Source organism: Lepus europaeus, chromosome 14, assembly GCF_033115175.1.
Source record: "Lepus europaeus isolate LE1 chromosome 14, mLepTim1.pri, whole genome shotgun sequence".
Taxonomy (NCBI): Eukaryota; Metazoa; Chordata; class Mammalia; order Lagomorpha; family Leporidae; genus Lepus; species Lepus europaeus.
In genome coordinates, this window is record NC_084840.1 from 10,892,363 (window position 1) to 10,964,451 (window position 72,089).

Below are 72,089 nucleotides of genomic sequence, written 5' to 3' on the forward strand. Positions count from 1 at the left end.
GCCTGCAATGTTGCTGACCCTACTTGACCATCCCCTCAGCTGCAGTGGTCACTTTGGAAGTTGGGCTGAGTGAAGGGCTTTTCAGCTTAGAGCCAATAAGATCTGTGGCTCTGACCTGGGCATCCTTCGACTCCAGGGCAGGTCCATTTCCAGTGATCCAACTCTTGGCAGAGCTGCCAGGGCTCTTCACAAGCTGACTTCTGCTGAAGCCCAGGCTTACCACATTGCAAGCCACTGCAGTGGACTGGCCTGTTGGGTCTCCTTGAGGGCAGATCACTGTACAGATCAGCCATTAATAGGCCTGCCACCCATTGCTTCTGATGCCTAGCTTTCTTTTCCTCCTGGTTTGTGTTAAAGCAGACCAGAGGATGCAAGTCAAGGGAGTGCCCGTTTCCCATCTCTAATCTTCGGTGGCCTGAACTACAAGTCTATAGTCACAGGCATGTTCTGTAGTAGTTTTTCTAAGGTAGACAATGCCCATGAGGAAAATTATATTCTCACTTTAAAACTTTCTTTCCCTTTGGTCTTAAAGGGAGGTTTTTTCTACTTACTGTATACTTCGCTGATGGCAAAGTGAATCTAGCTATGAGATTATTATTTAAGTTCTTATTTTGGCTATGCTATTACAGAAAAATGTTAGCCATCTCTTTTATAAGGTCTAAAGATTAAATTGTGCATCCTACAGATTCCTTCATAATAGAATTAGTTTCCTACCTTGAAGAGAATAGAGAAATGAAAGAACAAGTTGGGCTTAGAACAGAGAAATGAGGGAGCAAGTCCTAGATCGCTTGCTGACAATAGCAATATCACATGAATACTTAGCAAACCGTTTCAACCATTAGATAACAACTTAAGAAAACATTTACCAGAAGGTCCAATGCCTTCTATAAATTTTAAGAATCATGTATTTGAAAACACCTCTTAAATATCTAACATGGTGTAGTTTGTTTAGCCAGTAAACTTAAGCACAACCATCTAAAATGTTTTTAGTTTCTTTCTACCAACAAGTCTAAAACATATGATACACAGATTCAGGTCCCACAAATTAAAATGTATCTTTGATTGATTTTAGCAGCTTAAATTTATGGACAATCTTATCTATAAGCCATTTAAAATAAAACTCTTAATAAAATTTCCCCATGTGGACATACAATATGTACACACATATAACATAGCATAATAGACCAATATAGCAATTTTAATAATAGTTTTTAAAATCTTTAACTCTTTTTGTAGATTGCCAATTGATTTGAATTGCTTTTTATTTTTAGTAATCTCAGTTAACCATACTTTCTCTCAGTTGGTACTGTTAATACATTATTGGCTTCATCTGTTTACAGAGCCATCCCAAAGTACTGAATACAATAAAAGTGGCTGGAAAAAGTCCATAGGAACCTATAGGAGGACAGCTAAATACAGAACCAACAACGCTTTAGTTTTATGAGCAGCAGATCATATATAACTATGGATGACAAAAGACTTTAAGTCGCCATGTTTAAAATTATAAACTCATCAACCAACAAGAGGCACTTGCTTACTTCACAGTATTTTTGAAAGCACCTGTAGGATTTTACAAGTATTTAACCCTTTAAGCCTCTGGGGCTTTCTCATTAAGATAACTATCATGTCTAGTAACACAAGATCATTAGACTTTTTAATTCTCAAACATTTGTATTAATAGCATTTTCCATTATAGAAACTTAAAGTCTGGTACCACATCACATCTTGACAGTCCTTCTAATATACTCCAAATAGACTGATTAGTTGGTGTCTCTATAAGATGAGAGACATAGGTCCTTCGATTTTTTCAGTTGGGCCCAAACTGGAAAAACCAAAGTCCAGGATTTACTGGAAATTTTAGAGACCAGATTGTTTGAAACTTTGATTTTTTGAATGCCTGCCAAGAATGCCAAGAAGGCTCAAAATCCAAAATATCTGGTTGAAATAAGATTTCTTAAAATCATGACATAACATAGACCAAATTTGATCATTGTTACAAGGTGATTATTCAAATTTTTGAAAAAAGCACATATTTAAATAACCCATAGCTCTTAATAAAAATTCAGCTGTTTTTGAACAATTAGAATTTAACAGACATCAAGAGAACATAATAGATTACTTTAACACATTGCTTTAACAGAGCATCAGAGTTTAATTCTATGTCAAAGAGAAATTGAGCTTCCTGTGATCTTTTGCTGTGAGGTTTCCTTCCTTTACCTTCTTTCATATTGGTGACCATGTTTCTGTGTTTCTGTGTGTAACACATCTTTAAGCATCTTTTGCAGGGCAGGATGAGTGGCAACAAATTCTTTCAGTTTCTGTTTGCTATGAAAAGTCTTAATTTCACCTTCATTCACAAATGAGAGCTTTGCAGGATATAGTATTCTGGGCTGGCAGTTTTTGTCTCTTAGTACCTGGGCTATGTCTCTCCATTCCCTTCTAGCTTGTAGAGTTTCTGATGAGAAGTCTGCTGTGAGTCTAATTGGAGATCCTCTAAGAGTGATCTGACGTTTCTCTCTTGCACCTTTTAGGATCTTTTCTTTATGTTTCACTGTGGTGAGTTTGATTACAACATGTCGTGGTGAGGATCTCTTTTGGTCATGTTTATTAGGGGTTCTATAAGCTTCCTGTACTAAGATGCCTCTGTCCTTCTCCAAACCTGGGAAATTTTCTGCTAGTATCTCACTGAAAATGCCTTCTAATCCTTTCTCCCTCTCCATGCCTTCAGGAACTCCTAGAACCCGAATGTTGGGTTTTTTAATAGTATCCTGTAGATTCCCGACAATATTTTTTAGATTTCTAATTTCTTCTTCTTTTCTTTGGTTTGCCTGTTTCCTTTCCTGTTCTCTGTCTTCTAAGTCTGATATTCTCTCTTCTGCTTCGGCCATTCTGTTTTTAAGGCTCTCTAATGTACTATGCTTTTTTGTTTTGTTTTGTTTGTTTGTTTGTTTTTTACAGGCAGAGTGAACAGTGAGAGATAGAGACAGAGAGAAAGGTCTTCCTTTGCCACTGGTTCACCCTCCAATGGCCGCCGCGGCCAGTGTGCTGCGGCCGGCGCACCGCGCTGATCCGAAGCCAGGAGCCAGGTGCTTCCTCCTGGTCTCCCATGTGGGTGCAGGGCCCAAGCACTTGGGCCATCCTCCACTGCACTCCTGGGCCACAGCAGAGAGCTGGACTGGAAGAGGGGCAACCAGGACAGAATCCGGTGCCCCTACTGGGACTAGAACCCGGTGTGCCGGCGCCGCAAGGCAGAGGATTAGCCTATTGAGCCACGGTGCCAGCACCTACTATGCCTTTATTTTTTTTATAATGACAGCCTTTACAGGATGATGTGATATTTCAGTGTAGTTGTGATTTGCATTTCGGTGATGATTACTGATGGTGAGCATCTTTTCATTACCTGGTCATCACTACTGTATCTCCTTTGGAGAATATCTGTTCAACTTCTTTCACTATTTTGTCTTAGCAGATTGCATCTTTATTTTTGTCCTTTCCTTATGTATCCTAAACTTATTTATAATTTTATTCTGTTGTGTTGATATTATTCTTTTTTTTTTAACTTTTATTTAATGAATATAAATTTCCAAAGTACAGCTCATGGGTTACAATGGCTTCCCCCTCCCAAAACTTCCCTCCCACCCACAACCCTCCCCTTTCCCGCTCCCTCTCCCCTTCCAATCACATCATGATTCATTTTCAATTCTCTTTATATACAAAAGATCAGTTTAGTATAAATTAGGTAACGATTTCAACAGTTTGCCCCCATATAGCGACACAAAGTGAAAAAAAAAAACTGTTGGAGTACTAGTTATAGCATTAAATAAGAGTGTACAGCACATTAAAGGCAGAGATCCTACATAATATTTTTTTAAAAATTAATTAATTTTCTATGCCATTTCCAATTTAACACCAGGTTTTTTTTTTTTTTCATTTCCAATTATCTTTATATACAGGAGATTGATTCAGTATATAATTCGTAAAGATCTCATAAGTTTGTACCCACACAGAAACACAAAGTGTAAAAATACTGTTTCAGTACTAGTTATAGCATCACTGCACATTAGACAACACATTAAGGACAGATCCCACATGGGATGTAAGTACACAGTGACTCCTGTTGCTGACTTAACAATTTGACACTCCTGTTCATGGCGTCAGTAATCTCCCTAGGCTCTAGTCATGAGTTGCCAGGGCTATGGAAGCCTTTAGAGTTCGCTGACTTTGATCTTATTCCGATAGGGTCACAGTCAAAGTGGAAGTTCTCTCCTCCCTTCAGAGAAAGGTACCTCCTTCTTTGATGGCCCCGTTCTTTCCACTGGGATCTCACTCACAGAGATCTTCCATTTAGGTCTTCTTCTTTTTTTCTTTTCCATGGTATTTTGGCTTTCCATGCCTACAATGCTCTCTATTGTGTTGAAAGACAGAGGATGTGGGGAAATGTTTTGGCTGAAGCAAGAACCAGGAACTCGATCCAAATCCCCTCCATGGATGGTAGGAACCCAATTATTTGAGCCATCACTGCTTCTTCCCAAAGTCTGCATTAGCAGGAAGCTAGAGTCTGGAACTGGAGCTGAGATTTTAAGCCAGGGCATAATTTTAAAGAAATAGGATGGATTCCAAAGTCCTTAGTAGCTGAACTTGGTAAAACTTGGTGAATTATTTGTTGTAGAGGCTGAGGGATATTTTTGTGGAAGATGGAGGATGTGAATCTTGCTTAGCCTAAGCTGGTACCTGCCACATAAATAGATAATTCTGGCAGAGAAATAGGTTGGCAGCACAGATCCTGAGAAGCTCTCAGACTTGCTGAGGCTGCCCTTCGCTGAGACGTCCGACTAAAGATTTGAAGGACACAGCTGAGCGCATGACTCACAGGTTTGGCCGAGAAGCCTGGGCAGAAGTGAAAACTGTCATCTGTATATTAGCAGTTTATTGACCCATCTGAAACCATACAAGTCTGAGATGGTTTTATTTTTATCCAATTATTGCCTTTGAGGAGGAAAAGGAAGTAGCTCCTCAGCTGTCAGCTGAGAGCTGACCCTGCGCTAGCCGCTCAGCCACGAACACAGCCTGCTGAACACAGCCGACTTGCAGAACACCAATGGCAGGCAAGGTCGTTCTTTGACAATGACAGAGGGGAACTGGAAGGAAGACTCCTTCGTCTGAGCACAGGTACATAGAACACTGTCCATCCTGCAAAAGTGACCCAACATCCCCCTCTCCAGGCTAACATGCGTGCCTGCTTCTCTTACTGATGGCGACTTTTGCTAGCTCTGTATATTCTGCCTCCTACTTAAAACGTTAAGACCCGCAGTCACAGAACAGATCACACGGTATGACTATGTGCAAACCAGACTCAAGCCATGCTGCTCCTGATGTGAGAAGCACTGTGATGCTACATCCTACAGCCTCCTGCTCTTGATGTATCATTGCTGGCATGTCCTGCTATCCTGTGCTGTTTCACTGATAGACTTCAGTTGCAGTTCCCTTCCTGTGGGCCCAGAACAAATTCCGTGGTGAACCACAAGGCAGAGCTAAGGATGCTTTGTGAGCACTCCTCCCATCCGTTTCACCATCAAGCCCCTTCTATTGTTTGCTTTCTCAGCTCTGAGAGGGAGAGGAGGTATATCAGACATCAGTGTGTTCATTTGTGCATACCACGATTCTGAGAACACAGCTCCTTTTCTGACTGAAGAATGGGTAAAGAAAATGTATATCTTCTTCATGCGGGGAGAGGACGCAATAAATACAACAGTGCCACACCCTACATTCTCCATCCAGTTCACTAACCAGCTGTGGCTGTGAAAATTAAATACATTAAATTCAGTTTCTTAGTCTCATTGGTTGTATTTCAAATGTCTTTTAGCCATGTGTACAGATAGTTGATGCATGTAATATCTGCATTATCACAGAAAAATTCTAGGCATAGACTGCCCTAGGGAAGGGGACATGGGCTGGGTTGATGGAACAGGATGGCAAATAGGTTCATTAATGTAGTAATTTTCTATTGCTGTGCAACAAATCAGCACATACTGATGAAATCCAGACAGCACATATTTGTTACTGCACAGTTGACGTGGCTCAAGAGTGTGGGCGCAGGTTAGCTGGACCCTCTCCTCCGCACCCCAGAGGTTGCACTTGAGGTGCTAATCTGTGTTCTCACCTAGTATTTGAGATCCTCTTCCAAGGCCATCCTCACAGTGATGTCAGCTGGGAAATACTGTCAGCCTGCAGAGTCCATGGGTGCTTCCTAAACCAGGGCTCACAGGGCAGTGAACAACATGGTGATGGCAACTTCCAGGGAGCCAGGAGTGCCTCAGCGTTCTCGCCTGGGACTGCATGCTGCTTACCAAAGGCTCACCTGACCAGGTCAGGATGGATAAGGATAGTCTCCCGTATAGCCAATATTCTAGGAGCGATATCTCATTTCTACTGGTTACATCCATCCTAGCGGAATGACTCAGAGAGTTTACACTAGGAGGTAAGGATATTCAGAACCAGTTTAGAATTCACAATTAACTTCTTCATTCTTGGGAAGTATCTTGGCCCAGAAATATTTCTTTTCTTAATGGAGAATGGGACTGGGAAGGGGAGAGGGAGGAGTAGGAGGAGAAGGAGTGTGGGTGTGAGGGTGGGTATGGTGGGAAGAATCATTATATTCCTAAAGCTGTACTTATGAAATTTGTATTCCTTAAATAAAAGCTTTCTTTGGGGGAAGAAAAAAGAACATAGGTTTGAAAGTCCGTAAGAGAAAGAACATAATTAGTAGAAGAAGAATCTAGAAGAAAGGGAAAAAAATAGAATAAAAAATGACAGTGTAAATAAAACTTATCTTGGAGTTCTGAAGCCAGGACATAAAAGTAAATGAAGAAACACAAATAGATGCATTTGGAAAATCAGAGAACAGGGTACTGAGGGAGAACATGGTTTTAGTTTTCTAAATAAAATGCAAAGAAGCAATCTTACTCATCGGAAGCAAGGGTTACAGACATTAAGTAAGAAACTTTATTACTCTGGCGATGGTTGGTAAAATGTACTGACATCATAAGATGGTCAGTTTCAGGTTAAAGGAAACACGGATGAAGCTGAGACACAGCTGGAGCTAGAGATCAAGTTGTTGTTGGCGATTGTCTCCCAATTGTTGGCGATTGTCTCCCAATTGTTGATCACGTCGCCTGTCACATCTCTGTATCAATGGGACACTAGTTCCAGAACTCCACCCCCAAAGAAGGATATCAAAATTCTGGAAGTTCAAGGCCCTTATATTAAATAATGTAGTATTTGCACATAAGCTACCTTCATCTTCCTGTACACTTTACGTCATCTTTACATTACTTTTAATACCTAATGCAATGTACATGCCATGTGAGTAGTTATTATACTAGCTTGTTAAGGAATTACTGATAAGAAATAAAGTTGTGTGTCAATACATATGCAATGTTTTTCCAATTTTTTGTCATTCACAGGTCCTTGAATACCTGGATGCAGAACCAGCCCATGAATATGCAGGCAGGCTGAAGTGGAGCCTGCTAGTAGCATTGAAAACTGCTTATTGTTTGCTTGTTGGTAGATTATAGACAGAAAGATTACAGAAAACAGGTATGTGACCCTCTATACAGGAACAATGTAAATCAGGGGGCAAAAATGCACAAGGTCAGGACTGGTCACCATAAGAACATTCAGAGAACACTTGGGTACAATTTGGGGGTGAAGGCAGAATTACAGATTTAGCAATGAGGACATTATTTATTTTTGTTATGGTAGTTTTTGTTAGGGAAATTAATGTAATGACTTATTTATTGTTGATTTGTTGTATATGTGATTCATACCTAGTTTTTAATTTTTTTAAAAAAGATTTACTTATTTATTTGAAAGTCAGCATTAGAGAGAGAGAGAGAGAGAGAGAGAGAGAGAGAGATCTTGCATCTGTTGGCTCAATCCCCAGATGGCCAAAACAGCCAGGGCTGAGCCAGGCCAAAGCCAGGAGCTTCATCCAGGTCTACTATGTGGGTGGGTTGGGGGCAGATACTTGTACTGTTTTCTAATGCTTTTTACAAGCCATTAGCAGGGTGCTGAATTGAAAGTGGAGCAGCTGAGACACTAGCCCAAGCCGGTATGAGATGTTACTGGCAGTGACCCTAGTTTTTAACTTTTAACTAAATGGCAATCATGTTTGTTCCCTAATAACACTATAAAAACTGAAGAATTCCTAAAAGGTCATTAAATCTTTCCCAAGGAACTGAAATAACAAGTAAACACAAAACATAACTGTGCATCCTTGCTAAATAAATAGTGAAGAGTGTGGAAGACAAGTAGCATTTTGTGGGCATGGGTTGCTGGCCTGTGCTTCCAGCTGCTTTTTCTGAGGTCAAACTGAAGGAGCCTTGCACAAAGCCATCTGATGCTGTGCGCAAGTTAGTGTGCCTCTAAAATCAAAACCTGCTGCCTTTCTTTGTGTGGTCAGCGTCTGTCAACCCTTAGTAACTTGTATTTTGGTGGGACTATCATTGCTGTTTCAAGGGAAACTCATCAAAACAATGTGTTCAGAAAGACACTGAAGTTAAAAACTAACACAAATTATAACCACAATTGCTGGTATCACATTGAGAAAGCATATTAATTCTTTGCATTAAAAGGCACTTCCACAGAAATACCTGATAACAAGCAAAACGACTACACATCTTCTTGACTGTGTGAGCAACACAGATGATAGCTATTTTGTGTCTCACTGAATTGTGTCAGAGGGCAACAGCAACAAAGAAATGAAATGGAAGAAAATTTAAAGAATTTGATTTCTGGAATTAATTAAGCACGTGTTTCTGACCTCAAAGGAAACACTACTCATATTCAAGAGTGCATTGGCTTAATTTTGCATGCTTTTTATCTTTCCTAAATCTAGACACATGTAACTTACTTTTGCAGAATGAGGACATATTTTACTTGCAGTTATAGTGAACCTCTATGCCTTTATACTATGCCTTTATACTGATGTCACTAAGTTTTGAATCAAATGTTTTTCTAGTGTCCACATTTTTATAGATTCATAATAAGTTTTTTTCAAAGCAATATCCAACTGACAGATTTACATTGTACTTAATGGAACATGAAGTGTTGACTTTTAAACATAAAAATATATGTATATAAGGTTATTTAGCAGTAACAAAAATTTCTAGGAATAGAATCAATGATTGCAACAAATTTGGTGTAAGGCTCCACACAATTGCACCAAGGAATTTTACTCTGGGAAAACAACAACAACACTGTATTACTTTATTTTCTTGGAATGAAACTCTGTTATATAATAATTATATTTTTTTAAATGCACACAAATTAAATACTAAACTGTACAAATGTGTTGTTATTAAGTAAAAATTCTAATTGCAGCTGAAATGAATGCCCTGGAAATGTAGGGTGACCAGAAACAGAGAATGTCCACTCAGGAAAGTCACTGACATAAACCTTGGAGAGCAGCTAGGTGAGTGGCAACTGGCACAGCTATCAACGTGGAGGCAGCCCAAGGCCTTGGGGCTCAACCCTTGCCACAGAGTGCTTAAGATACTAGATTTGGAGACCTAGGATTTAAAGTGTCCCCTCCTGGGTTCTGGACCTGCTTTGGCCAAGTTATCATTTCTACTTCCCTATTTCTCCCTTTTGGAATATGAATGTTTATTCTGTGCTGGCCCACCACTGCATCTTACAAATGCATAATTTGCTTTCTGATTTCTACAGGCTTATGGCTGAGTTTGCCTAGTGTCTCAGATCAGACTTTGAACGTGGACTTTTGAGTGATGCTGAACAGTTGAGAGTTTGGGTCTTTGGGGGATGGAATGAGTGCATTTTGCTTTGTGAAATGGGCTGGGGTGGAATGGTATGGATTGGACATGGCTTGTCCTGTGTTGGGACCTAACTGTGGCAATGGTAGGTAGGGTCTTGTAGAAGAACTTAGGTTGATTTGATGCAAGCCCTGGAAGGCTTTAAGGTGTTTCTCATGGGACCTGGTGTGTTCACATGCAAGCCTGAGCCTTGCCCCAAAGCCTCTCTCTGGCGTCCTGTTTGGTGGTGATTTCTTCCCACATGTACCCCCACCTCTGCAATCTGCTGTGATGGACTCGGGGTGAGTAGGGGTCTTTGCCACAGTCTGTCCTGTGCTGTTCAGACTTTTAGTCTCTGAAACTGTGAGCTAAATAAACTTATTTGCTCTAAAATGTTAGGCTGCCTTGGGCATTTTATTACAGTAGTGGAAAGCTGACTTCATATAATGCTTTGTCCCAAATCTGTAATCCAAATCAAAAGATCGTGTGTTGTCACCTGCTGCCAGTTTGAGTGCTCCTGGCACCCCGCAATGGGAACCTGAAGATTATCCCTCTGTGTTCATTGTGAGAAACATGCATGTTGCTCTCATTCACATCTCCACTTTCCTCCCTCTCAATCCCTAATGATTGTCCCATATCCATTTATTTTTTGCCGTTCAGAGTTTAAATATTTTACCCAAATCTGTATTTTTTGAGAGTCAGGTTTTAAGGTATTTTGAGTTTTTAGGAACACACTCTCTCTACAATTTCTTCCAGCTTTTTCTTTTTCCCCCAATCTCCTAATTCTCTCTTATACTCTAAATATCTGAAGTTTAAGTAAAAATAGTATTATTTACTATAGCCTCCTCTTCTCTGCACTTACAAGTTATTCTAAAGTTTGTAAAAAAATGATGATGTTAATAACAAAGTGATTCTGAAGAAGATTGAAATACAGTGACTTGATTGAAAGAGAAAATGTATTCTATTTTCACTGAACATAAGGGAGCACTTCTTAAAGCTCACAGAAAATGTGTATTATGAGAAAACTAGGCACAATTAAAATCTTTTGTACCAAAATACAAAATCCCATTCCCCATAAACTTTCTGAAGTTCCATCATATTTGGTTCTGTGGAACAAAGAAATCTTATCCTGAACAAAGCAGTTTTTGCGCAAGGCCACTTTTACCCATCTGTACAACCCAAGAGAGCCAATCCTGAGGCTAAACTTTACACAAGACTGTGACTTTAGTCGGTGTAATGCCCCATTTAGACTAACAGAAACAGAATAAAATAGACACTGAGCGAATATTTATAAGCTAAAATTAAACTCTGCCGAAGTGCATTGCCACAACGATTTGAGAGGTTTCAGAGCATAGTGGTTTGTGCTCCAGGGTAGATTGCCAAGCTTCTCCAAATGAACATCCACACCCAAGGAGGAACTCATATTTTCACATACTGGGCAACTGGCTTTCTGAGGCAATATTGCAAAAATGTTCACCCAAATTGCATTATCAGTGTGTCCGTACATTCCTACAAATTGCTCTCATGCTTTAGGGCAAAAGACAGCAAATATCTTGCCCTGGGAAGCAGACTCCTCTGTGTCCTTGGGAGCTTTCAAGGTTGGGCTCAACTCTCCATGGAAGTGTTCAGTAACCCTCTGCCATGTTCTGAAATTGTCCACCAGAGCCTATGTCTCTGTGGGAAGACCATCTGAGGGTCTGGGTATTGTCTGTGGAACTATGGTTTCTGCCAAGAGCCTATGTCTCTGTGGGTAGGACGTCTGAGATTCTGGGTACTGTCTGTGGGACTATGGTTTCTGACCTCATGGGCTCTGCAGCTGTACCTCCGGGCTTGAATTTTGGCTTTAGCACATATGTGACAATTTCTTCATTTCTCTGTGCCTCTTATCCCTTATCAGTAGACTGAGTAGAATAATCAGTTTACTTCATGGGATTATTATCATGATTTAATATGTTAATCCATATGATTTGCTTGCTAAAACTGCACCAATTTTTAAAAATTTTTTTATCAATTAACTATGATTATCGTTGTCATGTTTTACACTGTTATTGCATGAATCTTGAATCTTCTTATTACATTTGATCAATTGTTTGAATTTTGTACTTTGTCTCCTGGAATTATTCAATAGCTTTATTTCCTGTTGACTAAAATATCTTAAGTTCAATTATCAACTTTTTTTTCATGCAGATCAGTAAGTACAGATAAAATTTATACAGTTTCTTTGAAGAGATACTGTTTAATGTCTGAGGTTTCATTCATGACCATATACAACTCCTGGCTGCTCCAAGTAAGTTGTTGAGGTATGACATTACTGATAGTCTTTGTTTACTATTTTACTCTATTGAACTTTGTATAAAACCCAATATAGATTGCTTCCTGGAATTTATATTATTTATGCCAAGTTTTTCTTTGTTTCTCAAGAAAAATAAATTTTTGCAGTTCATGTGCTTATAGTTTTGTCCAATTAACAAGTTATTGGCAATGAAGTGATATAAGCATAGTAAGTATAAAATTTATATAATACAATTCAACTCTGCATTTGATATAGGCCTAGCAAGTAACCTTTTTATTAAAAAAGATATAGCTTGGTTCAATTTATGAATTTTCAGATTATAGTGCTTAAATATTATCATTAGTACTTTTTGAAAGTACACACAATAAGACTATAGTAATTGGGATACACTCTTCAGTTAAAAATAGCTAGGGTCAGGGCCAGCACCGTGGCTCACTTGGTTAATTTTCCACCTGAGGCTCCAGCATCCCATATGGGCACTGGGTACTAGTCTCGGTTGCTCCCTAGTCCAGCTCTCTGCTGTGGCCCAGGAAGGCAGTGGAGGATGGCCCAAGTGCTTGGGCCCTGCACCCGCATAGGAGACCAGGAGGAGGCACCTGGCTCCTGGCTTCGGATCGGCACAGTGTTGGTCTTGGCGGCCATTTGGGGAGTGAACCTAAAGAACGAAGACCTGTCTCTCTCTCTCTCTCTCTCACTGTCTATAAATCTACCTGTCAAATAAATTTTAAAAAATAGCTAGGGTAAATATTTTCATAAATTCAGTTACTTTTTTTTTTTAAATTTATGTACTTATTTGAAAGTGAGAGTTACAGAGAGAGGGAGAAACAAAGAATGAGGGATGTCCATCTACTAGTTCACTTACCAAATTCTGCTATGTGCTGTGTTGGACCAGCCAGCAGCCAGAAATCAAGACTTCATTTGGGTCTTAGACTTGGTTGGCAAGGGCCCAAGCACTTGGATCATCTTCTCCTGCTGTTCCCAGGCCATTAGCAGGGAGCTGGATCAGAAGAGGAGTAGCCAAAGCTGGCTTTTTCTGCCATGCCATAGTACTGGCCTCCTCTCTGGTTCTTTAAAAAGATTTCCATAATAATTTCTAAAGGTTAAATTTAATTCCATTGCATAAAATCTCCATATTATTTTGATACATATATAGGCAGTATCCGAAATGATTTTATTCAGAACTTTACATATCCATCTATGTATCATGGAAAGTAGATTGCATTTGTTACCAGATCCCAGATACATGTAAATTAAATGTCTGGTTTAGCAAAGGATATATAGAATTTATCCATTCAGAACACCCCAAGACAGCAAGGAAAGAATGTGAATCAACCAACAGCAGATTAGGGGAGTGTTATTTAGATCTGTGGAAATGTATTGACCCAAGCACCATTTGCATCTTGGATGTGATGAATCACATTGAAAGCGAGAAATGCTGGCCGGCTTGTAGCATGGCAGGTAAAGCCCCACCTGCAACGTCAACATCCCAAAATGTGCTGGTTTGTGTTGCGACAGCTCCACTTCCAGTCCAGTTCCCTGCTAGAGTAGCACAGGATGGCCCAAGTGTTTGGGTCCCTGCGTTCACATGGGAGACCAGGATGAAGGTCCTGATTCCTGGTTTTGACTTGGCCCAACCCTGGTCATTGAGGCCATTTGGAGAATGACCTGGCACATGGAAGAAGATTCTCTATATCTATATCTGTATCTATATCTATATCTATAGAAGATAGATAGATAATCTGTGTCTCTCCATCTCTGTCTCTGCAGCTTGGACTTTCTTGAATTTTACAAAGAAAGTGATGAGTGCAATTGGATGCTGTCACCCACACTATATAAGCATCACTTCCATGGAATGCTCACAAGAACACTATAATCAGTAAAATTTTCAATTGAGGAGCTAGAGCTATGGTGTAGAAGGTTAATCCTCCATCAGCAGTGCTGGCATTGCATATGGGCATTGGTTGAAGTCCTGGCTGCTCCACTTCTGATCCAACTCCCTGCTAACGCACCTGGGAAAACAATGAACGATGACCAAGAGCTTGGGTCCCAGCGCTTATATTGGAGACCTGGAAGAATCTCCTGGCTCCTGGCTTCAGCTGGGCCCAGCCCCATCTTTTGTGGACATTTGAAGTGTGAACAGTTAGAATCTCTCTCTCTCTCTCTCTCTCTCCTTTCTATCTCATTCTATCAAATAAATTAATAAATCTTCAAAAAAGATTTTCAACTGGTCAAGGCACATTGGTTTATAGCCTATTTTGTTTATCACAGTGCCATTCTATGTATTATACTTATATATCTGGTTAATGGCCTTGCTGGCCACTATGAAATTCACTAACCATCTCATTTATTTAAATTAGAAAAACATCCATTTATCTATAATTCACCTTGAGAAACTGTGCATGATAATATTACTCTATCCTCTGAAGGAATAGCCACAATCATGATAGTTTAATGCCATTATTATGCATTTCTTGGTACATTTACTGTATCGCTTTTTGCCAAACAATTTATTGCATTGTTTCTAACATTTTAGATAATATTACTACTTTTAATAGTCTATAATACTTTGTAAACCTTGCTTTAATTTATTGATATTTTTAAGAGCCTTCCAGAGTTTGAGAAAAATTTGAAATATACTATCTCAGTTCATCAAAAACCTTATTTTAATCCACTTGCCTGTTATGAATGTGTTCACAGACTTCCATGACATTTTCCTTATTGTGGTACATTGTATTAATAGCCAGAATTATGAAAAATGAGACAGTTATTCATTTTCATATAGAGGTAAGAAAAATGAGGATTTCAGAAAATCTATACCTTGCTCAAGTCTCAGAACTAGAAAATGATAAAATTGGGACTTAGATTCAGTTTTCTCTGCATAAAAATGTCCTACATTTAATCAGTGTACTACTGCTTCCTAGTATTTTGTGGTCATTTATATACTATCCTTTGTCTTATGATACTTTTAAAAGAAGACTGGCATTTCACCACTTTCCATACCCTGCTACACACCTCCCGTTTGCACTAGATGGGCATTGCCCATGTCCCATATCTGCTGTAGAACTTGGGAGCCAGCGTGCAATGGCTCAAGTGCTTGTGTCCCTGACACTGACATCTAAGATCCAGACTGAGTTCCTGCTTCCTGGCTTTGAACTAGTCCAGCCCTGACTGTTGGAGGCATTTGGGGGTAAATTAGCATTTGGTTGGAAGATTTCTCTCTGTCTGTCTCTCTCTTTGCCTTTCAGATAAGTAATAAATATTTAAGAAAACCTATAAGTTAGAAAAATAGAAAAACAGACCACAAGCTGCTTTTAATTAAAGCATCAGTTAAAAATGAACAAACACCACACTTAAAAGCGAGTGGAGCCACCCAACAAAGAGAAATTGAAAGCTCTCTTCCTGGGGAAGGCCTAATCCGGGGTGAGGGCGCAACATCAGAATCATTGCCTAGGAAGGTCATTAGGAGTAGAAAGAAACCCAGTGGGGATACAAAAGCAGGAGCAGAATCAAGTAAAAGTGGAGCAAAGGCTAATGGAACAACTATATTCCTAAAGCTATACCTATGAAATTTGTATTTATTAAATAAAATATTTCTAAAAAAATAAAAATATAAAATTACCTTGCAATGCAAGGCAGCAAACAGGAAAAACATAAAAATAAATAAATACACAACATAAAAGAAAAAAAAGCTAATGGAATGTGAATGTAATTCTAACCAATACACGGTATTGAAATATTTATTTTATGTAGATAGGAGATTTATTTTCATTTATACAATTTTGTTGAAAATGTGAGGGGTAATTTTGAAAATAATAATTACTACCATGAGATACTCTTTAAAAATAATTGTGCTTACAAAGATGTGCAGAGAATGTGGCAGATAATTTATATAATCACTGAGTTTGCCCAACTTTTGAATGGTGGACGCAGGGTTTGACCACAGAGGTTTGGCCGCTGAGCCTGGCTCATCCTGCCTTCCAGGAATCCCCCTGTGCAGTCACTTTCCTTTGGGTCACTTGGCTGATTTTTTTACTTTTCTAAACAAAGAATCACCATGAATCTGAACATAACTATCAAGAGATAGATATTTCACCAACATATGATTAATTCAGATTCATTGGGCAACTCTGTATCTTCAAACTGTGGCAAAAGATGTCAGATTTCTAAATTTTGCCAATTGAATTTCCTGTAATATATAGTATGGTACCTAGTAAACTCTCAGCATTTATAAGGTAATAATTACACAATGTTTTCCATATGCTTTCTAGAAAGCAATTTTGGTTTTCTCCTGAGAGAAGGAAGCAATAGCTTTTTTTTTAACCAGAAAATATATAATATTTAAGTGACTGAACAAACACTAACTCTGTTAGTTGGAAACACTTGAATACCTAAACATCTTTAATAACATAATTTGGATAGCCTTCATTTTAAGTTCAATGCATATTTTCTATTGAGTGTGAAGAAAACGCACACAGAGAAGAAACAAAGTAGAGCCTAGAAATAGAACAATATAAAAAAAAATCAAGTTCTGTGAAATCTTTTTTTAAAGATTTATCCATTTATTTGAACTGCAGAGTGACACAGAAAGAAGTAAATGAACTAGAGAGATTGTCCATCGCGGTTCACTCCCCTGATTGCTAAAACCAGGCCAGGCTGAAGCCAGCACCCAGGAGGTTCTTCCGGGTCTCCCAGATGGATTGCAGGGCCCAATCAGTTGGGCAGTCTTTCACTACTTTCTCTGGCCATGAGCAGGAGTTGTTTCTGAAGAGGAGCAGCAGGGACAGGAATCCCTGCCCATAGGGGATGCCAGTGCTGCAGGTGGTGGCTTAACCCACCAGGATACAATGGTGACCCCAAGTGCCGTGCAATCTTAATGACCATCCTAGCTTATTGTCAGCCAGTAGACTGGCCCTAACAGAAAGTAGTAACAGGTGCAAACATTTGTGGTTCTGTACTTGAAGTTGTTTATGTGGGTGAACCTGATTCTCTTTCTCTATTGTCTTGCCTATGAGTAGCAGTTGAAGTACCATAATATTACAGAGGTTCTTGTGGGCACTGGAACGGATACAACCTTGACTGAGCCCAGTACTGTAAGGAAGGCACTGATGCTTTGTTTAGTGATGGGAAACCATCCACGTTTTTAACAACTCAGCTCTTCTCTATTTAGGCACTGCCTATTCCTGTAATTAGGGAATAAATGATTTTCCTGGTGCTGCTAGAGTTCCTTATGACAAAAGCCTGCCGTTTGCTGTGGGGAACTGAAATCAAAGAGATTGATCTAAAAGCATGAATTTCCTACTCTGACATATAACCCTGATGTGACCATGTTACTTGGCCATGTCCTGAATGCTTGTGTGTTCCCAAATTCACATGTTGAAATCCTGATGGCCAAGGTGATGCTGTTAGGAGGTGGGGCTTTGAGGAGGTGAGGAGGTCAAGGGGGTGGAGCCCTCTTCAGTGGGATGAGTGCTCTTATAAAAGAGGTCCCAGACCAACCCCTCTCTCGTCCTGGTGCCCTGTGGGTCTGGGCAAGGTGACGGCCGTCTCCAAGTGCTGCCTTCCTGAACTTCCCAGCCCTCAGAACTGTGAGTGATGCAATTCTGTTGTTTATAAGCCACCTAATTTATGCTGTTTTAAAGATTTCAGCCTGAGTGCGATAAGGTAAACTCTGAGTTCGTGGATCAGTCCCTGAACTCTTGACCCCAAATGCTAAACCACACTATAATACAACTCCCTCCCTAAATGTCAAGTTGAGAAGGTTCAGCGGCTGAGGTTCCGTGTGTCGCAGGACCCCAGTGTGACTTAGAGGATTTCATAGTCGCTGGTGTCAGGATAAACTCAAAGACCATTGTTTGGAGCTTTGCTTACTGTCAGTATTTTTGCTATGGTAAATGTTAACGTTTCTGTGGCATTTTTGAAAACAGGAGACCTTATATGTACACATACCTATATACTGCACACACATGCATACATGTTTCAGTGGGTCAATTTAAAACGGGAGTTTATTACTGAAGAGGGCAAAACCACAGACAATGCTGAGGACATCTTAGGAGGTAAATTTATAAAATTCTTAAAATTCTGAGAAATTTGGGGGAAAAATCCTAGATCTTTGGCTGAGTTCATTTTGTGAACTATCTTAACTCTTCAAACAGAAGAACTGTGTTACCTCTCTTAAGAGAGAAAATAAAACAGGATTCAAACTAGTAGCATGAGCCTCGCCGAAGTGCAACAAAGGGTTGAATGCAATTCAGGACCTGAAAGTCACTTGCTGGGCAGTCAAAGGCCACAACTGATTCAGGGTGGTTCCTGGAGAGCAGCTGATGCTGGCTGGGGAACGCCGGAGGTCATCAGTGCTGTGCACGTGTTTCCAGTTTGGTCTGCATCAGTGGTTCTCAAAGTTACCATCAGAATCATGAGGAGGGATAGTTAAACTGGGACTGACTCCAGAGTTTCTGCTCCGGTGGGTTTAGTATGGAACCCCAGGACTTGGCAGTGTCAAGCCATTCCCAGGTAATGTTATTTACAGTGTCAAGTCATTCCCAGGTGGAGCTATAATACTGGTCCAAGAACCAAAATCATTCTGTTAAGAATAGTGTGTTGGAGGCAACATGCTAACTGGTAGCTTCTTACCAGCTTGCTCGTTAGTTTTAGTGGGTTCTGCCTTTTGTCTTTGTTGCAAGTATGCCAGGTGATTCTGATTAAGATTGTGAAAACAAATCCAAGCAGCTGGGGTGTAGAGGAGTCGAATAGAGTAAGGATGGGGTCTGTTTGTCACAGCTGCCTGTGTGTGCGGCCAGGGAAGCACAGGTGGTAGCACTTTGAGCGGGGCTGATAATTGTATCAGTTGGTAGTGTTCTTTCTCCTTTCTGGCCTACATTGCTGTCTGGTGGAGCTGTGGATTATTATTTTAAATGTTTGGATAAAAATTACTGATGAATCCAGTCCTTGGACACTCAGTAATGCAGACAGCTGTTGTAATTCTTACTCATCTACGAAGACAGAAGGTTCTGTTTTGAAAAAGTATGATCCAGTTTGTTTTCAGTTATAAATTAATGAAAACCAGACATTTTAGCAAGAGGAAATTATATATACATATATGTAATACAAATATACAATTTCAATTATAGGAGAAGTTTTAGGCAAGCATTAGCTATAATTACTGAAATTGTTTTAATGATTCATGGTTCCTTGATACCAATAAGTCACCTTTAAAAAGATACAGGGCAACTGTGTAGTCTTTGTCCTAAATAGTATTATCTGTCTTTCTTTGTTTTTGTTAGAAGTGCTTGGTGAATAAGTATCATTTGTAAGATGATTCAAAGTTTAAATGTAAAATGACACTTTACAAATTATGTAACTTGAAGGTATATTTTCTCTTGATATAAGAACCGAATAGCAAGTGAGGAAGAAATTTCTGCTTCCAAACCTTCCGTAAAATGTAATATGGAAGATTTAAAATTGGTTTTATAAGACTGATGAGTGACAAACTGAAAAGATAATGAAAAATGTCATTAAATATTTCCTGTCAAAAAGCTCAAACTATTACATATTATTTCTATTTGCTCTTAGAGAAACTGCTGAACTTCATGTTTCTTGCAGGGATGAGGTGTTCCTGTTCTTGTAGCTATCCCCACTCTTCATAACCTCAGTACTGCAGGCAATACCAAAGTGGACAAATGGTGACCTTAATCAGACATGGCTCGGATACAAACTTGGACCTCATCAGCCGAGTGTGTAGTCTGTGCAATTGCAATACCCTCACCATTTGTATAGGGCCAAGTTCTTCCTGGTATGATATACTATCATTTTTCTATAGATAAAGTGTTTGCCTCTGAAGGAAATTCTCCTCAGCTCTCAGGGCTGTCACTGAAGCCCCAAACAATTTCATTTAAGGGTGAATATCCATGTCAAGTGAAATCACAGAATTGCAAAATGGCGGAAAATTCTGAACAACCCATCAATCCAGCCACACTCGCATAACCTGGAGAACTTTGAATTTAGGAGCATCATGAACTTTTAGATGTGGCAGAAGTTTTTAATATTTTTAACTGATAGGAACATGGCTAAGTGGCTTATTATGTTAATTAACCCGAAGTGAGAACTCTATTAAGAACAGAACAATATAAGGAAAAAAAAAAGTGATGTTACTAAGAAACAAAGATAACCCTTGATTTACAGAATCCTCTTCTGAATTTTGATACTCAGTAAAACATTTTGCTACACAAATTGTATATAATACATAACTTTTAAGAATATTAGAAACATTTTGTTAATGTTAACACTTTCTCTAGACAGAGCTAGAAGAAAAATTCTATAGTTTTGGATTAAGTGAAAAAAAAAATTTAAGTCTATCTTGGTCACGATGAAGTTATTGGCACTAGAATTACCTGGGGCAGTTTTTACTCATGAAGCAATGGACTGCAATACCTCATAGAAGAGAGAACACCAAGTGAGGGCCATGGGTACCTTTTTATCTGCCTATGGACAAAGTGCCAAACAGAGGAACTGAATGTGAGCAGAAGGTGGGGGTTCTGCAGAGCTGAAGAGACAGAAATCAGAATTTTGGGGTAGATGGGGGTTGCAGTAACCTTTTGTCATCAGCAACATAACGCGGGAACTGTGTGCTGCAACCATGAATGTCCTGCACAATTAATGCATTTGGCGATTTGCAGTAGAAAATCCAGGCAAGTTATCTTTCTAGATTGGCAGTGCTTCCACGTGAGGGCTCAGTGTCAATCAGCAGGGCTTTGTGTTGTTGCCAGTGGAAGAGCTTCCTCCTCTGTGTCCATGGCAGGTGGTATGTTTTGAATCTTGATCTGTTGTCATTTCCATCTTTCTATCCTTCCTTGGCACAGATGAACCAAGTGTGATGGTAACTTTAATTATGAATCTCTGGGTGTAATTTCCAGTTAAATTTATTGATAATTGTTGTACATTTTGCTCTTAATCTGATTTGAGACTAGAAAATTCTGTACTTCTGGACATCTTAGTTTATTGTCCACTGTCTGCCAACACCATCCCCTTAAACTTTTGTGAACTGCACAGTGGGTAATGCCATAGCTTATTTGTGTGGCCTGAAAAAAAGAAGCATGACCAAGTGAAGAATACCAAGATTTCTTCTACATGGCTAGTATTTTTGGAAACTTTTACTAATACTATGCACATGTAGCTTCTTTATGAATGGACCATAAACAGTAGACCTAGCAGTTGCTCTATTGTCATTTTCTGTTTTCCTATTTTTCTCTTTGTCTCAATTATTCCTGATTTCATTTAGCATTTTTTTTTCAAATTTCATTTGTTTTATCTCTGATTTGGTTTCCTTTAAGTGATGACAGCAGTGGGTGTAGAAAGGTTGATGGTGATCAACCAGGAACCATTCAATCCAGGAAGAAATTAATCCTGGCCATGAACAGGAAATATGGGCGGAATTGAAGTCTATTGCTGTTAGTTTATCGAAGGCATAAAAATGCTACACATTTCCAAATGAATACCTCAATCTCTGTCTGCCACTGACCCTTTTAACAAGTACTGCCTCCTATTGGTCCTCATTGCAACAGTTAATTTTCTTTGGCCCTTTGATGTTAAGTGCTGCAGTGAAAGATACTTAGAGAAATCTTGACAAGGATTTCGGAAAGGTGATGAATTTCAGAATGCTTTATAATTTAGTTATTACAGCTGTCGTTGAAACAGAGATGCCAAAAATCGGTAGAACAACTGCTGTTTAGTCTGAACCTCTTCCATAAGAAGTGCAAGGTATCTTTAATTACAGAAACTGGTTATAAATAGTCTGGCTCAAAATAGAATAAGTTTTCCTTTAAAACTTTATATTTCCACTCTTCTGTGGAAGAACTCTGACCATTAAATTTAAAGTATCACATTCTGTAAAACAAATTCATATTGGCATTTTCCTTAGGCTTAAGAAATCAGAAAATCTTTATCTCACTGTGGTTCTGATTTTCTGAAACACAGAACTATTAAAAGATAATGGCAAGATCACACTCGCTGAGATCCTTCATTTAGGTCTTCTTCTTCATCTTTTTTTTTTTTCCCCAGTGTGTCTTGGCTTTCCATGCCTAAAATACTCTCATAGGCTCTTCAGCCAGATCCAATTGCCTTAAGGGCTGATTCTGAGGCCAGAGTGCTATTTAGGACATCTGTCATTCTATGAATCTGCTTTGTCTCCCCCTTCCCATGTTGGATCCTTCTCTCCCTTTTTTTATCAGTTAGTATTAGCAGACATTAATCTTGTTTGTGTGATCCCTTTGACTCTTAGGCCTATCAGTGTGATCAGTTGTGAACTGAAATTGATCACCTGGGCTGGTGAGATGGCATTGGTACATGCCACCTTGATGGGATTGTAGGAGGTACCTTTCTCTGAAGGGAGGAGAGAACTTCCACTTTGACTATGGCCTTGTCAGAATAGGATCCAAGTTGGCGAACCCTAAAGGCTTCCATAGCCTCGGAAACTCATGGCTAAAGCCTAGGGAGATTACTGATGCCATAAACAAGAGTGTTAAATTGTTAAGTCAACATCAGGAGTCACCGTGTACTTACGTCCCATGTGGGATCTGTCCTTAATAGGTTGTCCAAGGTGAAGTAATGATATAGCTAGTACTGAAACAGTATTTTTACACTTTGTGGTTATGTGTGGGTGCAAACTGATGAAATCTTAGTATATACTGAAGCAATCTTCTGTATATAAAGATAATTGAAAATAAAAAAAAAAAACCCTTGGTTTTAAATTGGAAATTACATAGAAAAATAATCTTTTTCTTAAAAAAAATATCTTGCAGAATCTCGGTCATTAATGTGATGTACACTGTTATTTAATGCTATAACTAGTACTCCAACAGTATTTTTTCACTTTGTGTTGCTATGGGAGGACAAACTGTTGAAATCTATATATATACTAAACTGATTTTCTATATATAAAGAGAATTGAAAATGAATCTTGATGGGAATGGAAGGAGAGAGCGAGTGGGAAAGGGGAGGGTTGCGGGTGGGGGGAAGTTGTGGGTGGGGAAGCCTTTGTAATCCATAAGCTGTACTTTGGAAATTTATATTCACTAAATTAAAAAAAATTAAAAATGGCAAGAGCAACATTACTTGGGTCATATTTTGTTTAGCATTGTTGGATGTTTCAAAGATGTTTATGGATTAGCATGCATGGAATTAGACCACAAGGACATAAATTTTTTGGGGGGTATCAAATTTCTTTATTTGAAGGGATGGTACAAATTAAAGTACCTAAGTGGATATTTTGGTAAAATCTATAAAGAAGGTAGCAGTAGCCCCAACATGCATGCTGCTTTGGGGCATAGTCAGAAAAGTTGTACTCTGGCTATGGGGATGTTAGCCTAAGACCTTAGCTCTGGTTATCATGAGGCCATTTGGGGAGTGAACTGGTGGATGGAAGACCTCTGTCTTCTCCTGCCTCTCCATCAAGGTAACTCTGCCTTTAAAATATTTTTTTAAAAAAAGCTGGATAATAAAGGCTACAGGAATCTTTGATGTCTGGAAAGGCAGCCAAACCCAAGACAGTATAACAAACACAATTGCACTTGTGCAAAGCAGTGTTAGAAACAAGAAAATAGAAAATAATTTAGGGGTTGGAGTTTACTTTATCTCCACCCCATATTGGAATACCTGAGTTCAAATCCCAGCTGGATCCTTGTTCCATCTTCTTGCTAATGCAGATCTTAGTAGGCAATGGGTGATAGCTCATGTCATTGTGGGTGTTTATCAGCCACTCAAAAGAAAAGGATTGTGTCCTGGCTGCCAGATTTCTCTGACCCAACCCAACCCATTGGGGACATTTAGGGAAGGAACTAGCACATAGAAGTTCTCCATGTCTCCCACTTTGGTTAGTGAATATAATCTAAAAAGACATTTTAGTTTGATGAATTTGAGAAAATTAAAAGGTTAAAAATATGACTGCATTTATAATGAATGCTATATATAAAGGTGACCTCCAGAGAAAATAAGACCAAATTGTTATCTAGTGGTCTACAAATAGTAAGAACAATGTGGGAATATAATTTCATCATAGCTTAGGAAAGTATCTCTATATACCAAAAAGCATAAACCATAAACTAAGAAACACAAGGGATAGATTTGAATACATCAACTCAAGAATTTTTGTTCAGGAAAACATAGCTTATACTTATCAGAAAATAGTTTTTTGAGCAAATAGTCTTAGTTTCTGAAATCGAGAAGGTTTATAATATATAAGGGGCTCGTAAAAATCAGAAAGGGTGGACTGCCAACAGACCAAGAATTCAAATAGTGGAACGATAAGGAAGACCCAGAAAGCTAGAACTCATAGGAAGAAATGCTCTAACTTATTTGTATGTAATCAGGAAGACAACTTAGCAATAGCTTGTCTTTTATGCTTATTATAATTACAGTGATTATAAATTGGAAGAAATAAGGGTACAGAAATGCTCATGCAGTACTGATGAGGAGATCATTTCGAAATATTGGGAGTACATCATGGCTTTATTTCTGTTCTTTAGCCCTTCTCTACACCAACGTAAGCTGATGGTATTATACTAATTGGATCTTCATTAGATCAATAAATATTAATACCAATAAATCTAATATGTAATAGAGTTGATAGTCAATTAGAACTAGATGTATTGGTAAGATGTATGAAAAATGGGAAATACATTTAAAACTATTTGGATTTTTCCACTTGAGTGAAATATCTAAGGATCTGGAGACATGAAGATTGTTTATTTTTTTAAAAAAATTATTCTTTCAAGGATTTATTTGAGAGGCAAAAATTAAAGAGAGGGAGAGGGGGAGAGCCTATCTTTGATCTGCTAACTCATTCCCCAGTTGGCTACAACAGCCAGGGCTAGACAAGGATGAAGCCTGGAACTTGCAACTCCATCTGGGTCTCCCCCATGGGTGCAGGGATCCAGGTACTTACAGCATCTTCTTTACAGACACAGTATCAGAAAGCCGGTTAGAAAGCAGAGTAGCCAGAACTTGAACCATTGCTCATCTTGGATTCTGGCATCACAGGCAGCAGCTTAATCCACTGTACCTTAATGTTGGCCCCTGAAGACACTTTTTCTAAGGTGGAAGGTAAAGTGTTGTGTCTAGGGTCTGTTGTGGCACAGTGGGTTAAGCCATGGCTTGGGACTGTGGTATACCATATTGGAGTGCCAGTTCAAATTCCGGCTGCCCTGTGTCTGATCCCGCTTTGTGCTAAGGCACCTGGGATAGCAGCGGAAGATGACCTAAGTACTTGGACCATTGGCACTCATGTAAGGAGGTCAGATGATGTGTCTGGGTTCAGCCTGGCTGTTGGGGTGTTTTGGGGATTGAACAAATAGATGAAAGATGTCTCTTTCTCTCCATTCTCTCACTCTGCCTTTCAAATAAATATGACACCTTTTTGAAAAATTATTTATATTCCAATTTTCATGTTTCTTTTTTCTTAACTCCTGTGCATTTGATATTTTGAATATTTGAAATTTGAGTATTTTTGGTGGGTCAGGTTCATTGATTTTATTTATATCTTTGAGTTTATTTGTATACTTTTCATCTTGATTGCTATGGTTAATATACACACAGTGTGTGACATAATAATTGGATGCTGATAACTTTTACCACTTCAAAGAAAATCTGAAAACTTCATTTCCATTTAGGTATCTTTTGTTTTATTTCTTTTATAGTCATCATCCCAAGTATCTGGTAGTGTTAAAACTCTTTGTTTAAATAAGCCAGTATGTTAAATAAGCCAGCTTATTTCCATAAACTAATAAGGAAGACTGCTATCTGTATTCTTATTTATACTACATCCATTTTGCCTCTTGCATTCTTGATGTTCTAACTTCTTTACCTTTCTGTTTCGAGACTATCCTCTAGCCAATATATAATTGTGTCTCCCAGTAACAAATTCTTGCTGCTTTCCTTCACTGGAGAATGTTTTTAGTAAACTTTCAATACTGACAGATATCTTCGCTGATGGTCAGTTTGACCACGAGTTCTTTTTATTTCAGAATCTTCTAGAATATTGGATACAAATTTTTTTATTCAGTTTTTTTTCATGGGTAATGTGGCCTCTCTGGTTGTTTCTCAGATGATTTGTGTTCGGTTTGTAAAAGTACAGCTGTCTTTGTCTTTGAACTTCTTGGGTTTATCATGTTGTCAGTTTGGTTATCTTCATAGATCAAGCTTGTGTCTTTTGTCCACGCTTGTTGGTTTTCTGACATTACTTCTTCAAAATCCTTTCAATCCAGCTCTTTCCACTCTCCTTTTGGAGCTCAAGTAATACTAACATTGTGTCTTTTGTCCTCTGGACTCCAAGGCCCTGTTCATTTTTTTTTGTTCCACTTCTGTTTTACAAACAGGTTGAAATTTACTTCATTCTTAGTTGATCTTTTTATCCATGGTGATCTCCGTCCTAGTAAATATCCCATGAATTTTTTGTTTCATTTTGAATTGGTATTATTTAATATCTAGACTTATTTTAAAAAAAAATATTTAGAATATTTTAACTTTAAAAAGACTTTTTTGAAGTTTATTTGAAAGTCAAAGTTACAGAGGAAGAGAAGCAGAAAGAGAGGTCTTCAACCATTGGTTCACTACCCAGATGGCTGCAAATGTCGGGGCTGGGACAGTCCAAAGCCAGGAGCTAGGATCGTCCTCTGGGTCTCCCACATGAATTGGGGATCCAAACACTTGTGCCATCTTCCACTGCTTTCTCAGGTGCATTAGCAGAGAACTGGATTGGAAGTGGAGCAGCCAGGCCTCGAATGAGTGCCCACGTGGGATGCTGGCACTGCAGCATCTTATCTGTGTGTGTGTGTTTTCTTCTCACTCAATAGAAAATATGCATTGAACTTAAAATGAAGGCTATCCAAATTATATGGCAGTTTTACCCACTGTGCCACAGTGCTGGTCCCCAAAGTCAAAACTTTCTTAGGTCCTTTATTTTTTTTTAGCAGCTATATATTTTTGAAAAACTGCACATATTTAGTGCATACAATGTGTGGAATTTGGGTTTATGTGTACGCATGACAATATCACCACTAAAAAATAAATAGGTCCATCTCTTTTTTTTGTGCTATGTACTCTTTTATTCTGTTAGCACTGAACATGAGATTTAGCCTCTTCTCCAATACTGATATGTGCAATACCATATTGGCTCTGGACATTATTTTACATAGCAAGTTTCTAGAATTTATCAATCATGCAAGCTTAAATATTGTCGCTATTAAACAACTCTATTTCCCCACCCCAGAACCTGGAAACCGTGGTGCTATTTTCCAGTTCTGAGTTAGAATATTTCGAACATTACATTTAAGTGGAATCATAGTATCTTTCAGAGACTGGTCTGTTTGACCTTTAGATACTTAAAATGTTCTCCAGGTTCGTGCATGCCATTACATATGGTAGGATTTCTTTGATTTCTTGATGCTGAGTAATATTCAGTTGTATGCAGTATATCCCACATTTTCTTCATCTACTTATCCTTTAATGGAATCTGGGTTATTTGCATATCTTGACTATGGTGAATAATGCTGCAATAACGAGACAATTGAGAACATCAGTTTACGGTACTGCTTCAGTTACTTTGGGTAAATATCCAGAGTTGAGATTATTTAATCATATGTTAGCTCTGTTTCGTTTTTGAGGAATCTCCATAGAAGCTGAGCTATTTTATGTTCCTACAAAATAATGACTGGGGTTATAATCCTTCCAGAACCTTGCCTAAAATTTGTTGTCTGTTTCTTTATAATAGTCATTAACATGTGTGAGATGGTAATTAGCTGTGGGTTTAACTTGTATTTACCTAATAAGTAGAAATGTTGAGCTTATGTATATGTTCACATTCATATTTCTTCATTGGAGAAACTCTAATCAGACCCATTGACCATTTTCCAATTGGATTTCTCTTACCATCCAAGTTAATTGGTTGTGTATTTTGTAAATTACTCTTGTCAGATATAGTTTACAGCTATTTTCTACCATTTCATAGGCTTAGTTTTCATTTTGATAACTTTCTGTTATGCAGAAGCTTTATTATGAAATCCCAATTGTTTATTTTTTAATTCTTCTTTCCTTGACTTTTGGTGCCATATCCTTAATCATTGCCAAAACCAATGGCAAGAAGAATTTCTCCCATATTTTCTTCTGCAGCCAGACAGTTTAATGTTTTAAATTTCAATCCATTTCAAGTTGATGGTTGTGTGTGGTGAAAGGTAAGGTTCTAGATTAATCCTTTTTCATGGGATTATCCAGTTTCCTGAGCATTACTTGTTGAAGAGACTTTGTTTATCTTTTGTGTGTAGTTGGTTCCCTTGGCAAAGTGAATTGATCATGTACATGTGAGGTTGCTAGACTATTCTGCTCACCTTATGCTATTACCGTACTGCTTTGGTTACTGTGGCATTGGAAAATAATCTGAAATTGTGAAGTGTGGTGCCTCTAGTTTGGTTCTTTTTCTCAAAATCCCTTCAGATATTCTGAGTCCTTTCTGGTTTCAAAGGAATTTGAATATTTTTTCTTTCTGTTAAAATACCATTGTTGTTTTTTTTTAATGGGTGATAGCATCAAATCTGTAGTTCTCTTTTTTGTAAGATATAAACATTTTAACAATATAAAGGCTAGGGCCGGCACTGTGGTGCAGCAGGTTAAAGCCCAAAGTCTGTAGTGCCACCACCCCAGATGGGCACCAGCTCTAGTCCTGGCTGCTCCACTTCTGATCCAGCTCTCTGCTATGACTAGGGAGAGCAGTAGAAGATGACCCAAGTCCTTGGGCCCCTGCACCCACAGGGGAAACTTAGAGGAAGCTCCTGGGTCCTGGCTTCAGATCAGCCCAGCTTCAGCCATTGTGGCCATTAGGGGAGTGAACCAGAGAATGGAAGATACGCTTTCTCTCTCTCTTCGCAACTCTGCCTTTAAAATAAATAAATGTTTAAAAAAGATAAAAAAGTCTATCCATTCATGAGTGTCTTTTTGTTCATCTTTATTTTGTTTAATCAACACTTTTGATGACAAAAATCGTCCACAGTTACAGAAGAATTGTACCTTGCCATAGTAAAGACCATATGTGACAAGCCCACAGCTTGCCTCATACCCAGCAGTGAAAACCACGTTGCCCTAAGATCAAGAACAAAGCAATGATGCCCACTCATCCCCACTTCTATTAACATAGCACTGGAAGTTCTAGCCAGAGCAGTTTGGCAAGAAAAATAAATGAGGCATCCAATTTGGAATAAGTGAAAATATCTGTTTGGAGATGACATAATCTAATATGTAGGAGCCGAAAGAACTTCACAAATAAGGAAAACTTAGAGTAAACAAATTCAGCAAAATTGGAGATGAATATTTAACATAGAAAAAATTGTTTCTATGTACAATGAACTATCAAAGTAAGGAGATTAAACTTACAATGGCATAAAAATAAGATACTAAACAGTCAACAAAGTAGATGAAGAATTTCAATTCGTCACAATTTTTATTGAGGTTTTTCCATCTACTTCAAAAGAAAGTGCAGTTGAACGTTGAAGTTTTTTGTTCTGACTTTTCAAAGCATGGTCAGATAACTTTCTTAGCAGATTTACTTTCTTGTTGGTTTTCCTTTGAATTCAGTTTGTGATAGTTTTGATTCCTGGATACAGTGAGTGATTGTTTATTGTAACCTGGCCTTTTTTGGCAGTGTTAGGAGATTGACTACATTTTGAACCATGTGTTCCAGCAGGTATTTGTAGTATTTAGGGTTAGCATTTTCAATGGCAGGTTCATTTTCCATCTTTGCTATGCTATGTGGGCTGTTTGATTCATCTCCTACTCCTGTGACCACTTCTGGGCAGAAGGTGTTTTCCCTGCTCTGACTGCTTGGGTTGTTTGGATGAGACAGTGCTGAAGAGAGACCCATTTCATTGTTCTCAGGCTGCTCTGAGTCTCTGACCTGTGAGAACGCTCTGGAACCTGTAGGACAAAGAAGTCGATACTCCTTCATGTTGGGTTCCGTTGCCTGTTCTGCTAACTTGTCCATTATTTATGGGTGGTTAAGGAGATTGTTCAGCATGTAGGACAAAAAGGCTTCCTGGATAAGCTATTTGCTGTCAAAGGTCCAATATAGTAGTTTCCCATGCCCTTCCTGGTAACTGAGTGGAGGAGAACGTTCCTTGCACACAAGGATTTGCTATTGAAGATTCTGCCAGATGCAACTTAGTGTCTTACCAGTGCTTTGTCTCACCTTAGAATCTTTATTGAATTTTAAAATTATTTACATTAATATTTGTTGCATTCTATAAGGACTTCATATGTTCTTTGAGTCTACATTTGTACATGTTTATCAGTTGCTCTGTTACATTGACATTCATGCAGTATGTACGGACTAAATCATGATGGCTGATACTTCCATCTCTAACCTTTCTTTGAAACCTTCAAGTTACTTTCTTATTCAAAACTTAACAAATTACAAATAACTCACTAACCAAATTACAAATAACTCACTAACCAATGTGCCAGTAATCTGAATAGATCTTTCTCAAAAGAATAAATACAAATGGCCAACTAATACATGAAAATATTCTATCATTAACCATCAGGAAAGTACATGTCAAAATGACAATGAGATATCATCTTGCTCCAGTGTGAGTCACTATGATTAAAAAAGACAAAAAATAACAAATGCTGGCAAGGACGTGAAGAAAAGGAACTCTTACAACTCTTGGTGGGAATTTAAATGAATACATGGGAATTAAAATGAATACAGGCACTATGGAGATCATAATGGAGATTCCCTTAAAAACTAAAAATACATCACCCATATTAACAAGCTATCCTGCTTCTAGCTACCTAACCACAGTAAGTGAAATCTGTTTACCCTCTTAGAATTGCTTGGAAAAAAATTCTCAGGTCATGCTTCAAAAGAGAATTCTTTGCTGGCCACATAAGTTTGAGTTGTCAACATATTATGACATCACTGAGGTATTGAGCTTTTAGGATTCCCATTCACTCAGGCAGAAGAATGACTCCTCTGCTGTGTTTTGGTGCAGGGACAGGGTTTGCAATGGAACTCGGATCTTCCTCTCTTGGTTGGAGGAATTTAGGAGGTTCTACTTCTTTTGGAGTTTTTTTCTTTTTTTCCCAGTTGTGGGCTCCAACTCAGCTTGGCTTGTCCTTGCCTCCTATAAGAGTCATCTTTTGCTTATATCTTATGTCATCTCCAGGGCTTATAGTTGCCACTATGCTAGATTAGGGGAAAAATTTACATTATTCTTTACAAGTAGGGTACCTCTAATTTGATTATTACTGCAATTGTGTTGATTATTTTTATTTGATATGAGGTATGTCAATCTATCTCTGCTCATTTTAAAATACTTGATATTAAGCAGACCACACAGCAGACTCATAGAATGACAAATGACCTAAATAGCACTCTGACCTCAGAATCAGTCCTTAAGCTATTCAGATCTGGCTGAAAACCTCATGAGAGCAATGCAGCCATGGAAAGCCAAGACACTGTGGCGAAAAATGATCTACATGAAGGATCTCTGCGAGTGAGATCCCAGTGGGATAAAAGGGGCCATCAAAGAAGGAGATACTTTTCATTTTTTTGTTTGTTTGTTTAAGACCTTTATTAGCAGGTGCTTGCAGTTTGTTGACTCTTTTGAAAAAATCAAGTTGTAAACTTTTATTACAAATTAAAAATAAAGTTCTTAAAAATCTCAACTTGACCAGATATGGAACAATTTAAAAACCTTTAAAGGTGTATTGAGAAAAACACGTTTGTCGTTTACCAAAAAGAGACATCTTTAGGTAAAAATAATAAAAACCCCACGCTGCATAGATAATGCAGATAGTTCTAGTAATCTTGTCAATGGGCAAAAGCGAGCACTTAAGGTCTCCAGCTCCAATCTTTTGTTCATTTCTTATTGCTGGAATTTCATATTCACTTCTTGTGGATGACTAAACCGGATGGTGGTAGAGATGTTAAGCCGGCTTGTACTCAGCCCCGCCCTGCTCAGCCTCCAGAGCGGACGAATTCTCAGCTGGCGATCGGCTGCTCTTGTCTCTTTGTGTCTTGTGGTTTAGGGTTATCTGGGCGTCTGCGTCAGTAATTGAAGTTGTGGCAGTACTGGTGCTGAGGGAGCTGCTGGCCCTGGGTCTCCTCTCCTTGGTTTTCCTTATCTTCTTCATTGCCGTCCTCTCCAGGCTGTCATAGGCGAGGAGGACCTGTGAGGAATCGTGGTCAGCCTTGTTCTCCTGCACCCTGGTTGTCAGCACCTTCCCTCACTTCTCCCTGCACAGGAGGGTTGGAGTACTGTGGTCGACACCCATAGGGTCTCCGCATGTAGTAAGGTGGGACCTTTGCCTGCGGTAGGCCCTGGACTTCGGGCGTGCTCTCCGAGCCCTCCTCCTTTTCCCCACTCTCACTGCTCTGGTCATTCTGCTGGTCACTGTGTGGAGGACCCCTACAACATGGAGCTCCACCAGGACCTGCGCCCTTTTCTCCTTCAACAACATCGAACTCCACAGTCTCTCCATCCCCTGCACTGCGAGCGGACTTCTGGGGTTATTCTTCTTTATGGCAGTCTGGGGTACAAATACGTCTTCCTTGGTGTCATTCCTGCTGATGAAACCATATCCGTTCCTTACATTGAACCATTTTACTGTTCCCAAAGCCTTCCTTGCGATGACCTTCTTGTCCCTGCTGGCGGGCGCCACCGATGTGAGGCTGCCCAGGCCACCGCTCCCTGCACCGCTGCCCGCTGCCCGCCGTGCCGGGCTTGCGGCGCTGAGGGCGGGGGCGGCGGGTGGCTGCTGGGTCATGGTTGCGGTGATGGGGACTGGGGCTGGCTGCGGCAGCTGCGGCTCCTCCCGGGGTGTGATGGTAACTAGACCAGCGGCGGCGGTGGGGCTGCTCAGGGCTCTCTTGGGGTCGGCTCTCCGCTCCCGCTACCGATCGAACTCAGGAGATACTTTACTTTTTTTTTTTTTTTTTGACAGGCAGAGTTAGAGAGGTCTTCCTTTTTCTGTTGGTTCACCCCCCCAAGTGGCTGCGACCACGGCTGGTGTGTTGCAGCCGGTGCGCTGTGCCAATCCGAAGCCAGGAGCCAGGTGCTTCTCCTGGTCTCCCATGCAGGTGCAGGGCCCAAGGACTTGGGCCATCCTCCACCGCCTTCCCGGGCCATAGCAGAGAGCTGGCCTGGAAGAGGGGCAACCGGGACAGAATCCGGTGCCCCAACCGGGACTAGAACCCGGTGTGCCGGCACCACAAGGCGGAGGATCAGCCTAGTGAGCCACATGCCAGGGGATACTTTCCTCTGAAGGGAGGAGAGAACTTCCACTTTGCTTGTGGCCCTGTCTAAATACTGATGGAGTTTGTGAACTCAAGAGGCTTCCATAGCCTTGGTGGTTCAAGACAAGAACCTTGGGTGATTGCTGGCATCATAAATAAGAGTGTCAATTGTTAAATCAACAACAGGAGTCACTGTGTACTTGCTCCCCATGTAGAACCTCTGTCCCTAATAAGTTGTACTATGGAAATGAATGGTAAAACCTGTCTTCAAACAATATTTTATACTTTGTGTCTGTATAGGTACAAACTGTTTATCTTTACTTAGTATAGAGTTAACATTCTATATATAAAGATAATTAAAATGAATTTTAATGGAGAATGGGATAGGAGTGGGAGTAGGAGGTGGGATGGTTTGGAGGTGGGAGGGTGGGTGTGGGGGGAAGAACTGCTATATTCCTAAAGCTGTACCTATGAAATTTGTATTCATTAAATAAAAGTTTTATAAAAAAGTACCTGATATTTGTGCAAGGTCTGCATATAGGAATTTTTGTATCTTGTTTATCTTAATATGTTTTCTTATTTTAAACTTGAGAAAAATTCAGGCTCAAATGTAACTTTTGGGGCTGGTGCAGTGGCAAATTGGGCTGAGACTCTGCCTATGGTGCCAGTGTCCCATGTGTGTACTAGTTCATGTCCCAGCTGCTCCTCTTACAATCAGCTTTCTTGTGGCCTGGGAGGGCAGTAGAGGGATGACCCAGGTGCTTGGGCCCCTGCACCCATGTGGGAGACCAGGAAGAAGCTCCTAGCCATTCTGGCCATTGCGGCCATTTGAGGAGTGAGCAAGTGGGTGAATGGCCTTTCTCTCTCCCTCTCTCTGTCTATAACTATACCTCTTGCATATTGCTTTAAAGATTTATTTGCAGACTGGCACTGTGGCATAGTGGGTAAAGCCACCTGCTGCAGTCCCAGCATTCCACATGGGCGCAGGTTCGAATCCCAGCGGCTCTACTTTGATTCCAGCTCACTGCTATGGCCTGGGAAAGCAGAAGATGGCCCAAGTCCTTGGGCCCCTACATCCACATGGGAGACTGGGTGGAAGCTCCTGGGTTCACATCTGGACAGCTCCAACCATTGTGGCCAGTTGAGGAATGAACCAGCAGGTAGAAAACCTCTCTCCCTCTCTCCTTCCCTCCCTCTTTCTCTCTCTCTCTCCCATTATCCTCTCTGTAACTCGGTCAAATCTTTTTTTTTTTAATTTTCTTTTCTGTTTACTAGAAAGAGAAAGTTTAAAAAGTTTAATTTTGTTAGATGCTAACTCTACTGTTGGCATCCCACAGGCTCAATGAAAAACACACACAACTGGATACTTTTTTTTTTTATTACATAAGGTGAAAGAATTTCATGTATTTGCAATGGATATTTAAATTTTGTTTTACTTATTTGGAAGGCAGGTGACAGATGAGGGAGATAGAAAGATCTTCCATCCACTGGTTCATTGCCCACATGGCTGCAGGGACGATGGTTGAGTTCTGCTGAAACCAGAAGCCAGGAACTCCATCTGGGTCTCCACTGTGGGTGGAAGGGATCCAATCACTTATACCAGGTGAATTAGTGGAGCACTGGGTCAGAATTGCAGCAGCCAGAGCTTGAATCTGTACTCCAATGTGGCATGCTAGCCGCACAAGCAGGGGCAGGCTCTAGGTAGTTGTTTTCTGGACATGCAAAGCATTTACTTTTTAAGTGGTTTCTTAAGATGAAAAAAGAATTGAATGACACCACTCTTGTCCATTGCCATGGTCAGGACTAATCATGATACACACTATGTTAGGGGATTTGTTTTATCATTAGTGTTTTTGCTTATGCCAGTGGTCTCTCTCTCTCTCTTTTTTTTTTTTTTTTTTTTGATTCTAGTGTGACTAAGCTAGTTACTGGAAGGACTCCCATTAATGCCTCACTTTTCAGCACACTTTAGCCATCCATACCTTAGGCATGTGAATATCTCAGTGGGATATATTAGAAAAGTGGGAAGATGTTAGCTAATATTAAATAATTCCATTCTATGATTGTATTTTTGACATGTTTAATCATGCTTATTGTTTTTTAGAGTTCAAACCACTTTCTCAAACATGCAGTCAAATTCTTGCTATTAAAATCCAGATTTCCACGCATTGATTATTAAAGGCTATGAGTTTCAACATTATGTACTAGACAGATGATCAGTAGAAGTATCTGAACTCCCAAGGTACCACTAGCATTTAAAGGAGGAAGCATAAAGATATTTCTTGTTCTCTACTCGTGAAAATATATCAGGCTTATTAACTGCAAGATAATCCTCAAATATTTTTAATAACTACCACTTCCAGGAATTTTGTCTTCAGCCGAGATAGGGAAATAGAAACCTGAGTTATTCTAATTTTTTAAAAAGTGACTTTCCAGCCAATGAATATTAAAATGAGACAAATGTGAACGTAAAATGTATGGTAATGTCATAGTGGACAGGAGAAGAAAAACCAGAGGTAAGGATTCTTTTAGTGAATATAAATATAGACCCAGTAGGTCTACGATCCAGATATTCCATCTTGACAGACATTTACCCGAGATAAACAAAAGCATATGTGCATACAAAGGCTTCTACTCGAACATGTGTTTTCATAGCATAAAATAAAAACCTGAAAACCACCGAAATGTGCAGCAAAGCATGTGTGGATCAACAAATCACAGTGTAATTATACAATGGAATATTACTGAGCAATAGAAAGCAATTTATGACTGATTCATAACATGAAACTAATGAATGTAAGAATTGTGAGTGGGGGGAAATACATAAAATCAAACTATTGCATTCATGTGAAATTGTAGGAAAGACATAAATGTATTAGATGGGAGAAAAAGCAGGTCAGACATTGTCTGGGAATAGGGAATGGATGGAAAAACGCTGGAATGAGGGAGTAAAGGGTGAGGAAGAAACTTCCGGGAGTAATGGCTCTGTTTGATGGACAGTGGTTTCATGGATATGTATGCCAAGAGCCATAAAATCAAACACTTTACACAAGTGAAATAAACTTCTGCAGACTATAAAAGCATAATGAAGTTTTTTAAAAGATTTATTTATTTTAAAGGCAGAGTAAGAGAGGCAGAGGCAGAGAGAGCTCTTCGTTTGCTGGTTCACTCCCCAGATGGCCACAACAGGCGGAGCTGTGCTGCTCTGAAGCCAGGAGCTTCTTCCCAGTCTCCCACATGGGTGCAGGGGCCCAAAGACTTGGCCCATCTCCTGCTACTTTCCCATGCAATGGCAGAGAGCTGGATTGGAAGTGGAGCAGCTGGCACTGGAACCAGCACCTATCTGGGATGCCAGCTCTGCAGGTGACAGCTTTACCTGCTGTGCCCCGGCGCCCATAGGTCACTTTGAAAATAACATCAACTGAACCAAGTTAAATATTGTTTATAAAATCATCTCAGACTCATACTTAGAAGTCTCACAAATTCTTAATCACCGGCCTCTATGAACAGGTATTTGGGCAGATCATGCAGCAGACGTGAGCCACTGATTAAGCCATGTGAGCAGTGTTAGCAACAATTATGCTCTTCACATTGATAGAACATTCATGTTTGATGTTTAAATAATTTAATTATCGAGATGAATAATGGGATTGACTTTGACAACTTTCTTAATTATGGATTTTGACAGGAAGCCAACACTAATTAGAATTTCACTTTTAAAAATGAATACACTGTTTGTAATCAGCCAAACATCTCTCAATTAAATCAGTTATAATATTGCCCAAGTTGTCATTTTAATTACTGCATAATACATGTAGAAAAGTAAGTATTTATGTTAATTTTAAAATATGATTTTTAAACAGACTAATTCATACATGAGCTTTCGGTAGTCTATTGCTATTTCTGCTGTATGTAACAGACACAAAAACTTTTAGTGCATTTAAGTTTCTAAAAATTGGACTTTTCTAATTGCTGTAAGATTGGGAGCATTACAATTACCACTGCAAACATGGAGATTTTTATTGAGGTCCTTCAAGTGGGCACCCATTCCCTAGGCAGCTTGGAGGCCCCAAGTTTCCTACTTCACTCTATGTATTTGAATCTCACGGTTATTTTTGGAGATAAGGCTTCATGAACATCATTTCCATCCGTTCTCTTTGTGGCAACAGCTAGGTGACATTCACCTGTCCTGTGAGATGACTGAAGTGTGTAGCCTTCTGGGGCCCCCAACAGTTGTCAATTACCCTTTCTGTCCAGAGCCACGTGCTGTTCCTGGCAAGCTCAACATTAATTTGCCCTCCCTGAAAAAGCAATGACTTCACACATTAATCCTAAGACTCCTTCAAGTATTTAAGGGCTTGCTACATTGGTCATCAAGGGAAACCAGCTTAGGCTGACCTGTCCTTCCTGTGGCCTGGGGTGAAGTGTGCACAGTTCTTAAATATCCTGCTTGAAGAATGCTTTGGGCCAGGTAGAAAATTTATTAGAGAAGTTTGAGACTCCTACCTGCCCTTCTGTGTAGACAGTGACAGTTGTGTGGGTTTCAGTTAGCTGGAAATGGGCCCAGGAATTAAATGAGTACTTCTTGTGAGTCTTGTTGAGAGTGTTTTTAGTTAAATGTTGCACAAAACACAAATGTCTGATTAGGTCCCAGTACCCGTTAGAGTAAGAATGGCTGGTAGAAGGTATGCTCATGAGAAGATTAGGTTTTATAGAAATAATAGCTACTAATGCAGCATGATTCTCCGTGTATGGCTTGTATTGCATTATGTTGTTTGCATTATCTTTTTAATCCTTTTTTTGACAGGTAGAGTTACAGCCAATGAGAGAGACAGAGAGAAAGGTCTTCCTTCCATTGGTTCACTCCCCAAATGCCCACTATGACCGGCGCTGTGTTGATCCAGAGCCAGGTGCTTCCTCCTGGTCTCCCATGCGGGTGCAGGGCCCAAGGACTTGGGCCATCCTCCACTGCCTTCCCGGGCCACAGCAGAGAGCTGGCCTGGAAGAGGAGCAGCTGGGACTAGAACCCAGCACCCATATGGGATGCCGGAGCCGCAGGCAGAGGATTAACCAAGTGAGCCACGGTGCTTGCATTATCTTTACAGAGATATTTGTAAAGCAAAAAGATAGCATTGGGCTGTTTTGTGTCTTCCTCTGGGGCAGAGGGCAGATGACCTGTCTAAAAATGTGTTCTTCCAAGACAAAGATTTTTCAGGTTACAGATACCTGAGAAAAAGATGGTGTGTTTGTAAACCTACACCATGAATAATGTGTGTGTGTGTGTGTGTGTGTGTGTGTGAGAGAGAGAGAGAGAGAGAGAGAGAGAGACAGAGACAGAGACACACACACACCCAAGTGCCACATGTCCTGTGCCAGCACTATGATACTATTTCAGAGTAGCTATTCATTTAGCAGGTAGGGTAAAAATCTCAGACACTTCATACCTCTTGAAAGTTCTGAAGCCTTCCCACATTGCATAATCAAAGAATTAATTCCTGAAGATCAATTTGGTGATCCCGTACAAAGGAGAGAATTACAAAATCTTAAAGAAAGAAATAGAAGAGGATACCAAAAAATGGAAAAATCTTCTATGTTCATGGATTGGAAGAATCCACATCATCAGAATGTCCATTCTCCCAAAAGCAATTTATAGATTCAATGCAATACCGATTGAAATACCTAAGACATTCTTCTCAGATCTGGAAAAAATGATGCTGAAATTCATATGGAGACACAGGAGACCTCGAATAGCCAAAGCAATCTTGTACAACAAAAACAAAGCCTGAGGCATCACAATACCAGATTTCAGGACATACTACAGGACAGTTGTTATCAAAACAGCATGGTACTGGTACAGAAACAGATGGATAGACCAATGGAACAGAATAGAAACACCAGAAATCAACCCAAACATCTACAGCCAACTTATATTTGATCAAGGATCCAAAACCAATCCCTGGAGTAAGGACAGTCTATTCAATAAATGGTGCAGGGAAAACTGGATTTCCAAGTGCAGAAGCATGAAGCAAGACCCCTACCATTCACCTTACACAAAAGTCCCTCTTGTAAGTAGTTAAAAGTTCTGGTGGGGAAAAGATTGAGGGAATCCACTCAGTGTTTGCCATGGTTTTGTACTGTAATTTTCTGATGATCAGTTCATGGTGTGAAAACCGGCTCACACCTTGAGTTGGCATAGACCTGTGACTTCGTGTTCCTACCAGTTGTCCTGCCTTTTTCCTCTATGTAATTGCAATTCCTTGGTTGATCTCTACCTTGTCACTGGGACCATAATCTGTTAGCTATCCAGAGAGCTCTAACTGTTGGGTCAGTTGTGTGGACTCAGATCCTGTTCTCCTTTGCAATAATTGCAGGGAGCTTCTTTTTATTTTGTTTTTGTTTTTTGTTTTTAACTCTTATTTAATATAAATTTCTAAAGTACGACTTTTGGATTATAGCAGTTTTTTTCCCCCATAACCACCCTCCTATCGTAAACCATCCCATCTCCTATTCCCTCTCCCATCCCATTCTTCATTAATATTCATTTTTAATTATCTTAATATATAGAAGATCAACTTAGTATATACTATGCAAAGATTTTAACATACTGCACCCTCAGACACACAAAGCATAAAGTACTGTTTGAACTAGTTTTACCATTAATTTGCATAGTACAACACATTAAGGACAGAAATCCTACATGGGGAGCAGGTGCACAGTGACTCCAGTTGTTGATTTCACAGTTGACACTCTAACTTATGACATCAGTCTTATTCTTAAACAATATCATCATTGTCTCCTTCATGCTATGCATTTTGCTCTCTGCATTCCAATTCTGTAATTGTATTTTAACACCAATTTTGACCTGCAGACTTTTTCCCTTTTGCTCCTAAATAGTTCTCTTTCACTCAAGTGTCTCCAAGTTCCTCCCACACAAAATGGTCAGTTGTTAGCTTCTAGGTACTCAAAGGCATATCCACTATGACACACTGGATTTTAGGAGTCTGTTGAACATTCTCTGAAATTTTCCATAAGAATACTAATAGTTCTACTTCACTTAGTTCGAATCGTTACTTTTTTCAAGCATTTCTGTTATCCTAGCATTGCCTTCTGGTCTCTTTGCAGGGGTGCTCACTGGACCACTGGAGATTGTTCTCTTATTGGCTAGAATTGATATGCTGCCTTCCTGTTCTTGATCTTAATGTTGTGTTGTGTTCCAGCCTGTGGACTCTGGCTTGCAAGTCCTTGAAGATACAGTACCATTCCTCCTTGAAGTGATACAGCACTTTGTTCATCAGGTTATATCCTGACAATCCTAATTATTGGATTTGCAACCAGGAGAGAAGGCAGAGATACATATCCTGAGAGAAGCACATGGTCTGGAAGGGGCAGAGGAGGGGCTACGGCTGCAGATCTCCAGAGTGAAGGAAGTCTGGAGTTTCAGCTTTCCAGAGCATCTGCTCCAAGGGTCAAGTTTGCGTATCAAGAACCCAGTGGGTTTAGGCATTTAATCTTACCTTTAGCTCTATTGCTTTAATGTGTATTTGTTGGAAAATGTGCCCTTTGCTTGTTGGCTTGGAATGAAAGATACAGCCTGCAACAGTCATGAGAGACCTGAGTAGGGGATTTCTCAATTCAGTCATGGAAATTACAGCCTGGTTGTTGGAGTTCAAAATGCAACAAGGTTCAGGAAATACATCTGGTTCCTCCCAAGACTGTGCAGGTGTTTAATCATCTCTTCCACTTTCTTCAATTTTTCTGAGCTATTGAGTAACTGGAGAAAGAGGGAGGGATTTAGGTGTCACTGAGGGGGACTGTCACCTGCTGGAGATGAGCTATGCATTCCAGTAGTACTGAAGCAGAATGAGGAGAGAGGCCTAGAACTGGAGTACCAGCCGGGTTCTGGCTGTTGAACCTGCAGGAGGGAAGGGGCGGTGTTTGCTCTCTTTCTGGCTTCACCTGTCTTGCCCCTTTCTCCCTGTAAGTACATCCCCTTTCTTCCTTGCTTAGCCTCTTTGTTTCTGCAGTGCTGGGAAGATAAAACGCCCAGTCCATAACACAAAGCGAGAATAAAGAATGGGAATTGCTGTACTAGGCAGGAATTGTGACTGACCTTCACTGGGCATGTGAGGCATGAGCAACACCATCTGTAATTCCTACTCTTGGGCACATTGACATTGTCCACGTACCCTTAGCATCTCATTGGTGGGAGAAGCAGAAATCCGACAGCTAGAGACTGCTGAATACTTAGGAAAACTGACATGGAACTAAAGTAGAGCCAGGGCTAAAATTCATTCATGGATTAAGAGGGGAAAATTGATCTCAGGATTAAGGAGAATAGTGACTATGAATACTGTCACTGAAATGTATTATCAGTAGAAGAGTGTGGATACAAGCAATAGAGATAAACATGAGAGAAAGCTAGAGACTTGAATAGATCAAAAGTTAATTGTTCACTTGTATTTAAAATAATTGAATAGAATCAAATTCTTGATAAAGAGTAGAATGTGGATTATAGTACTTTCAGATAAAATAGCTGTATGTATAAATATTAGTAATTAAAATATTAGCAATTAAATAAAATGCTCATATTAAAGCCAACAGAGTTAAAGTATATTTACTTTATTCTTTCATTGATTTTTTTTTTTTGCCTCAGAGTGAGAATCACCAAGTCAGTCATTACATGAACATTTCCTTTCACTGTAATAAGAGCTATTGAATTCATAGTAACTGGATTACTTTCCTGAAACTTGGCACAGTGTGAATATGCAGATCATTGTCTTTATTTCTGAGCATACATAAAGAAACCATGTATTACTAACTAGGAGGCTAGCCTCAGAAATCCATTTCCCTGAAGTGGTTTCGTTCTGTTTTTCTTTTAGTTGGAACATTTTCTGACAGGGTTTTAGAATCTTGTATAAGGTCAGAATAGGAAATACCACCTTAGAGGAAATTATCAAATTTTAGAAAAATGCTAGATAATTTTGGGAAGAAACTGTCATTATAGAAAGAAAATGGAATTTTCCAAATTTCACACTGAAGAGTCATTGGCATTGACTCAAATTTATCCTGTGACATCATCAATAAAAAATGTTTAATGACTGTCTAGATTGACAGCATGTTCTTTGTGATGGGAATGCACATTTACCAAGCTCTCCTGGGAGGGAATGCATCTGGAGTTGCAAAAAGGCAGCATTTGATCAATGTAGGAGCAGGGAAGCAAGGTATCCAGAGAGGACAGTGGGACATGAGGTCTGGGGAGACTCCAGGAATCAGAACATGGAAGGCATGTGGAACAAATATTTCTGATTGTCTGTGAAGGGTAAGGACTGGAGGCTTGCGAGCAGTGAAGAGGTGATATCCAATCCACATTTTAAAATACTCAGATTAATGGGAAGGAAAAGATGGTAAGGGAAATGCACTGTGCACTGAAAAAAGGAGATTGATGTGGGGTGTACTGCAAAGTCAGGCAAGCAAAACAGTTGGTGTGGATTCAAACAATCGAACTACTGGCAAATGATGAGACCTGGGATATGTCCTGGAGATAACTGATGACTTTCTACTGTTCTTGAGGTATAAATGTGAGCACTAAGGAAATTTTTAAGGTTTACAGTTGAGAAATTAAATGAAAGGGATTGCATATAATGAACAATAACATTAATGTAGTTGACATAATAAGAGTTTAAGGATAAAGCAAATGGGGTATTGATATCAAAATTCTCATTAGGGAATTAGGGACATGAATGCTTAGTAGAAGGATGTGTAAATGGGTACTTTGGGGAGATACCAGGTAGAGAAATTTTGGAGTCAGATATATTTGGGAAAAGGAGGCATATAATCATATCAGTGATGGATGGACACAGTGATAGATACATTGATTCCAGATAAACCATAGTATGGCAGTGTGGTTGTGAAGAGGAAAATCCCTAGAACTGAATTTCCAGGCATTCATCATTAAGGCTGATGTATTCCCCTCACCCTGTTGCTCTGACATTCAAGGAAAGAAGTCTTTTTTTTTTTTTAAAAAAAAGATTTATTATTTGAAAGTTAGTTATACGCAGAGAGAAAGAGGTCTTCCATCTGCTGGATCACTCTCCGGTTGGCTACAAGGCCGGAGCTGTGCCGATCCGAAGCCAGGAGCCAGGAATTCTTCTGGGTCTCTGATGTGAGTACAGGGGCACAAGGACTTGGCCCATCTTCTAGAACAATGAACCAATCATGATTTCTTTGACCTTTTAGTTTAAATCAAAAAAGTAATTCTGAGCTGGAAATGGAGACCCATGCAACCTAAAATGTATGGGAAGAATCCAATGTACACTGCTCTAGCACTTCTCCCAGTCACTATCTCTTCCCAAGGATAAGACTGACATCTTGGCTTCTACCGAACTTTAACAGTGGAAATAACATAGTACACACTCTATACCTAGCTTTTCTCTTTGGATCAATATTATGTCTGAGTTTCATCTCTCATTTTTGTAATACCATTCTGATTATTAACATTCATACTTTATCAAGAATTCAGTCTTTGATTGCACCTGTGCTTCTGTGAGGAGGATGTGTATGACAGGAGTTTCTGGGGTCATTGTGTTAGGTTCAGTAAATCTACAGCCAAACTGTCATCCTGCTGTTCTATTGTCCAGTTCCCTCACTCTGTCTCAGTTACTCTGTATTTTCAACAATTAATTGTCTTTGCTGTTCAGCCATTTTGGCCATTTCCAGAACAACTTGGTTGTGATTTCAGTTTGCATTTCCCTGATAATTAATGAAGTTGAATACTTTCTTGATGTTTAGTTCCTATTTGGCTATAATCTTTAGTGAAATGCTTGTGTATACTAGAGTACTACAAAAAAGTTGATGAAAATGTATTTGAAAGGCAAGTTAGTGCTTGGGATTGATTCCAGGCTCTGGCTCTTGGTTTCAGCCTCCTGACAGCGCCAACCCTGGGAGGCAAGGCGGCATGGCTCAAGTAGCTGTGTTCCTGCCACCCAAATGAGATCTGAATTTCATTTCTAGCTCCTAACATTGACACAACCCAGTTCCAGCTGCTGAAGCCATCTGTGGAGTGAGCTAACAGACGGGAGCTTGCTCGCTCGCTATTGCAGACAATACCAACAACAAAAATATATTTTGGTGTAAAACACCCTGAAATCCATGCATAGTTCTTTGATAATATGGATTTTCAGGCTTTTGAAAATTACTTGTACAAAGTCAGAATTTTAATAATGTACTTTTGATTAGAATTATGTATTGCTGAAATAGATGAATGAGTTTCTAATTTTTCTCCTGACATATTCCATACTTTATATACCATAATTTCTCTCAATTTAGTTTTATAATTTGTAATGCAAGGGCATTATATCTTGTCTACTAAATCAGTTTTATTTTTCATTTTTAAATTTAAGATAAAATTTCTTTATTTTCATGTAATTTTCTTGTTAAAAGTTTATATATTTTGAATGATATTTAAATGAGAAGGCATTTCAGGCTTGCTTTATTTCATCATTTTAGAATGAGGATTTAAACTATTTCATTCTTAAATTTTAAACTTGGGTTTCAAGTTATAGAATTTGCTTTTTATCAACTACAATACTTTGCTTAGATGTTCTCCATTTTTTACCTGTTTGTCAATCCTTATTTCTTTGAACCTACTTATTGCAGCACCTTTAAAGGCCTCAATATATGAATTACCATTGGTCTACCTTGATTGCTCATGCTCTTGTTATTGTTACTGTCTATTTCACTATAGCCCTGGTTTAGCAAATTTTTAATTAAAATTAGTTTTTTTGCTAATAGATTTATTGCTATGAACTGAGTTCCTTATAAGATTTCTTTAATAATGCATAAATTTGTATGATAGCATTTTCAAAAACAATTACTTTGCGTTGGGAAGAATATGGTAGCATACAAAAACCTTTGAATCCTTGTGTCTGATTTGCTGTGAGTCCCTCAGCTAAAGAACCTCCAAGATAAGAGGATTGTTAGTGCTCATTGGTTTATGGTTTCAATTTAGATCGTTATGTTCTCTGTGCATGTGTTTGTGTATGTATAAATGTATGAATATACGTAGAAGATGTGTATGTATACATGTATTGGTGTGCCTTGTGTGTATATACATCATGGCTGTTTTACACTGCATGATGCCAATGTCAACATTAGCAACATGTTTTCAGAACATTTATCTATAAAAGGTGGTGGCAAAAATTATTTTAAAGCTGTCTTCATTTATTTGAGGTGAAATTAAATTGTCTATATAAGTTTTCAACATTTGGTAGTAAAATATGCAGTTAAATAACAAAATTTAGATTCTGTTAAGCCATGTTGGTTTTCTAAAAATTCAGTTTACTGCAGATACCCTTTGCATCAGAATTGGGACATAAAGTTCAATTAATAACTTATGCAGTGGGTGAAAAAACAGGCGACCTTTATTAGTAGGTCTTTCCCCCCATTTTAAAAAGATGAGCACTTTTAATGGATTTTCAAATTGCAGTAGTTAGGAAAGCCAATTAGGTCATGATGTATAAATTGGAATTCTGGTATGCAAGTTTGAGAGGTACAGAAATTCCTTGTTAAATGTTTTAGGGAAAACCTAGCTAGCAGTGGTTATTTTGCAGCTGTTATTACATAATTTTTCATAATAAGTAGAAGTTGAACATCATATAATACCCAAGAATCTAAAACAAAGGCTTAGGTTGCCTTGGTGCACACCCACCTTGATCCTTCACTCCCTGCATTGTTTGCAAAAGGTTAGTGTGTCTGCTTCCTTATCTACACAATTGAGGAAGTAATTGCATCCATTAAATGGGATTCATTCTGGAAATAATCTCCTGTGCAAGGGTGCCTTGAGTAGCGTTATATATATTTGAGCTGTTTTATTTGGCATCAAGTACTGAAATAATTTATTTCAAGGGTACAGAGTATATTCATACTTAGATTTTAAAATTTGAATTCCAAAATTATCTTTAATTGACACATAAAATTGTACATAATTACAAGGATACCAAGTCATGTTTCAATACATGTATATATTGTATAATATTTAGAGCTTTTTTTTCAGAAATTGATAATTTTTTATGGTGACGACATTTAAAATACTTTCAGCTTTTTTGATAGGTAGTCATTGTTATCTATAGTTACCCTACTATGCACTAGAACACCATAATTTCTTCCTCCTGTAAAACTAAAATAGGTATCTAGGGATGAACTTCTTCCTTCCATGCCCCTCCCGAGTTTGGTAAACATTTATTCTGTCAACTCACATGAGAACCATTCATTGATTCCACGTATGGGTGACCTCATGCAGTACTTGTCTGTCTGTAACTGGCTGATTTCCCTCAACATAATAACCTTCACATTCTTCCACATTTTCACAGATGACAGGACTGCATCATGCATTATGGCTTAACATTCCTGAGTGTGTGTGTGGGAGGGAGGAGGGGAGGGGGAGGGAGTAGGGAGGGGGAGGCAGAAGGAGATGAATTTAATTCATTTAATTCATTCACCCATTACTGGGCATTTATGTTGAATGTCTCTCTCTCTCTCTCTCTCTCTCTCTCTCTCTCTCTCTCTCTCTCCATATAAATCTATATAGATCTATCTATATATATATAGATCTATATATATATATAGATCTATATAATGCTATTATAAATAGTGATGCCGATGTGTCTTCAAGATACTGATTTCATTTGGATATAGACCCAATAGTAGGACTTCTGGGTCATGTGATAGTTGTATCTTCACTTTTTCTCAGGAAGACCTGTACCATTCTCCATAAGGACAGTACTAATTTGCATTTCCACCAACAACTCTCCACCTTCTCACCAGCAATTGATTGTTCATTTGGATAATACCCATTAGGAACAAAATGCAGTTGTGCTTCTCATCTGCCTTCCCTGATAATCTATATTGAGCGTGCTTTAATAATCCTTTTGGCTATTTGTACATCAGAAATTGCAAAATGACTATTTAGGTTTGTTGTCCATTTACAACATTTACTGACTTACATTTACTTTACTGAAAAAGAGATGCAGATAGCTTCCATCTTCTGTTCATTTCCCCCAAATGCCTGCAATAGTGGGGCCAGTATCTTCATACTTTCCAATTTCACATTTAAGTCTCTTGTCCATCTTTGGATTTTTATGTATGATGACAGATAGTGAAGGTCCAGTGTCATTTTTCTACATGTGGATATTCAATTTTCCCAGCACCATTGGTTTAAAAAACTCACCTTTCTCTGTTGCCTGTTATAAATATTTTCATTTAAGATCAGTTAGGTGTAAATGAGTGGATTTTACTTCCATAGTGTTTGTTTTAAAGATACATTTATTTATTTGAAAGAGTTAGAGGCAGAGAAAGAATGTCTTCCATTTACTAGTTCACTGCCCAACTGGCCACAACAGCCAGAGCTGCGGAGATCTGGAGCCAGGAGCTTCTTCCAGGTCTCCCAAGTGGGTACAGGGGCCAAGAACTTGGGCCATCTTCGACAGCTTTCCCAGGCCATAGCAGAGAGCTGGATCTGAAGTGGAGTAGCTGGGACTCAAACTGGTGCCCATATGGAATGGCAACGTTGTGGGCGGTGGCCTTACTCACTATGCCACAGCACCGGCCCCTTCCATAGTCTATTCTGTTCACTATTGTATGTGTCTGCTTTAATGACAATACCATATGATTGGATTTCTATAGTCTTCTAGTATATTTTGGAACTAGGCTGAATAATGTATCTTGCTTTGCTCTTTTCGTTTAAGATTTTTATATGAATTTTTTTCTTTCTACTTCTGTGTAGGGTGTTATTGGTACTTTGATATAGATTGCAATAAATCTGTAAACTGCTTTGGTATTATGGATATTTTAACAACATTCTTCTGGTCCATGTACATGAAATATTTTTCCACTTTTATGTCTGAAGTTTCTTTGTTCAACATATAAAGATTTTTCTAAGATCTTTAGCTTATTTGGTTAGGTTTTAAGCATCTTGATTATTTTTATATATGTTTTTTTTTATTTTTTATTTTTTATTTTTTGACAGGCAGAGTGGACAGTGAGAGAGAGAGACAGAGAGAAAGGTCTTCCTTTTGCCGTTGGTTCACCCTCCAATGGCCGCCGCGGTAGCGCGCTGCGGCCGGCGCACCGCGCTGATCCGATGGCAGGAGCCAGGTGCTTCTCCTGGTCTCCCATGGGGTGCAGAGCCCAAGCACTTGGGCCATCCTCCACTGCACTCCCGGGCCACAGCAGAGAGCTGGCCTGGAAGAGGGGCAACCGGGACAGGATCGGTGCCCCAACCGGGACTAGAACCCGGTGTGCCGGCGCCGCAAGGCGGAGGATTAGCCTGTTGAGCCACGGCGCCGGCATATTTTTATATGTTTTATTTACTTGAATGACAGCTTTACAGAAAGAGGGGGAGGGATAGACAAAGAATATCTCCTTTCTGCTGGTTCACTCCCCACGTGGCCACAGGGACCAGGGCTGAGACAAACCAAACCAGGAAATTGTTCTGGTTCTCCCATGTGGGGTGCAGGAGCCCATGTACATGGGCTATCCTCCGCTGCTTTCCCGGGGCACGTAGACGGAGCTAGATTGGAAGTGGAGCAGATAGGACTCGAACTTTCACCCATATGGTATCCTGGTACTGCAAGCCTCGACTTTACCAGCTACTCCACAGTGCCAATGCAAGCCCCCATTATTTTTTGTAGCTATTGATGTCTTGATTTCCCTTTCATTCATTCTTAGTGTATAGCAATTTTGTATGATGATTGCTATATGTTGATTTGTATCCTGCAGCTTCGCTGAATTTGTTTACAATTTCTAATAGTTTCCCATTTGAGTGTTTTGGTTTGATTTATTCAAGATCAAATTGCCTGCAAATAGTGAGGATTTGATTTTTCCTCCTTTTCAACTTGGATGCTCTTTTATTTATATTATGGTTACTCTGGACGGCACTTCAAAATGTGATGTTGAAATAAAGTGAAAATAAGCATTTTTTTTTTTTTTTTTTTTTTTACCCCTCTAGATCTGAGTAAGAAAGCTTTTAGCTTTTCCCAATTCAGTATGATGTTAGCTGTCAGGTTGATTTATAAATGTGTTAGGCTGAAGTGCATTCCTTCTATCAAAATTTGTTCAGAGTCCTCATAAAGAATGTTAAAATTTTACCATATTCATCTGAATTTTTGAAACGATTATGTGTTACTTGATCCTAATTCTCTTCATGTGTTTTCACTTTTGCATTTCACTTGTAAGAATTAACAATGTGTTAAATTGTTCATTCTTTGGAATAAAATCCATTTTGGAATAGATTCTTAGAACAAATATTTAATGATATATAGTGCAATAGTTTTGCCTTTCAAAATGTTAAGATTAAGTCATTTTGTTGATTGATTTTTTTTCCAAATCTGCCATGTTGACAATAGGAATTCAATTTCCTGTAACCTTTGACCTCTCAATTTCTGAGCACTTTGTTTTTGCTACAGTGAGATGCCCAGGCTGATTTTGTATCATTTCTGTTCTACCCTCAGATCCGTGATCCCTCCAAAAAGCCCCATTTCCTACATGTAGGGAGTGGTATTTAGAAATAAGATGTTGGTGTTAGTGTTTTCATCGCCACTGTGATGTCATTACCTCCCGGAATTCTTTAGCAGACACATTTATATTTTAAATCTATTTGTATTAAAAGCCATAGGTAATATTAAAATACTCCTATTCCAATCCAATAGCAACAGGGTCATCCTAGAAAGCTCTTTTTATAAATATCTCTAATTTCTTTGCCCCCCAAAAAGAAACATGTCTCCCATCATAATATTTACATTTGTTTAATATTAGAATACACATGAAATGATTCACATTCATGCCACTATGGAAAACAAAACTACCAAGACTTAAATATATGTTTATAGATTGATTCTTTAGTGTAAAGCACAAGTGCTTGACATGTCTGGGTTTGTATGATACTTGCTGATCACTGTTGGCCAACGCAAGGCAAATCCAGTACATGGATACAAAGAAATTTCATACATGGTGTTAAGATTCCACTGTTGCAGCCCTGGACCCAAGGGTTTCTAGCCCTTCACATGCAGTATCGAGCAAATTTATCCTAAGGTCCCTAAAGTCTTAGCTAAGCATGGCATCACGCTCAATACTTGATTTTGTGAGCACATCAAGTCTAGGTGTAGATGAAGAGCATCTGATAAAATTACTCTTCATTCAAAGAGCTATGAAGTATGGAGAGAATGCAATGGTCTACCTCCATAGTAGTCAGATTTCCAACTATAAAAATATGAGGTTATGTTTGTTATCAAGTGGACCTCAACAAAGCTGCTGAAGCAATTTTGGCCAGAGTGAGAGACTAGGGATGAAAAGATTTATTTTCCAAACTCATAAGTCATGACCAGTCCGTTCTCAGTATATGTGTTTATTTGTTTCTCTTTTATTAAATTTATATGGTATTGGACGTTACCAATTGCAGCTACAAGAAGTTATATATACTTTAAAAATCGTATCAGAACATGTCCTTAGCTGGATCCACCAATTCATTAGGTACAGTTGCAGTCTTCCAAGGTACTACTTCATGCCTCAGATTGGTCAATTTTTCTGCCTCTGTGCCCATGTATCCCCAGCATCCCAACCTCCAGTGGCAGTTTACTCAAAGCTTTTACAAAAATAACAGTTTGTTTGCAATCCTTCCAGCCGTGGGTTTAGGGGCTCATTATGGCCTTATTCTACTATCAATCTTCTCTGTTCTCTACCAGCCTCCACCTGCTAACTGACCTCAAGACTAAGGCTTCCATTTTAGCCTTTGTTATGAAAGCAATTCAAGGTACTATTTGCATTTCAAGTACACATTTCTAATTACACACATACATGTATATATACACATGAAAAATAGGAGTTTAAATCGCTAAGTGACCAAAATGGATTTTTTCTTTTGCTGCTCTGTATGAGACACTCGTGTGATTGCAGCCTGTGGTAGCTCAATTAAAGCCATTTGGCCTATGTTAGCCTCACCTGCCTCATGTGGTTCATGTTGGTCATTATATAAGAAAATTAGCAATTTACCAGCTTGCACTTATTCATGTTAGAAATATTTTTAAAGGGTAGCCCCGGTTCAAAAGGGGTTTCATTCTTAAATGTTTGCTTGTGTTTCTTGAGATATTGTGCTCATGGTCAAAGCAAGTCACATGATCAAAATCAATGTGGAATGTCCACATGGTGTGAAGTGTATGTATGTAGGTAGGTATGAAAGTATGTAAATACAGGAAGAGTCATTATGGATCATGGGTCTGACAACCTTGGCAACCTGATCATACATAGGAATACCCTTTAATGCTCAGACTATGGGTTGAAAACAGTGTGGCTCCCAATTTCAACAACATTCAAAAATTTTAGTACCGTGCCTGCATTTGCTATGAGAATTTTTCAATCCAAATTGGATGATCTGGTTGCCATCATGAAGTTTACCTCTTCTGTGACTTTTTTGTTGAGATTCCATTAAGTATGTTCTGAAATTTTCCTGACTTTGTTACAGTATACATTATTGAGATCCAGCAGTTATCTCATTTGATCCCACTAGATTCCCTGAGGTTTCTTTCCTTTATATAACCTTCTATTCCTGCTCTGCCCTGATACACGTTTTTATGTTCCCCTTGGGTATAGAGCACGTTTTCCTTTAAAGAATAAACACTGAATTCTTTAGGAGTTACAATAATAACTGAATTATCTTTTCCACCAAATAATTCACATTCTACTTTGAAAGGAAGGCTTCTGAACAACTTAATATTAATCCTAATAAAAATGGTGAACACAGATGTACATCGATAAGCATAATTTTTATCTTAAATCAGTCCAAATGGTTCATATCTTCTCTGTATTTTAAACTATCTAACAAAGGAATGAATCTTATCCTTAGTGGTTTAAATTATAGCCGATGACCCCTGAAATTCCACTAGCCATATCTCTTTCAAAGTGTATGAGGAGGGTAACTTGAAGACATGGAGAATGAGGGGAGATATTGGGAAATTCTATTGGCTTTTGAATCATTTGTTCTGATCAATTATAGGGATTAATAGGAAGTTTCTGGACATTTACTAGTAATTATCCTCATAAAAATTCAGGTCTATATTTTTCCCTTACACTTGGACAACTACTTTTATTGATGAATATAAAACTTTACTGAGGGCATTGATCCCAGAGTGTAAATAATTCTATCAGATGCTATAGCAAGGAAAGTTCATTTTTAATCACATATTACCCAAAATCAGTGACCATGTTTACCTGTGGCATGTAAAAGGTTTATGTTTAATATCGGTGCTCAACCTCAATTTGTGCCCTTTCCATAAAATTAACCACTCTGTCCTCTTCCATGTGTTAATCTTCTGTTTGTTCATGTGCTAGTAATTAATTATGTTTGTAAGCCTTTGCCACTTACTTTGATCTAGCACTACATTTTATGCTGAGGAGCATAATTAGCACGATATATTTCCTTGAAGAGGTTTTTGTCTCCTTTAACAAAGGAGACAAATAAATAGCCAATTAAGATACAATACTATGAAAGTTGATGAGAGAACTTCATGGGATGATGGCAATCTTCTCTCTTGATTGCGTACTGTAGGTATATTCATTCATCCGAACTTGCAGAACTCCACAAATAAGATTGGAGCATTTTATTGATCATAAAATTATGCCTCTGTAAACAGCCATTGTGATGTGCTTCTATAATAGAGGTAAACGATAAAGAAGCATGTATTGGCTTGACTCAACAGGGTGGCTCCAACTTAATTTCATTTTTGGTTTACACCTATGCTACTGAGTTGTAGCTTGCCTTGTAATATCTGTTTTCTTTAGGTTTCTTCCTGTAGCTTTCACAAAAGGCTAGCTACAGACAAATTTGATCAAATATTCTTATGGGTAGTGAGACTATTGAATGTCACAGTAAAAGTTTTCTCAATGAATTCCACTAATATGCCTAACTATGTGGGAAAATCTAAAAAGAAAAAGTAGCACAAATATGTCAAGTGAATAATTATACAAGAGGGGATTGATAAGAGTAAACAGTAAATTGAGACTGAGGTAACTTAAACTGTTAGGCTAAACATACACATTTGTTTTTAATACCATAAACTTCAGCTTAAGTGTTCTATAATTTGGTTTATTTAATTATTTCAACATAGGAAATATGTAACTCAGGATAAGAAATTCCCAGGGAAAAGGTAGAGCAACTTAACCAGCATCTAGAAAAATTTGTCCAGAATTGAAGATTTAGAGTGATCTTATTTTCAATGGGTGAATATTTTTGTAATAGTCTTTTATAATTTTGTGCAAATATTTGATTTGCAAATGTGTGGATAGCATTCAATCCTCAGTTACATATATTCTGCTGTGATGGAGGATGGCACATTACATTGGTTGCTGTTACCCAGCATGTTTTGTAGTATGCCCACTATCTTTCACTTTATAACAAACAACCGCAAAAATCAGTGCCCAAACCGTTGTGTAGTTCTTGGCAACTCTGTGAGGCAGTGACTCAGAAAGGTGACCGGATAGCTCCTTTGCCCTCCTCAGTGTGTGGGCCCCAGCTGTAAGACCTGAGTGATCCCAGATGGTTTGAATAGCTGGATTGAAATACTTAAAGCTGAAGAAAACAATGCCGAGGTGGTTTTATGTAGTTGGATCCTCCTGGATGTTTTAAGACAGGTGCAGAGAGTACTGGGCAGTATCCTGCGTAGGGCAATGATACAGCTTTTGGAAAGACACTTTCTCTGGGATCACTCAGGGCAGCCATCCACACAGCTATGCTGGAGATCCCACATGTAGACCCTCCCATTGGTGGTGCCTACTGTACCCAACCCACTATCTCTGCTTCTCACCCAAAGCACCATGTCTGGCATTTGTTTAAAATGGAGTGAGGAGTTAGATACCCCTATAATTCTAATGATGTTGTGACTATTTTAGAATGTGCACGAGCAAAGTTATACATCTTTCCATTAGATTATTTAAAGTGCTTGTCTATTTTCTTGCTAGACTATGGTGTTTTTACTTTTTATTTGTTGAACACTTAATTCAGTAGAGCCCTTAAGCCTTTGACTATAATGAAACCTGAAAATATGTTATCTGAAAAAAATTAAGTAGAAATGAAATCCCCTGGAGCTGGTGCTTAATTCTGCACACATTGAGTTGTGTATATATAATTAGTGAAAAGATACCTTGAAAACTTAAGTCCTACAGATTATTATTTCCAGCTATACTAAAATCATAACCTGAATATTTATGATTTTGATAACCAGTGGAGTTACTCCTTTTGAAGTCAGATTAATTCTAAATTGCCAACCATTTTGTTTTTACTCTTGTCCAATGCATAAGTGATCTCTCCATATTTTGTGGAATACCTATTATCATTCTTTTTTGTTTCCTTTTATTCTTCCTTCTACTTCCCTTTCTCATTCCTGTGACTTTGATAATACAGCATTTTAATATCGGGCATCCTTATTCTTAAATAGATATCATTGCCTTTTCCTGCTCACCTCCATTTCTCTCCCAGTTTGTCAGGCAAGAAAGCTCTCAGTGGGATTTTCTTTTTGAAGAAGATAGCTGTTCATTAAATATTCCTTTTTAAGACATCGGCTTATAAATGTTACCCTTTTCACCGTTACTTGATTATTCGCTTTCTTATAGATGACAGTTGGGTATTTTAAAATCAGACCTGTATACTCGGTACTCTTCATGGCACTAGAGCCCAGGGTAGAAGAGATGCAGCACAGATCACTTCTCCACAAACTTTGTGATGAACCAACAGAAGATGGGCAGGTGTTGCTCTAGATTGTTCTGTAGGAATAATCGGGAATGGCATCTCCGTAGGACAATTTTTACTCAGTTTAAGTTGGTAACTTATTGAAACAATATACTAAAATGTATGCTAAAAGGATAAATTAGATGAAATAGAAAAATTAGCCAACTCCCATGTATATGATTATAAATATGATTTTATATGTAAAGTCAAAGATGGATACCTGAGAAGCAAGCTTCGTTCTTTGACAAACCGTGTTTCTGGTATTATTCTGCCCTCTGGCCAAACTGCTCAGTTATGTTCTCTTACTTGATTCCATTCGACTGCAGTGTATTCTCACAGGGGAGGAGAAGCATCCTTTCACCTACAAGGGATGAGCACACATTGGCCTGACAACAGTGGCTTTCCTTGCACTCCTCTGGTCCTTCTCCACAGTCCTCTTCGTTTTTCTACTCAAACCCGCTCTTCCTTCAGGAGAAAGCTCCTGTCATCCACTGTGATGCTAATTTCTTGAAATACTTCAGAGGAACCTCTGTCTTCTGGGTTAGTGCTGTATGAATTGCAGGTGGTCCTCTGGGCACGCAGAACTAGGTCATCACTACTGCTCTATCTTTGGTAGAAGTTCTTCCTCCCTAGCACGAGAAAATAGTTTTGGAGTCCACGTTCTAAGAGGTGACCTTAGGTCTATTAGCCTCTCAAGACCTACAAAACAAACTATTTCTAAAAACCATATTGAAAGAATATATATAATATACACAGAATTCACCTAAATGTCTTCATAATAATCAAGTTTTGTAGTAAAGAAACACAAATTTAAATGTAACTAAACTGATAACCCATAAAGGTGATTACTTGTATTAATAATTACTTTTTTAAAAATTTTGCATTTGAAAAGTGAGGTGATACAGACTCCGCTCATCTGTTTGCTGGTTCGTCAGAGACACTCAAACCAGGGATGGGCCAGGCTGAAGCCAGGAGCCCAGAACTCCATCCAGACCTCTCACATGGATAGTAGAAGCCCCACTCACTTGAGCCAGCATCTGCTGCCTCCCAGGGTGTTTATTAGGATGAGTTGGAAGCACACTTCCATGAACTCAGGCTCTCAGATATGGGCTGTGGGTGCCACAAACAGTGCATTTAAAGTGTTACGCCAGATGCTGGCCCCTTCCTTTTTAAGAAATAAGTGAAAAACACAAAATCAAGTGATATTACTAATTTGAAGAGGGGAAAAATGGATCCTTCAGATGATGAAAGATTTTAATGAATTCTTGTAAGAAGGAGAACAGGAGGGTGATGAGCAAGTCTTTGTCAGCCCAGAATTCATCCATGGAGAGACAGAAGTGAGGAAAAAAAGGAATCTACAGTGTTTCTCCCTGAGTCTCCTCCTTTGCAAGCTGGAGGTAAAGTGAATTGGACAAGGGGGAAATGGGCCTCACAAAAGCTAATCCAGTAGGGTCCCTCCCTCCGACCCTTCAATCTTAGTTTCTAGCAATCCTTCCAGACTTCTGACATCTTTCTGCCGAGTTGGACATCTTGTCTGTCTTACCTGGCTCATGCGGCACCACGTTATACCTGCTTAGCCTAAGTGCACACTGCTCTTTTTCTGTGGGTTGCATGTGGAAACACCTACACACGTGCAGTCTCCATTGTTCTTTGCCCAGATCTCCTCTTTGGGGCCAACTAATTGCTGATGATGGGAGTACTGACAGCAGCAAGTTCCCTCCACAAAGTGCATGTCCCTGAGCAGTGGGCAATGCAAGCACAGCAACCAGCTGTTTAGACATACAAAGGAGTGGCCCCCACTTTCGATTCAGAACAATTCTGAAATGCCAGCCGGCTTCAGAATGTCCCATAAGATCTAGAAATGTCTATTCGTGAAAGTATTGATCAAATTCTCCCTCTGTCGTATTGTGTTTGAAAAGGGTACAATCCAGGAGCACTCACCAGTAAACTCTTTAATAGAAACAGTGTTCTTTGAATTTTCTTCATCTTGGTGGTTTTTGGAGAGCTGCCTTAGGGTCAATGTAGTCTCCGTGATCTCTTGGTTTTGCAAGGTTTTTCATTCAGCTTTCCTTTGAGTACAGCTGAGTTTTCCAGATACGACGTATGACAACGCTGGTCTGATGATAAATGAAGTACATGTTTGTATCTAGGCATGTCTTTTAAAAACATTTTAAAGTTAGGTTTAAAGTATACATATGAGATTAACTCATTTTGTTATTATAACTGCTACAATCTCTCTAACATGATTATCCAATAAATGACTATGTTCAGACTTCAATAATTTTTTGTTGCCATTATTTCATAAAAATACTTTAATATTATTAAAACATTCCAGAATTTTGATCTGAAACTCTTAGGATTTTAGTAGTTACTTATGCAAAATAAAATTCACTTATAAAATATTTCACTTATATTTGAATATTAACCATTAGCTTAGTAACTGATTAAGTGATTGCAACATCACTTTCTCAATAAAGAGTACTACCAGATACACGTAAAAATGCTTAGTGTTCGAAGAGATTAAAGGAATTTTCTGATGCCTGGAAAGCAGAAATGGCAAAATTGCCTTAAAATTACAAAAAGGAGGTCTTTCTGAGCTCTTAGAAAACATTGATAATTTAGCAGACTGTTTTGCAACAGGAAATGCTCGAATAGTATGGTGCCAGTTAACTTCAATACTACATCAAGCCCAGTCATTCAGTATTGAAAGAAATAAGAAAGAAAAATGATAAATGTCGGTATGGTGAGGTCTTATATAGCTGCCTCTTTCCAACCAGGTATTCAGAAGTCTGAGAGGTGTCTAGCACAGGAAGATGCTATTGGCTGGGAAAGCAGCATAATGGCTGAGAGACGATAGATAACGTATTGTATAGTTGAAACAACCATATGCCTGCTGACAAAGTCAGTAAAGCAAATAATGGAATTGTTGCTTTCCCATGATACTTAACTTGTCAAGTTAAAGATGGGGCTGAAAACAATAAGTTATCTGATCTTCACGTGGAGTTACTAGTGTGGTTGAATTTGGTATTTTGCTTACTTTCTTCAATTTAGTGTCAATTTTCAGATTACCACAGAAGAATGTGTGTGTGTGTGTGCACGCATGCGAAAGACAGACAGAGAGATGGGAGGGGGTGAAGAGAGAATGTGTGTTCAGCAGCAACACAAAAAAATACTGAGACCAAGTCAGATGTGGAATCTATATTTTAGTCTTCAGGATTATCCTAGGATCCTTCTTGTCTCATTTGCTCTGAAAATCCTGAAGCAGTAGTGTGTGAAATGGCTGCTGCTTTGGTACTAATGAAAGCAGAGACAACAAAGTGATTTAAGTCATTGCATTATTTTTTGATATAAAATATACATGTTTCAAAATTATACAGTAAAACAAAAAATATCCAGGTGCATTTCTACAAGGGGAAATAATAGAACAAAGAATGGAATTTTTCTTTTAACAGCCATGAGATATTGTGTTCTTTTATGCCACATAATGCTAAAAGTCGATTTTCACTTAATATCTTTTTTTTAAGATTTATTTGAAAGTCAGAGTTACACAGAGAGGGGGGAGAGAGGGGAGAGGAGAGGAGAGACAGGTCTTCCATCCACTGGCTCACTCCCCAATTGGATGCAACACCCAGAGCTGCGCCAATCCAGAGCCAGGAGCTTCCTCCGGGTCTCCCATGCTGCTGCAGGGGCCCAAGGACTTGGGCCATCTTCCACTGCTTTCTTAGGCCATAGCAGACAGCTGGATCGGAAGTGGAGCAACCAGAACTCAAACCAGTGCCCATATGGGATGCCGGTGCTTCAGGCCAGGGCATTAACCTGCTGCACCACATGTCGGTGCCCACTTAACAATATCTTAAACATTATTGAATCTTACTTCATTTGGAAACTTCAGGATGTCTTTTTTTCAACTTTTATTAAATAAATATAAGTTTCCAAAGTACAGCTTTTGAATTACTGAAGCTTTTCACCCCATAACCTCCCTACCACCTGCAACCATCCCATCTCCCACTCCCTCTCCCATCCATTCTTCATCACAATTCATTTTCAATTATCTTTATATACAGAAGATCAACTCAGTATATACTCAGTAAAGATTTCAAGAGACTGCACCCACACAGACACACAAAGTATAGTGTACTATTTGGAAGTAGCTTTACTGTTAATTTGCATAGTGCAACACATTAAGAACAGAGGTCCTACATGGGGAGCAGGTACACAGTGACCGCTGCTGATGATTTCACAATTGACACTCTTATTTATGATGTCAGTAATGACCTGAGGCTCTTGTCATGAGCTGCCAAGGCTATGGAAGCCTCTTGAGTTCGCTGACTCCAATCTTATTTAGACAAGGCCATAGTCAAACTGGAAGTTCTCTCCTCCCTTCAGAGAAAGGTACTGCCTTCTTTGATGGCCCGTTCTTTCCACAGGGATCTCACTCACAGAGATGTTTCATTTAGTGTGTGTGTTTTTTTTTTGTTTGTTTTTTTTGTTTTTTGCCAGAGTGTCTTGGCTTTCCATGCCTGAAATACTGTCATGGGCTTTTTAGCTTGATCCGAATGCCTTAAGGGCTGATTCTGAGGCCAGAGTGCTGTTTAGGACATCTGTGATTCTATGAGTCTGCTGTGTATCCTGCTTCCCATGTTGGATCATTCTCTCCCTTTTTTATTCTATCAATTATTATTTGCAGACAGTGGACTAATTTATGTAATCACTTTGACACTTGATTCTATCATGATCAATTATGAACTGAAACTGATGGCTTTAGCAAGTATGATGGCATTGGTACATGCCACCTTGATAGGATTGAATTGGAATCCCTTGTCACGTTTCTAGCTCTAACATTAGGGACAAGTCCGATTGAGCATGTGCCGAACTGTACATCTCCTCCCTCTCTTATTCCCACTCTTATATTTAACAGGGATCACTTTTCATTTAACTTTAAATGCCTAAGAATAATTGTGGGTTAATTTCAGAGTTCAACCAATGGTATTGAGTAGAACAAAAAATACTAAAAGGGATAAAATAGTAAGTTGTTCCTCGACAGGACAAAGGCTGGTCAAGTCATTGTTTCTCATAGTGTCAATTTCACTCTACAGGTTTCCTTTTAGGTGCTCTGTTAGTTGTCACCAATCAGGGAGAACATATGATATTTGTCTCTTTGGGACTGGCTTATTTCACTCAGCATGATGTTTTCCAGATTCCTCCATTTTGTTGCAAATGACCGGATTTCAATTTATTTTTACTGCTTTATAGTATTCTGTAGAGTACATATCCCATAATTTTTTTTATCCAGTCTTCTGTTGATGGACATTTAGGTGGATTCCATGTCTTAGCTATTGTGAATTGAGGTGCAGACAGTTCTGTTATTTGCCAATTTAATTTCCTTTGGGTAAATTCTAATAAGTGGGATGGCTGGGTTGTATGGTAGGGTTATATTCAGGTTTCTGAGGAATCTCCAGGCTGACTTCCATAGTGGCTTTACCAGTTTGCACTCCCACCAACAGTGGGTTAGTGTCCCTTTTTCCCCACATCCTTGCCAGCATCTGTTGTTGGTAGATTTCTGAATGTGAGCCATTCTCACCGGGGTGAGGTGAAACCTCATTGTGGTTTTGATTTGCGTTTCCCTGATTGCTAGTGATCCTGGACATTTTTTCATGTGTCTGTTGGCCATCTGGATTTCCTCTTTTGAAAAATGTCTGAGGTCCTTGGCCCATCTATTGAGTGTGTGTGTTTTTTTTTTTTTTTTTTTGACAGGCAGAGTGGACAGTGAGAGAGACAGACAGAAAGGTCTTCCTTTTTGCCGTTGGTTCACCCTCCAATGGCTGCTGCGGCCGGCACATTGTGCTGACCCGAAGCCAGGAGCCAGGTGCTTCTGCTGGTCTCCCATGGGGTGCAGGGCCCAAGGTCTTGGGCCATCCTCCACTGCACTCCCAGGCCACAGCAGAGAGCTGGACTGGAAGAGGGGCAACCGGGACAGAATCCGGCGCCCTGACCGGGACTAGAACCCAGTGTGCCGGCGCTGTAGGCTGAGGATTAGCCTATTGAGGCACAGCGCCGGCTGTTGTTTTGATGTTGTGGAGTTTCTTGATCTCTTTGTAGATTCTGGTTATTAATCCTTTATCGGTTGCATAGATTGCAAATATTTTTTTCCCATTCTGTCGGTTGCCTCTTCACTTTCCTGACTGTTTCTTTTGCAGTATAGAAATTTCTCAATTTGATGCAATTCCAATAGTTAATTTTGGCTTTGACTGCCTGTTCCTCTGGTGTCTTTTCCAAGAAGTCTTTGCCTGTGCCTATATCTTGCAGTGTTTCTCCAATGTTCTCTAATAATTTGATGGTGTCGGGTCATAGATTTAGATCTTTAATCCATGTTGAGTGGATTTTTGTGTAAGGTGTGAGGTAGAGGTCTTGCTTCATGCTTCTGCGCGTGGCAAGAGCAGTCTGATAAAATCAGACACAGGAGAGATGTATTACGTAGGACTTTGTGGGACCAAATAAGAAATCTGGGTTGTGTTCGAAGTGAAGTAGAAAACCTGGTGAGGGTTAAAACAAAAAATGATAGGAATTAATTTGAAGTATAAAGATCACTCAAACTCCTCGATGGATGACAGGCTGAGAAAGTAAGAGTAAACCCAGAAAAGTCATTTTGGAGAAAATTAACTTACTCTGGAGAAGATCCAGCATTAGCTCTCATTAGGATTATAGAAAGAAAGCACAGTGATTGAAATCAGATATTTGAGAGGAAGAGATTTGAGAAATAGTTTGGGCTGGTACCCGGTCCTCTTGGCCCTACAAAGAAAGGTGCATGGTAGTGTCATGAGATGAAAAAACTGGAGTTGGAGACATTAAGAGCAGCATTTGTCACTTAAATCATTCCACTGGGCTTATCTCTAGCAACTACATTCAGAATTATCCTAGGGGGCAAAAGCTAAATTGACGATTGAAAAAGAAGCGCTACAGTTTAAGCAAGCTTTTACAGAATGTTGACAATACTTGCCATTTACAAATACTTGGACTTCTTGAAGATACTATTTTCTGTTAATTTCAATGAAACTATCAGCATATTTTATGAGTATGTTAACTTTTCTATTGTAATACATTGCAATCGCATCTTTAATTTGAATTTCTGTTAAAAGGTACATAAGAAACAGTTTATAACTGGAACCATCATGTTTCTTGCAATATTAAACTTAAACAAGTTATTTTTGATTTTTCAGTGAACGGGTGTTTGCATTTTAAGTGTACTTATCACTTGAAAACATTCCACATTTGCCTTTTATTTTTAATGTGGTTACCATGGTAACCATAGCTTTTTTTTTTTTTTTTTGATACTTTGCCTCAGAAAAGGAGTCATGTCATTTTAGGCAGATATGGTGGGGAATGTAGTTTCCCAGTCTCTCCACATCTTCTGTATTGATCTGATGACATAATGTGATCATTTAAAGACTGTGAATATGTAATGGCAACTTTGCTTACTCTTGGGTTCATTCCATATCTTAGATCTCTTGCTTCATGTTGCTGTAATGTAAATTCTAAATGACTACCTGATTTTACCAAGAAACAGTAGTATTTGTACTAGTATAGTTCCTGGTGTGGAAGTTGTGTGAATTACATACCATGCTTAAACTACATAATAAGTAGATGCATAAATGATTGGCAAGCCTTGTATTCATGGTGACTGTTGGTACCAGAATACTATGGGTGTTCAGGACGTAAGCTGTGAAGGTCTGTCTGAGTCTTCACTTGACAACTTTAAAACCTAGGTACTAACGCAAGGGTTCTGTTTTATCTGAAGAAATTGTACATGTAAGCTCATTTTAGATAATTTGGAATTCTTTTGTGAGCAAATCTGTTGCAGAAAATGACGTGTACTTGATTGTATGCCTTTGAGAAAGTAAAACTCGGTTTTATGGGGTGGCAGAATCCTGGCTTCTTTAGGAGAGAAGGATGGCAAATGAGCTGTGAAGGTTGTGTGTCACAGGGCTTCTGAAAGACCTTTATGAAGTGTTTCATCTTGGCTGTGGGCTGCATGTTTTCACACTCTCCCCTTTTTTCTTCTCTCCATCTTGCAGGTGGAGGTTGTATGCCTCAGTGGCCTGACTGGGCTTAGTCATATTTGATTTTGGACCCCTGGGCTAAGGATGGCCAGGGAGAGATAAGAGTGTGTCCCATAATTCAGGAGCCTTCATAGCCACTACTGTTCTTCTTGCCTCTAGAATAATGAGATGTAGAATAAAATCTTAGTATGTTGCATCAGTCATGAGGCAGCATGCTGTAGGCTGTGAGACATGGCTTGTGTATCCCACATAATAAAACCAGTTGATTAGTGTATGCTTTCTAAAATATTCAATATCAGCTGTTAAGAATTCTGCCCAAGATTTACTTTGTGTTTGTTCTGTATGAGTTGCTTAGAATCTTTTCATTGCCCTTCTCAACAGCTTGTGAAGTACATTATCTATAAATCGTGAGAGAACTAAGCACCCACTTGGTTAGGGCATCTCCCAAGGTCATGTGGGATATTTCAGTCCTTCCAGTCAGACCCAGAGGCCACGTTTTCACCTAATCAGTTCCAGAGAGCTGTAAGATCTGATGTGAAATGGAACCCAAAATAGAGCTTTGAAAAAATACTGTATCGCTAAGGAGAACTTGCTATAAACAAAATTAGTAAGGTCACAATCTTTATTTTTTTATCCTAACAGCTTGCAATTTAATTAACTGGGTTAACAGCTTTTAGTTATTTGCTTAAAACACTTTAATTCAAGGAAAGAAATTGGTGATACACAACAGACGAAATCCTTTCTCTTAATAGGGCTTACATTAAAACAGATTGAAACAGAAAAATTCACTTTTAACTAAGAAAATTATAGAAAATTGTAAGTGTGTTTGGAAATGACAAGGTAAATACCAAAACCTCAGAAATAATATTCCTTTACTAAGTAAATTACTTGTAGTGAGAGAGGTTAAGCTTAACATAGGAATTACATGCAATCCAAACAACAATATTAGGGTGCAATATTGTCTCCATTTTACACATGAAGAAACTAAGAAGTACAGGGGTATGAAGTATCTTGTTGTATTCAAGGACAAACTCCATGAAAGTAGGAACACTTTCTTGCTGAAACCAATAACACTTCTCTAAAAGCAATGTTTGTTCATATTAGATAGTCAAAACAGTGATAAAATAATGATGCATCAGCAGGAGCTGGAGCTGGTTCTAAAACCCAGGCTTGTATTTTTCCACTATATTTAAATATAACCTAATCTGAAGTCCACAACATCTATATTGCTTTTCAGTAAGGCTTAAGTTGGAGAGAAGTTCAAAGCAAAAGTCAGAAGAAATATACAATTTAAAAATAGATACTTAGAAAGCAGATATAATTACCATGCTTAGACATTGCTTCTAGAGGAAAAAACTTTGAAAATAAAACAATTTTAATGTCAAGCTAACATGAAGAAAGTTATTACACACACATCCACAGTCATTGTCGCCGCTCTGCACTGAATGAAAGAGGGTGTGATTCAGAAAAACAGAGGTGGCAAGATGGCGGAATAGGCAGGAAGCACACTTAGTCCGGGGGGAGAGAAAGTTTTAATAAGTGGAGATACTGCAGGGTCAAGGAAGAGTAGGGGATGAAACAGCAGAGGAAACTCTTCCGGAACTAGTGATTCACAGTGGACCTGCGTGGAGAGCGTGGGAGCCCAAGTTCGGGACACCAGCGGCAGACTCAACGCACCAGCGCTGGAACGCGAGGTGAGCCGAACCTCCATAGCCCAAGATACCAGCAGGCAAGCGGAAAGAGGAGGCTAGAGGGAACGAGGCTTGAAACTCCGTGGGGAAAAGTTCACCAGGCTAACTAGAAGAGAGAGAAAAAAACTTAAAAAAGTGACTGATACGGACACAAGTTTCTCTCTCTCGGCTCACCTCTCAAAGGCGAGCAAGACAGAGCAGGCGCCATTTTGGACATACGTCATAAGCAGGGCGACCTCAGGTCTGCACCAGCCCTGAGCCTAGCAGAAAAACCTGACTCTGTGGGGAGGGGTGAAATAACAGGAGATTAGCATCTAACTTGGCAACCCAGTGGGAGACTGCAGGAGAATTGGAGCCCACACTGAGGGCAGCACAGATTCCCTGTGTGGTCCTTGGGAAAGAGCTTCCGATCTCTGGCTCCTGTGGGTATATCATTCGCCTGCTAACTACCTCCAATTACGTTCAGCTGTGCGGAATTACTTCCCTTTTAAATCAAAAAAAGAGAGATTTACCACACCTAACCTGGGAGTGTCATCCTTGACACACCCTCAACCCTGAGGAACCAAACACAGCTCTCAGTCCACACTCATCTCAAGCCTCTAAGGCTCCACTGAAAGCAGACAGTCCACTTAATATAGAGCCATAGTGTAACAAGAAAAAACACCACAGTGAAGAAACCAAATATCTCCAACATGCCAAACAACAAACGCAAAAACCAAACTAACAAGAACAAGGAAGAAACTATGACGCCCCCAAATGAAAAAGACACCCCAATTCAAGATTATGAAGATGATGAAATCGAAGAAATGCAAGAAGCGGATCTCAAAAAACTGATAAGAACATTAAGAAGTTCTCAAAAACAAATTCTTGAACTACAGAAATCCTTCATGGACAAGATAGAAAATCTCTCTCGTGAAAATGAAATATTAAGGAGGAATCAAAATGAATTGAAACAACTAGTGGAACAAGAAATGGTGATAGTGATGAGAAATCATAATGAAATGAAGAATTCAATAGATCAAATGACAAACACATTAGAGAGCCTTAAAAACAGAATGGGCGAAGCAGAAGAGAGAATATCAGACTTAGAAGACAGAGAACAGGAAAGGAAACAGGCAATCCAAAGAAAAGAAGAAGAAATTAGAAACCTAAAAAATATTGTCGGGAATCTACAGGATACTATTAAAAAACCCAACATTCGGGTTCTAGGAGTTCCTGAAGGCATGGAGAGGGAGAAAGGATTAGAAGGCATTTTCAGTGAGATACTAGCAGAAAATTTCCCAGGTTTGGAGAAGGTCAGAGGCATCTTAGTACAGGAAGCTTATAGAACCCCTAATAAACATGACCAAAAGAGATCCTCACCACGACATGTTGTAATCAAACTCACCACAGTGAAACATAAAGAAAAGATCCTAAAAGGTGCAAGAGAGAAACGTCAGATCACTCTTAGAGGATCTCCAATTAGACTCACAGCAGACTTCTCATCAGAAACCCTACAAGCTAGAAGGGAATGGCGAGACATAGCCCAGGTACTAAGAGAAAAACTGCCAGCCCAGAATACTATATCCTGCAAAGCTCTCATTTGTGAATGAAGGTGAAATTAAGACTTTTCATTGCAAACAGAAACTGAAAGAATTTGTTGCCACTCATCCTGCCCTGCAAAAGATGCTTAAAGATGTGTTACACACAGAAACACAGAAACATGGTCACCAATATGAAAGAAGGTAAAGGAAGGAAACCTCACAGCAAAAGATCACAGAAAGCTCAATTTCTCTTTGACATAGAATCAAACTCTGATGCTCTGTTAAAGCAATGTGTTAAAGTAATCTATTATGTTCTCTTGATGTCTGTTCAATTCTAATTGTTCAAAAACAGCTGAATTTTTATTAAGAGCTATGGGTTATTTAAATATGTGCTTTTTTCAAAAATTTGAATAATCACCTTGTAACAATGATCAAATTTGGTCTATGTTATGTCATGATTTTAAGAAATCTTATTTCAACCAGATATTTTGGATTTTGAGCCTTCTTGGCATTCTTGACAGGCATTCAAAAAATCAAAGTTTCAAACAATCTGGTCTCTAAAATTTCCAGTAAATCCTGGACTTTGGTTTTTCCAGTTTGGGCCCAACTGAAAAAATCGAAGGACCTATGTCTCTCATCTTATAGAGACACCAACTAATCAGTCTATTTGGAGTATATTAGAAGTACTGTCAAGATGTGATGTGGTACCAGACTTTAAGTTTCTATAATGGAAAATGCTATTAATACAAATGTTTGAGAATTAAAAAGTCTAATGATCTTGTGTTACTAGACATGATAGTTATCTTAATGAGAAAGCTCCAGAGGCTTAAAGGGTTAAATACTTGTAAAATCCTACAGGTGCTTTCAAAAATACTGTGAAGTAAGCAAGTGCCTCTTGTTGGTTGATGAGTTTATAATTTTAAACATGGCGACTTAAAGTCTTTTGTCATCCACAGTTATATATGATCTGCTGCTCATAAAACTAAAGCGTTGTTGGTTCTGTGTTTAGCTGTCCTCCTATAGGTTCCTATGGATTTTTTCCAGCCACTTTTATTGTATTCAGTACTTTGGGATGGCTCTGTAAACAGATGAAGCCAATAATGTATTAACAGTACCAACTGAGAGAAAGTATGGTTAACTGAGATTACTAAAAAGAAAAAGCCATTCAAATCAATTGGCAATCTACAAAAAGAGTTAAAGATTTTAAAAGCTATTATTAAAATTGCTATATTGGTCTACTATGCTATGTTATATGTGTGTACATATTGTATGTCCACATGGGGAAATTTTATTAAGAGTTTTATTTTAAATGGCTTATAGATAAGATTGTCCATAAATTTAAGCTGCTAAAATCAATCAAAGATACATTTTAATTTGTGTGACCTGAATCTGTGTATCATATGTTTTAAACTTGTTGGTAAAAGGAAACTAAAAACATTTTAGATGGTTGTGCTTAAGTTTACTGGTTAAACAAACTACACCATGTTAGATATTTAAGAGGTGTTTTCAAATACATGATTCTTAAAATTAATAGAAGGCAGTGGACCTTCTGGTAAATGTTTTCTTAAGTTGTTATCTAATGGTTGAAACGGTTTGCTAAGTATTCATGTGATATTGCTATTGTCAGCAAGCGATCTAGGACTTGCTCCCTCATTTCTCTATTCTAAGCCCAACTTGTTCTTTCATTTCTCTATTCTCTTCAAGGTAGGAAACTAGTTCTATTATGAAGGAATCTGTAGGATGCACAATTTAATCTTTAGACATTATAAAAGAGATGGCTAACATTTTTCTGCAATAGCATAGCCAAAATAAGAACTCAAATAATCATCTCATAGCTAGATTCACTTTGCCATCAGCGAAGTATACAGTAAGTAGAAAAAACCTCCCTTTCAGACCAAAGGGAAAGAAAGTTTTAAAGTGAGAATATAATTTTCCTCATGGGCATTGTCTACCTTAGAAAAACTACTACAGAACATGCCTGTGACTATAGACTTGTAGTTCAGGCCACCGAAGATTAGAGATGGGAAACGGGCACTCCCTTGACTTGCATCCTCTGGTCTGCTTTAACACAAACCAGGAGGAAAAGAAAGCTAGGCATCAGAAGCAATGGGTGGCAGGCCTATTAATGGCTGATCTGTACAGTGATCTGCCCTCAAGGAGACCCAACAGGCCAGTCCACTGCAGTGGCTTTCAATGTGGTAAGCCTGGGCTTCAGCAGAAGTCAGCTTGTGAAGAGCCCTGGCAGCTCTGCCAAGAGTTGGATCACTGGAAATGGACCTGCCCTGGAGTCGAAGCATGCCCAGGTCAGAGCCACAGATCTTATTGGCTCTAAGCTGAAAAGCCCTTCACTCAGCCCAACTTCCAAAGTGACCACTGCAGCTGAGGGGATGGTCAAGTAGGGTCAGCAACATTACAGGCAGAACTGTAAATTTCTTGTTAGAGATGCCCCCTGCCTTTACCTGGCCAGCTCTCCTCCCAGGCCAGCCAAGTAATGAAAGTCAACAGAGTGCCTTCCCCTAGGAGGTTCACACCTCCCTTAGGATATACCCCATGTGAAGAGATAGATAGGTCTGGGCCTCTGAATTTACAAGGCCTAAAGCCCAACAGATTATTATCAAGCCCCTTCTATCAGGTTCTATTTGCCTCTCAATCAGAAAACTTAATTGTAGCTTAGACAGCACCTTTCTTAGCTCCTCTAATAATGACTCTGTCCTTTGTTCTAGGCCCTGTCTAGTGCACTTGGGCCTCATTCCTTTGTAATCATAACCTCTACTCTACCACCAATGGCTCTACTCCAAACCTGTGTGTACTGATGGTCCTCTTCCCCACTTAATGCTGTATAATTGTTCAAACCTGGTAAATGCCACTCTTAGGATCATTGGTTACTATCCTCACTCTGTCTTTTATGACCTTGTCTAAAAATGATCAGAGTCGGCAAACTTGGAAGGCTTCCATAGCCTTGGCAACTCATGACGACAGCCTAGGATGGTTACTGGCGCCATAAACTAGAGTGTCAATTTGTTGGGTCAACAACAGGAGCCACTGTGCAGTTGCTCCTCATGTGGGATCTCTGTCCTTAATGTGCTGTACATTGTGATTTAATGCTGTAACTAGTACTCCAACAGTATGTTTCACTTTGTGTTTCTATGTGGGTGCAAACTGTTGAAATCTTTATACTAAATTGATCTTCTGTATATAAAGAGAATTGAAAATGAATCTTGATGCGAATGGAAGGGGAGAGGGAGCGGGAGAGGGGAGGGTTGCGATTGGGAGGGAAGTTATGGGGGGGGGGAAGCCATTGTAATCCATAAGCTGTACACTGGAAATTTATATTCATTAAATAAAAGTTTAAAAAAAAAAAAAAGAGGGTGTGATTCAGGATCGACTTCAACGCTATTCGTCACTTGACTCTACTTCGTTTATTGGGGCAGTCTGGACCACAGGAATTCATGAGTTACACAGGCTTTGGTCAAGCTGAATCTCGAAATATATTAATTTTGCATGTATGGATGTGCAAATTAATACTTCTGTGTCACTGTATGGAAAAGGAGTTGGTTGAATCAGATAATTGCCTTTTAAAGTATTTACACATGTGCTCATATGAAATAGCCTTAATAGCTGTTAAGCAACTATGTTGTACCTAGGTCACAAGAATCTCATTAGATATATTAAATAATTGAATGTTTATTCTGATTTCTTGAAGTAGATAAAGCAGCTCTTAACCTTTGTCATTTCTGTCAACCTCCAAGGAACATTTTTAGATATTCATTGACTGATAAGCACCCTGTGAGATCTTTGTGCCATAGATACACTGTATATGTGTTCATGAGAGTTCTTTCTCAAGTTCTTGGAGAATAAAGTTAAATCTTTGGTGCAAAAATTTTTAAATCCATGCATAATTTGTTTCAAAAATGGTTTCCATTAACCTTTTAAGTCCCCCTCATGCTATATGAATATCTTTCCTGTATCAATAAACATTTTTTACTCATTTCCAGCAAGGTTGGTTTCCACAGGTATGGAGGTGGTGACGTAACTGCTGTTGAGAACACAAGAGATAAATAATCATTGGTAAAATACCACCAGTGAGAATTTCATGATAAATACATTTCTGTAGACTCAAGTTCTAATTTACTGTATCAGGACTTATCAGTGACGCTTTTATAAAATATGTGCACTAAGTTGTTGGCATTCCTCCCCCTCAGTGTGGGATGGATTTTGTGACTTGGTTCTGACAGGTGGACTCTGGCAGAAGAAATGATACATAACTGATGAGGATGGGTCTTTCTTTGATTTGGATTGCTGGTCTTGGGGAAAGACAGTTTGTGTCATGGGAACACACACTCAAGAAACTGGGCCCATATGGCAAGGGGCCGAGACCACCTGCTGACGGCTGTAGGAGTGACTCATGTTGGAGGCAGATCCTGAAGTGCCAGTCAAGCTTTATGCTTTCTACAGACACCCCCAGTGTCTCAAGTGTCACCGTGAGAGTTCCTTAGAGTCGCCCAGCTGAGGCTCGGAGAATCATTGCCGAACATCTGACCCTGGGAAACCTTGACGAGTCAGATGTGGTGCTGTAACCTCTTTGGTGTTGGACAATTTTTGTTAGTGCAGAGCTTGATCACCAATGTGCCACGTTCAGTAGTTTTGCTTGTGTTTTATTTTCTTCCAGGATATTTACATCATGGGCTCTGATTCTATCAGAGTGTGATCATACATTTAATTTTAACCAGCCCATTACCGCTTCTAATAGTCCAGTTTTCTGTGTCCAAGGATTCTGGAAATACTTACGCTTTAAAGTTGTGGCATAATGAAAATGTATGTTTGTGTATTAGGTATATAAAAATGCTTTAACATGCATTGCGGTGTTTGTAGCTTAGGTAATGCTGAAAGATGCACTGATCATATTTGCCTACGATATGAGGGGAAAAAAGACCCAAGAACTATTAAATATTATGTTGCTAGAGACACACAGCAGGTGGCTCAGTGCCAGGTCTTTGATTTAAAAATAGTGCTTTTTCCAAGGCACGTGTCTGCCTGCTAATGCTTCCTGATGTATGACATGTGAAGATGAAAGCAATGGATAGGGCACTGGATTGCTACTAATAAAAAGCGTCAATCTGAGCCTAGTTGAAGTCATGCGTTAAAATGCGTGCTTGCAGTATGCTCATTTTAAACAAATTATTCAGTGACTATGTAAATCAAATGACCTGAAACTGGTGATGAACTTAATGAAAATACACCATTTTTGTTTTTGACTATAGGTTTCATCCCAGAGAAAAACTGAAAATGAATTGCAGTGTGGTCCAACTTCTCTTTACTGAGTTAGAGATGAGTATCAGGTTGAATGCAGTAAAGTGACAAAGAGCACTTCATGCACTTGCTCCTTAAGATCGCAGACTCTTAAAGCCAGTGCTGCGGCACAGCCTGCTTAACTGCTGTTTCCACACCAGCATCCCGTGTCAGACTGCCAGCTCCAGGTCCCCCCTGCTCTGCTTCCTGTACAGCTTCCCGCTAATGCACCTGGGAAGGCAGTGTACGATGGCCCCTGCAACCCACGCGAGAGCTCAGAATGGAGTTCCTGGCTCCTGGCTTCAGCCTGGCCCAGACCTGGTGTTGGAACCATTTGGAGAATGAACCAGTGGATAGATTTATCCCTCCTGCTCCCCCTCCCCCTCC

General features: G+C 39.1%; 1 pseudogene; it reads right to left on the reverse strand.

Moving 5' to 3' along the window:
* Window positions 1–32,064: 32,064 nt before the first annotated feature.
* Window positions 32,065–32,904, reverse strand: LOC133773364 (Y-box-binding protein 1-like; annotated as a pseudogene).
* Between the last annotated feature and the right edge of the window lie 39,185 nt (window positions 32,905–72,089).